The sequence below is a fragment of the Amblyomma maculatum genome, chromosome 5 (assembly GCF_055883805.1).
Source record: "Amblyomma maculatum isolate TAMU_Amacu chromosome 5, ASM5588380v1, whole genome shotgun sequence".
NCBI classification, from domain to species: domain Eukaryota; kingdom Metazoa; phylum Arthropoda; class Arachnida; order Ixodida; family Ixodidae; genus Amblyomma; species Amblyomma maculatum.
Window position 1 is genome coordinate 61,557,955 of NC_139348.1, and position 72,089 is coordinate 61,630,043.

A 72,089-nucleotide genomic window follows, 5' to 3' on the forward strand; every position below is an offset into this window, starting at 1 on the left:
GGCCGTCCTCTCCACTATGGAGCCGGCATCAACCCCGCGTACTTTCAATATCTGGCATCAGGAAGAAAGTCGAGCTATTGCTGTTAAACTAAAACGAGTGACTCGAGTACTTCCATGACCACCATGCAAACCGTTTGCACGTCTACATCGACGGCTCAGTGAATTACGCGAGTTCTGCAGGATCCACGGTCGTCCCCGCAAGGACTATAGAAATAAAAGTTAGGGCAATTCACCGAACTTCTTCGACAGCCGAAGAGCTGACCACTCTGAGCATCGCAGTTAGGTATATCAGTCAGCAGAGCCCACAGCAATAGTTTATTTTCACAAATTTCAAAGCAGCCCCGCATGTCTTACAAACGGCTCTTCGTCGTGGAGTAAATGCGCAAATGGTCGCGGAAATGCGAGCACTTCATCACTATGGCGTAATTGTAGGACATGACATCATCTACCAATGACTTCCAGGACACGGCGGCATAGCGGGCAATCTCCGTGCGGACGAGGTCACGCGAACCGACCCCCCCACCACCCCCCACCCCCCGACGGAGATTGTATGTAATCCAGTTTTATGGGGCCGTGCAGCGGTCAGTCTTCGCGCATTTGCGCGGATGCACACACTCGTCATGTGGAATTCAAGCCAGTTTCCGTGCTCCCGCTTAAGATCCCTGGACCCTCATCTGAACCCCCATCTTCCACCCGGCCTACCTCAACGTGAAGAAACTTTTCTGTGCCGCCTGTGCGTTGGTGTAGCGTTCGGAAATTCTTATCTTTTTGTGTGTGATAGGTATAACAAATACACCTGCATGGGCAACCTACGGGTGCGACCAGACCATAGGCCACATTCTTTGCGAGTGCCCCATATACAGTGCGGAAAGACCGTGTCTCTGCCGTGCGCTGGACCGTCTAGATGGACGTCCACTGGCTGAAGTCGAGGTTCTAGGTCACTGGCCGCAGCAATCGTCGGCGATGAACCCTCCTAGGCACTGCTTCGCTTCATGAAAACCACGGGCCTGATCGATAGGCTCTGATTGCGCTGTTATGTGACGTGATATCATTGTGCCAGGATGTGATGTGACATGTAATGGCAATAATGTGACTATACTGACTCATTCCTCTCTTACCAATTATTTTATATCCACTAAGCCCATTCTCGCAGTGAAGGGCAGCATACCGGTTTCTTTTACCTGTTACCCTCCCTGCCTTTCCACCCCCTCTACTTCCTCCTCCTCCTTCAAAACTTACATGCTGTCGCTTTCAACGCCATAAGTAGATTCCGTCTTACAGGACAAACTGTATACCCGTGAGAAAACTTGTGTGCAAGAATGCTTAATTGGGCGAGTTGGTGCATTCGCATTTTAGGAAATGTAGCGCAAAGAAGACAAGGACAAAAAAGAAGGAAACACACACGAGCGCTTACTCACAACTGATTTTTTATTAAAAATGCTAACAGAATATATAGGGTACAAAAAATTATCACATACATGCAATAAAGGGGGTGAATTGACAAAAATTGACAAAAATGTGGAAAAAAGGCGTCTGCAAAGATACACAAAAAAACACGTGAAAAAACTACTTGACCACTGATTCAAGGTATGTAATCTCCACTTTTGTTAGGTTAACTGAAGCTTCGCTAACATACTTATCCCCTCAATTCATGATATGATATGCCTCTATAATTTCTCTTGTATGTTAATGGCGCGATGTGCCCAGAACGATAGTTTTATCGAACAGGGGGCGGCATTTAGATTTCGTGCAATGTTTAGGCAAGTTGTCTTGTGATGTTGGGGTTAAAGAATTTCTATGTTCGAAGAGCCGGACATTCAAACAACGGCCAGTCTGCACTATGTAGTATTTTTCACAAGAAAGAGGAATGTTGTAAATTGCCTGCGTTCTGCACTGTAAATACCTAGATTTATGGTTAACATAGCAGCGATGCTCACTTTTTAACGCGTCTGCATTTCTTCTTACCATAGCACACACACCTGAAAATTTCGTGGGGGCTGACATTACTGTACTACATCATACCGATTGGCGACATTCCGCAAGCCATGTAAAGAACGGTGCACGTACGGCCGAACCACTGGTTTCCTTTTATTGCTGCAACACTTAGACTTTTTCGTGTCCTTTCCCTTCACCCAAAGCAGGAGTTTATCACATCTGCTACTGATTAAAGAAACGGATAACCAGAATTACTCAATCTATTGACTTGATCGAGAAAACTTTAACAAATTCTATGCTCGCAAGATTTAATTAAAGCAGAGCGCAAGCAAGACGAGACAATTGCATTTTTCACCAATAACAGTTATAAACATTTTATTATGTTAAACGTTCCATCTACCCTGCCTTTATAATTCAAAAATAGAATTTTCACTTTTGGAATAAAAGTTTGAAGTTTTTCTCGAAGGTGGTGACACACCTTAAGCACAGCGAAACAATATACACATGTGCAAATACAAACATTACCACGAAATGTACCCATATGAAGGCCGATATTTGATATGAATGAGAAAGTCGGAATGTGAATGTTGCTGGTTGTTATAACAGTGGTCAGCGTCGGCAGTTTGTTGATTGTATGCTAGCCTAAGGTCGGCAGAATTTTGAGACAGGTATATAAATATGTACGTATTTCCGCAAATGACTATATTAGACAAATGGTGGAACTAATTTAGGCCTAGAGGTATACCGGGATCATTCCACTCGGAGCGCTGCCAGGGCCTAAGAACTTAACACTAACCTGTCAGATTGGCCACTTCCAAGCGCTTCAGTTGAAATCTGTTAGCGAACAGGGCAGTCCATATGTACCTGAAGAAAGCCTGAATATTAAATAATGAAGAGAAACATCTTCAGTGTGGACATCCGCCCCCAAGCTCCATATATAGAAACTGAGAATATATCTCCTCTCACTGTGGTCCAAATTGCCATATTACTTTCATTAAATAAAAATAGGAAGCATACCTTGCCTTTTACCCTAATAAGACGAGGTCAGGAGAGTAATAAGATAAAAAAATGAAGACTGCTTTGATAAAATAAAATAAGTATATTTCTGGTGTTTAACTAGCGTTTATATTTTATCATATATATCGAGGATTCTAAACTGTGCAGATTGTAATCATTTTAGGTTATTGATCATTGACATGGCTGCTCCCATGTCAATGAATGTGCAAAACTAAGGGACATTGGATATTCCTTGATCTGACACCCCCGAAAATAAAATAAAAAGGTTTTTGCGAAACAGATGGTTTACACTAAACATTTACATTCCATGAAGCAATTTGTGCCACAATAATAGCTGCCAACCCGCATATGGGGCACCGAGATTGTAAAGCTAAACACTGTGCACGCAAGGTCGAATTTTTTGCTCATTTTTATAGATGCCGGTAAGAAACACTTTCAATATAAAGCATCGGTAACAGCAGACATGGACGGGAGTTCATAAAAATATAATGCTGTTAAGTAGTGTGCAAAGTCAAGTCGAGTAAATGAACAATTAGTTAAAGGAACGACTTTAACGGACCTAAATTTGACGGACACTCCTTTCATAACAGCATACACATTAGCACATAAAAGAAAAGCAGCGAGATGCCGGCGAATCCTTCACCTGGAATATCAGCGCCTTGGTAACAGCTGAACGGGCAGCGTGTTCGACGTGCGAAATGTGCACACTTTTCATCATCAGCCAATTCCTAGAGGCGCCCATAGTACTTGACCTGTCTGAAATTGCGCTTCAAATACGTTGAAGCAATACAGCGAGCCAGAAGTCAGTTGTGTCATCAATATAATAATCGACACCGGCTGCAGAGAAATGGGGATAAATATGATGCATGCTCTTAGGCAATGCCAAGAGGGCACCAACTTGAATATGAAAGGAGTTCCTACGGCACGCAATATTGAAGCTAAGCACAACCAGCAGGTCGTTTTTTGAAGTTTTTAAATTTTGCATTTTGATATGATTGTAAAACAAGAACCGCATTTCCAGAATATCACAACCGCGGGCAGCTGTCGTCACTGCCTCGTCACTCATCTCGTCACCTCCATCTAGCCAATAAAGACCCCGTTAAGGATGCGACTAACAGTTTTGTATCCTAAGCTCCTAAGGAAAATCATGCTGAATGACCACCTGCTAAATCTGTGTGCTGTATCAGAGTATCCTGGCTTGTGTGGCGTTCAATCTTCAAGCATACGGTAATGCAAAACACACTTGTCAAAACTAACAAAACTTTATTCGCTTTTTCTAAACCTCCATTTATACGGAAGGCATGCATTTGTGGTCTACCTTTTAATATTTTAATGCTGTTTTATAGATTCCTCTCATGTAATGATTCAGTGCAATAAATGGAGCAGTTCGCTATGTTCAATGGAAAAGCACATGTTTTCACCACTAAAAGATCAAGCGACTCCTCTACCCACCGCTCTAAATGAAGCTCGTGATAAACACGTTTTCACAATCTTTCATATTATTGAAGCAGAATTCCCTTGCCTGTGAGCACTGGATTAAATGTCAGAGATAAAAACCTGTATTGCACTGCAGGACATGTAGTGCGAAGAGAGGATAACCGATGGTCGCTTAGTGTAACAAACTCGATTCCAAGGGTAGGAAAGCGTAGCAGGGGGCGGCAGAAAGTTAGGTGGGCGGATGAGGTTAAGAAGTTCGCAGGGGTCAAGTGGATGCAGCTAGCACAGAACCGGTTCAAGTGCAGAAATATGGGAGAGGCCTTCGCCCTGCAGTGGGTATAGTCAGGCTGATGATGATGATTGCACTGCTCTGTATGGCTTAGTGCTAGTTTGAAGAGGTTCACAACGATGCATGCTTTTCAAGAATTCAAAGAAATTATATTATCAATAAGTAAGGCATTTCAAAGATAAAAACTGACAACATAACGGTCTATTAGGCGCACTTTTTGCTACACTAGCCCAAATATTAATGATTACCCTGAGTGTAAACGAACTTAGCTTAATTAGAACTTTCAAAAACACAGCAGGCTGGCTATAATTGGTGATGGAGCATTCAATGACGGCACTCAGCTTGGCAAATGGATAAATATATCGATTCCGCGGCATACAACTGGAGGTACATATGATGTAAGTTCGGATTCATATCGCAGAATCGCCTTGAATGTGCTTAGCATTAGGGTGCTAAAATTGGGAGGAGAATTGAATGATAGCGCCCTGGATAAGAATGAAATGAGATTGGCGACATCTTTTTGGTCCCGCTTTTGGTGCCATTCGAGAGTGGGGTAGCCAAGGGCTAGATGGAGAGTAGCCTCGCCAGTAGGTGTCTGTTTTGCACGCTGTCATCCTATGCGCCTCGTTAGAGACTCAGCACCAGCTGGCGTCACAGTTACTATGGCGATCACACATGTACAAGCAAGATTTTTAATGCAAGAATGCATTTAAGGCCTGCATTTTTCCCTCCTGGTTTAAGTAATGATGCCGTACACTGTGACACAATGATGTCAAGAAGTGCATTAGCGACTATAAAAGGAGCTTGTTGAATTTTCCAATACCTTTATGTAGCAAGTGACTTCTAAATAGTTTTTTTTTCTTTTTCTTTAATACATCTGAAAACGCCATTGTGAATATGAAACATTTTCATTAGGGGCTACATTTTAGCTTTTTGCGCTACTTATAGGGCAAGTAGCGTAATGTGGCACATGCCTGCACACGGCATTCTTGTTTGAAATACAATAATGAAGCGAAATAACACAACTTATCCCAAACGGTCTTGCGGGACTATTTTCTTCCTTGAATACCCCGCTCATGAAATGAAACCTGCTAAGACATCAAATTATAGCAGTGTTCTCGGGCAAGCCTTTCGTAAGTAGTGCTGCCGATCGCTAAAAACAATCGCCTTAGGACAGAAGAGGAGCAAAGGCAGCAACTATTCAAAAATGACAAATGAGAATTTTGAACCTCAAAGGGCAGCGCGAACAAGAAAGCCTTCAGAAGGAACCAGTAAGAGCGTGTACTCCGGATGTTGACGGTCAGCGAAAACGGGAACGCTTTCGCAAGAAACGGGAGAGAGCCCTCGGCAGCCAGCTATAAGAAAGTGTGCACGGAAGCCCTGCCCTCGCACCCGACCCTCCCCTCATGATTTGTGACGTCTTTGAAGTCGCCGCTAAATATTCTCAGTAGTTGCCTGTGTTCATGTCCGAGCTAGTTGGGTCACAATTGGTAATAACCCACTTCAAGCAACGACCAGAAGTTCATCTTGCATTTATTACATTGTTGCAGGACACAACGATGTAACCAGCATGGATTATGTCGGTGCTTCAAGTACCACATACCGATACTCGCTGTCCTGCAGCCAACAGCACACTGTACATGCATCGTTACGACTGTTTCCTCAACATCTGTACCTTTTCGTGTCAACAGAACAGTGGATCAACACTCCTGCATTCTGCAGTCGAATAGGTTCGAAGTAGCACGGATTACACCACCAATTTTTTCTCGGCGATAACGGTCATACGGGATTTTTCCAACAGAGAAAAGGGTTCACAAAGAGTGGTGTAAGCGATTCCTCTTGCGCAAATACGTGATATATACTGTAAGGCTTCAATGCAGCACAGTTAAAGACGAACGTAACAAGGATAATAAAAAGGCTACCATCAGGGGTATATAAAAAGTGCACCCACCGTTGCGTGTTCATGAAATGAATTTTCAGCTTTAAATAGATACAGCATTTTATATGATTAACAAGCAAGAGTCAAAATGTACTAAGAATTTTATTTTCGAAAGTTCTTTATACATTTTATTCGCATTAGCGATGCGAGTTTGCGTAATTGCGGTAAAAGTCGGTTCTTGCACAAAGCATACCTCCGATTTCTACACTATTTCCATTAGCAACCACAATTAAAATAAGTTTTTGAGCATGGTATGCCTTCAGAACGACATCCTGAAGGACCTTTCCAAAGTGTAGTGTCGTAGCTTTGCAAGCTGAAGATACATGAGTTCACCACAATGAATTCTTTGCTATGCATCCTGGCTTTTGTTCTGGTTTGGACTGATATTTGTGAGTGAGTGTAATATTTTATATTTCTACATCATTTGCAATGATTACTTTTAACGACTACATACCGGACATAATCTAAAAACAGTGAATTCTCGTTAATGTTATTAGAATAATGCCCCGGCGCTACTGCAGCGCAATGCACGTGTAAGGTTCCAGTGGCTTCCTTATATCCAAAGTTTGTCTCATCTGTCCCCATAACTTCGAAGCTAGTGTAACATGCCTGCACTAATGTGGCCAGGAGCATCAACTTGACGTACTCACTTTTAAAAAGATGTATCTTTTCGTGTCACAAGCGCCTTTAAGTGCTTTAGCAGCGACAAATTTGAGAGTTATCTTGCGGCGGCTACGCTTGAGCTAGGCATTCTTTATCATTCCCATAAATTATGCGATACCATTTGAAAATGATTTGGTATAGTTTCGCATACGTATCCTTGCACGTTCAAATATGGACAAACAAATTACTTTTAATTTTTGCTACTTTATTACTTACAAATATTTATAGACTTCTGTTGAATATAATGCTGATTTAGGAACAACGATTTTCACCCCGTAGGACTTGGTTGAAGATTTATTTGGAGTAAGAGGAGCTCCTAGCTAATGAAAAATGTCGGATAATAATACGCCAGCCACAAAAATACACGTGGAGGATGATATGTTATTCACAAAATAATTTATACCTTTACAATACGCAGTCGCTAGTGGATGATGATATTGTTAAAGCGCTCCATTATTGGTCTTTTGGCGTGTTTCCGTAATGCGAACTGTTGCTTCCATCCCATAGTGCTTCTTAAATATTTTTGAAAGCTGTTCGAATACCGTTGTAATTCTATAACCTCAATATCCAGAGTAGCTTCCATCTTAGTGTTAGAAAAATGCCGCACGACACAACCTGATAGAAAGGTGACAACTAGTGCCACCTATCACCATTGCTAGGTTGGTAATCCAGGCATAATTTATGCACCGCCTACGTCGACATTGAAGAATGACTCGTTATATAAAGCATGTCAGTAAGCACCGCTGGTGGGTACGGACCGTGGTGCATGTAAATTTATTTTCTACCTGATGGGTATGGCGCGCCGGTCCACGGAGGAATACAAAGACCTGATATCATGTTTTATGCGAATAAAAAGCTCTGGGATCATTTTTGCAAGCTATCAAACACAAGTTGGGCACTGACATATGAGCGCACTCAACGGCCTCGTTATAGCTGTATTTTGTAAAGTAGTTCTGCGTACTGTGCCATAAGGATGAGCGCGTCGTTCTCGACTCAGACAACGTGGGAAAATCAATCAAGATTTGCTCAAGATGCTTTCAATGGGCTCCTTTGCAAGTGTGTAAAACACTCTACTCTGTCCTCCACATAAGCCGGCAGTTGGAGCACGCTATACTTTCTCGTATTTCTCTCCACGTGGACAGCGTGCCAAAGGGCCAATACGTACTTATGCGAGGATCTCTTAGCACTGCAACAGATGCGCTATTCGGCGACAGAGACCAGACTAATATTTAGAAACCTGAAGGATATCACAGCTCTATCTTCAACTCTCAGCTGGCGGATGCATGGTTATTATAATCCAAGTTTTCACTCGCCAAAAATTCGCAAATGTGGGAGTCAAGTCTGCCTTAGTCTGCCATGGTCCAGATACACGGCTTCTGCTGATCCTCCCGCATCACAACAACTTTGTAAATATCTGCGTGAATGGTGTCCATGTAGTCGACCACATTTATAATGGCGGCCAAATTTACATTCTTCGCTCTTTATTTCACCGGCGCACCTAAATTAAAGTTGTCATATTCACCGTTTCGTTACCTATTCAACTACCTGATTCAAATAGCACTGCGGTTGTTCGACTAACCTACGGTGACGAGTATTTGCGGCTGCATTAAACCTGTAATCCTCAACATCAACAATTGCCGAGCACATGATGTCCTCCTCGGCATAGACGTTTTATTGGTCCGCGTTACCCTGGTGGACTACTTGACATTCATTGTTCGCTTTGAACTCTACTTCTCAAACAACACCAGTATAAATCCCGCTACCTTTTCATCTAGCTCACCTTCAGCCTGAAGATTCAACCTGTAATCCTTGGATCCACCATCTGCTGTTCCTAGAGGTACCTATGTCACCTGTCAGATCGCAAACTTTTTTTCTCCAGCAGAACCTAATACTTCACACCATCTTTACCAGCAGGAGTCCTCGCCCCTACATACAAATTCCTAACCTAACTCGCTTGATCCAAGCTTATTCCCTGGCACTGTAATCGCTGAAATAATCTCTTGGCTTACTGCAAAGTGTCTGCTCTCAAGCATCACCTCTGTCTGAGCCCCTGTATCGGCTTCATCTTCGACACTTTGATCTCATAGCAGCGGATTTTCTACCCGAAAAATGCAGCGCAGTTTTGGGCCTTTCGGTTTTATAGAGACGCATTTTATTCGGTAATGTTCAATCCAATCATCGGCCATGGCACACCGCATGAAACGGGCAATGCCAAGCCCATCCACGGACAGCCTTATCGTGTCACCCTTGCTCAGCAGGACGAGCAAACACTTTTTATTGCACATTTTCTTGTCTTTCTTAGCTCAGCCATCATCCAATGCTACATGCGCCACCGCGATTGTACTGATGTGCTAAAGCAGCTGTCCCTGTTTGATTTGGTTGGTTCGTTTCAGAGCGCTCACAGGAAGAAATTTAATGGCTCTGACCCCAATGTCTTCCCCGCCGCCGTTGTTCTATCTGCCCTTTCTCTGAGCCGGTTTTGGTTTGTTGGGTCTGTTCAGGAGAATATGTCTTCTCTTGAGGGGTATCGCAGTGTGTTATTAGTGGAATTTTATTTGTTGGCATCGCGCCATACCGAAGAACTGCCGAATGTCTCAGGAACCCCTTTGCTGTCTGAGTAGTTCTAGCCAAAACGCAATATCAAAATTTTTGGATTCTCTGTTGATTACGGCGACATTATTCTGGCACGTAAACGATCTTTGCCATGTTCTTGGGCAGTGGAAAGCCCTCAACGTCTGGCATATCGCCAGCTTTTTCTTCAATTAATGTACGTTTCTGTGGTCTTAAATTTTATATTACGTTGGACGTGTCTTTTATAAACTCAGTTACTTGAAGCGATTTTTGTTTCAAAAGTATAACATGGGGGGCTCACTCGAACAGAAGTAGATATCTTGCGACCTGATAAAGCAATGACATGAATGCCGCCTAAACGTCTGCTTCTGTTGGGGGCGGATGGTAAAAAAACATTTGATCGGTTGATTTGTCAAACTCACCATCATCGTTTGTGTGGCTTTTTTTTCTGCCATTTATCGCCGGACCATTGTCACGTGTAGTTGTTGTCTTCATTCGAGTCTTCTGGAAAAACCCTCAGCTATTGCATTGTCGTTACCGTCTTTGTCCGTCTCTTTACAACACCCCTGTGTGCCTAAGCACCGAAGCTTTTTCAAATTATGTTTTTCCAGCGAGCCGGTTCCCCATTACTTATTCACATAACTGCTAGGCCGATTGCGTAAGAAGAAAAAATGTGATCCCTACTCGAGCTAGCAAAGGCTCACATCATGGTTTCAGCGGCAAGGCATAGTCGCCTAAACGGCGCCAGTACACTTCAGGTCTATTCTTTACCACTTCAATGACGAACCCGCTGACGAATACTCGCGCAAAACAAAACAATTACGGCCCCCGCTTGACCTGGAGGCCAAGGCTGATGCCTCTAACAGAGAGTCAGAACTTGTGGGAAGTGAAGGGTAATAATGGAATTTATAGGGAAACGCAAAGTCCAGGCCTTCTGACGACACTGTATCCACCCGCGCAACTGCCGCCCTAGCTTTTACTGGTGCTCCTACCCAAAACCAACTATATCCGCTCAATCCAGTTTAACCTCCGGTACGTCCTATTAATGGTCCACCAGGATTGTATGAAGTCGCTAACAGACCAGACAGAGAGCACAATAAACGAGGTATCGTTATAACTCTCATAACTTCACTGATCTCTCGTCAGGTGCGTGGGCCTCTCTTTATACACATACCGTCACATCTCGAACACTGCGTTGGTGTCGTCCTTATAAAAAGTGTATGTCTTATTCACATTGAGAGTAATCAACTTTACCAGTGGAAGAATCCTCGAGGTATAAGGCTACTTGCTATTGTGGCGGACATTTTTCAATAAATCGTAAACGGAGGCTACAACGACGGATCGCCTGAAACACCTACTTGGTACTTACATGTGTTACACTCGTCACATACTGCTAATCCGCTTCCTACTTCGTGGTAGCTCATGCCCAATTTCAGTCAGCCATTCGCGTTGCTTTCTTGAAGCGTTATTCATTATGAGTTCGCTCTTGAACCTCACCCTGACTACCGCACAACGCTATACAGGAAATAGTGTATGGCAAGGCTATATGGGTACATTGTACTCCTAGTCTGTGCTGGTACAGACTGGCAAGCTTCACGCCAGTGATGGTATTCCTGTGGGCTATGCTTGTCCACGAAATATGGAATACCTGACGGCGCTTGCGGAAGGTTCAAAAACGTTCACCACCTTGAATCGAACTAATTGGTACTGCAACCGATTCGAACCTCTAATAGAGAATGAAGATTACGACAAAGTGCGGATCTGACAGCGCTTCATCAAGCCACAAATTTCAGCGCTAGATTCGGGGCGCAGGGGCAGCAGGGCACCCTGTCATGTGTTTTTGAATACTTGTGTTCCGTTTTTCGCAATTTGGGCTATCATAAAGCTACATTGCTGTATCATCTGGAGACGGATCATGTTCACAGCAGTCGAATAATTTCTGGTAAATCAGAAGCTAACTTGCGCAGAGTCCTTCCATGTCAAATGTCCTAGGTTCGAAAAGCGACCACCGTCATTTTCTTGAATTAAAATTCGGCGTGTCTGCAATTGTGCAAAAGGCATTGTGTGAAATTTCTTTTTTTTTGTATTTTCAGTTACTGCAATCCACGAGGGATTTTAGCAGGGTGGGAGTGTAACATTGCGGGAAAAACAATAATCATAGGCAACAGAACGAGGTGAAATAAAAATGCACTGCCATGTAGATACTTCAATATTAAGAAAACAAAATACACTCTCAGGTAAATACAACAAGCCTCATTTTTAAACAATGCATTTGTCACGAAATCGGCGCCCATTTTCATCAAGCCGGCACGGCGCGAGGCCCGCGCGGCGTCGCGTGGAAAGCATGTAGAGAAAAGCCCCCTTCCCCGCGCGGGAGAGCGCGTAGCTTTGTAGGCGTTGCCGTCACCCTCTTTCCCATTGCCCGAGGAGGACGGTGATTCAACGGACTGGAATCAGCCAGAAAATTCTAGCATCTTCTATGGGACCTAGCCAATGACGACGCGCGGCTCGACGGGAGGAGAAGAGGGAGCTATAACCAGCGAAGCTATGTGTGTGTGCGCGCTAGCTTTGGCGCATGTTAACAAACAGACGCGGCGCGCCCTATTTAAAGCGACCGCGCCGCTTGTTGAGTCAGTCAGCCAGTCAGTCAGTCAGTTCGTCAGTGTTTTGCGACGTGTTCGCCTGTGCTTCGGCTGGACTCCCGGGGATCACCCACTGCTGGCAAGCCCACGGACTTTCAAGGGAGCGGCGCTTGTCTCGTATGGCGGCCACATCGTGACTCTTGAGGCGTCGGACTGCAACAGTGCCCGGTGAACAATTTGGTGTTTGTTTGTCTAACTCTCTCGTGTTTGATCTGTTGTAAAGCCTGTGTTATTGAATCATTCTGTAGTTGCATGCTTAGCGTTGGTATTCTGTGAACCTCTCGTCTGTTGTATTTCAAGTGATCTTGTGTATTCCTTTGTATCGTATCTTGCTGTGCATAAATTGTGTTTTATTTGTTACTTCTGACTCCGATCCTTACTCTGGTTTGAACCGGCGACCGCTGGGCACCAAACGACCACCCCCTTCTGTCACTACAAAGTAGTTGAATTCCGGCTGAGCTTGCCACGCAAGTCGAGGGCATCTCCTTTGCGACCGGAACAGCTACCCCCACTCACTCTAAGGGTGTCTGGGAGTGTGCGCACCGTTAAGGGCGCATCGTTAATAATACCCCCTAATTATTAACGGGTGACAATTATTCTGGCGTCCGCGACAGGACGTTTGGTGCATTCAAGCTCAGAGGACGGAGAACGAGTTAGAAGAGTTTGCGTAGAGCTCGTAAACTGTGTAGCAGCAGAGCGATAGCGAGAGGTAGTGCCGCACGGAAGCGTTTAGGCGAAGTTCGCTAAGCAGTGTTTAGGCTACACCCAGACGGTTCGCGCTACAGATATGAATCTGAAAGAGTTGATTGAGGCTGGCACCCAGCTGGGGTTGTCCGGTGCCGAACTGCGCAAATGGGTTAGCCAGAGAGAAAAAGAAGAAAGAGAGAGAGAAAAAGAAGAAAGAGAGAGAGAAGAAAAGGAACGAGAGAGGGCTCGAAAGGAAGCCGAGGAAGAAAGAGAGAGAGCAGAAAAAGAACGAGAGAGGGCTCGAAAGGAAGCCGAGGAAGAAAGAGAGAGAGCAGAAAGAGAACGAGAGAAGGCTCGGAAGGAGCGTGAAGAGGAATTTCAGCGAGAAAAGGAACTACTTACTATGAAACTTCAGCTCCAAAACTCAGGGAACAACAACGGTTTAACTGAAGTGCATAGCTCCAGTGAAGGACATAGCAGCTTGCGGATAGACGCAAGCAAATTGATCCCGAAGTACGACGAGAGAAGAGACGATCTCGACGCGTTCCTCTTGCGTTTCGAAAGGATCGCCATAAATGCAAATTGGACAGAAAATGAATGTGCTACCATCTTGAGCACTTGCCTTAGCGGCGAAGCATTAAGTGTGTTTGGAAGACTTCCTCCTGAGGACGCAGGCAGCTATAACAAAGTGAAAGCTGCATTACTTAAAAGGTTTAGATTTACGACGGATGGGTTTCGTGAGAAGTTCAGGACTGGGAAACCTATGGACGGTGAAACGGCAACACAGTACGTTGCGCGATTGAGTCATTATTTCGACCGCTGGACTGAACTCTCAAAAATTAAACTTGAGTATGGCGCACTTCGCGAACTCTTAATTAAGGAACAATTTCTGGGTAGCTGTCACCCTGGTTTGTCGCTTTATTTAAAAGAAAGAAAGGCACATACATTGAATGAAATGATGGAGCTCGCAGACCAGTATTTGGAACCCCAGGGAGGCGAAAATCTGAGCAAAATTGTAAATTTGGAAACCCCTCGAAAGCCCGGATTCCGACAGACGCAACCTATTGTAAAGTCACCGCCGAGGTGCTATCTCTGTGGACAACTAGGCCACATCGCACCTAACTGCCGCAAACTCGCAACCAACAATCCATCCTCGTGTTGGAAATGCGGACAGAAGGGCCACAAAGCAATGTCGTGTCCCGACGCTGACAAGGCAGCACCGCAGGCGGCATGCGCGAGGACTCCGTCAGAGTCGGAATATCGCCTGGAGGAAGAAGATGCCGATGGCTTTGTTGAGCTTAAGAACGGCAGCAAAGTCCGCGTGGTGCACGGCCAAGAGGAGGAGGAAGCAGAGAGAGGGGTTAATCGGAAGGACAAGAAAATCCGTGTGGTGAACGCCGTAGTACATGCACAACCTGGATCTGCGGTGAATCGGATGCCGGTTTCGAGGGGAAAGATAAAAGGAAAATCAGTTTCTGTGCTACGAGATACAGGTAACAGTGCCGTAATCGTTAGACGCAGTTTGATTCATGAGAATGATCTAACTGGCGAGAAATGCCCTGTAAGGCTAATTGACGGCTCAATCCAATTACTCCCTGAGGCAAAATTGGAAGTGCAGACGCCATATTATTCTGGAAAACTGACAGCCCTATGCATGGAACGCCCTATTTATGATTTGGTGTTGGGAAATATCAAGGGCGCAACATTTCCCGATGATCCTGATCAAAGTCCCGCGCCTGTGCGCTGCAAGGAATCTAAAAAGAAAAAGGCAAGGCGAGGAAAGCAAGGCCATGAAAAGCCGGAAGAAAATCTTCGAGACAAGAATAAGCAAATGGAAGCACCTCAGGAGAAAACCGAAAAGAAAGAGACAACACGGGAAATAAAGTCAGCAATGCCTAGGCCTTCGTTGATGCAGGCAGCCCAAGTGTTCGTCCTACTTATAGGGGCGTTACTTGGGATATTTCACCTTCAGCGGAAGGAATACCGGTGCCTAGGAAAGAACACTATTACAGTGATTCTTTTTGTTGGTCTGTGCGCGTTGGCACATGTTCCCGTGTATCCGTCGGCGCTACTGGTTGTAGGGGCAATTATCGGCACACATTGGTTGTGTGATTTGCAAGAGGATAAGTCCTGCCTCAGGGAATTTTCAGTAGCCCGATCGGAGAACATAGAAGCGTCTCAAATGCGAGAGCCTAGAGCGAAGGCAGAATTCCTGGCGGACAGAAGCGTGTCACGCACTGATCGCAGGTTAGAATTACGCTCGGAAATTTAGGTTTGTGCGCTTCACATTTGAAGAGCTGTGTGTTGTTGATTCCTATGTGTATCTGACGACCGTGTGGTGCTATGTTTGTGAACATCATGGCATTGATGTAGGAATTTTGTAATGTGTTATTGCAGTTTGTGAATTTTATGCAATGTGTGTGATGTGGACATTTGCCCCATATATTTGTGAGCGCATGCATGTGCGCGCGATGTTCGTGGTTGTTGTGAATATTGTGTGACAATATTCTTTAAGGGAGGGGCAGTGTCACGAAATCGGCGCCCATTTTCATCAAGCCGGCACGGCGCGAGGCCCGCGCGGCGTCGCGTGGAAAGCATGTAGAGAAAAGCACCCTTCCCCGTGCGGGAGAGCGCGTAGCTTTGTACGCGTTGCCGTCACCCTCTTTCCCATTGCCCGGGGAGGACGGTGATTCATCGGACTGGAAACAGCCAGAAAATTCTAGCATCTTCTATGGGACCTAGCCAATGACGACGCGCGGCTCGACGGGAGGAGAAGAGGGAGCTATAACCAGCGAAGCTACGTGTGTGTGCGCGCTAGCTTTGGCGCATGTTAACAAACAGACGCGGCGCGCCCTATTTAAAGCGACCGCGCCGCTTGTTGAGTCAGTCAGTCAGACAGTTCGTCGGTGTTTTGCGACGTATTCGCCTGTGCATCGGCTGGACTCCCGGGGATCATCCACTGCTGGCAAGCCCACGGACTTTCAAGGGAGCGGCGCTCGTCTGGTATGGCGGCCACATCGTGACTCTTGAGGCGTCGGACTGCAACAGTGCCCGGTGAACAATTTGGTGTTTGTTTATGTAACTCTCTCGTGTTTGATCTGTTGTAAAGCCTGTGTTATTGAATCATTCTGTAGTTGCATGCTTAGCGTTGGTATTCTGTGAACCTCTCGTCTGTTGTATTTCAAGTGATCTTGTGTATTCCTTTGTATCGTATCTTGCTGTGCATAAATTGTTACTTCTGACTCCGATCCTTACTCTGGTTTGAACCGGCGACCGCTGGGCACCAAACGACCACCCCCTTCTGTCACTACAAAGTAGTTGAATTCCGGCTGAGCTTGCCACGCAAGTCGAGGGCATCTCCTTTGCGACCGGAACAGCTACCCCCACTCACTCTAAGGGTGTCTGGGAGTGTGCGCACCGTTAAGGGCGCATCGTTAATAATACCCCCTAATTATTAACGGGTGACAGCATTGCATGAAAACAATTAAAGCAAAAAAATGAAAAAGCATATGTGAGCTTTTACGTCATCAGATGAGATGGGCGATTAACAAAGAAAAAGAAGGTTGAGTCACAGTAATGTTAAATAAGCTATTCCAGTCATTTACAGTTGAAGGAAAAAATGAATATTTAAAGCATTTATTTGTTATAAGGAATGGTGAAATTGTTAGTTGATGTCTCTGCCTGGTGCCATAGGCAGAAGAAAGTGTAATTATATCAGAGATGTTAACTTTGTAGTGTCCAAATACAATCTGATACATGAATTTTGGCCTGGAAAATAGAATACGCTGTGTTGATTGCGGCAAGTTCGCTGGTTTTAAATGTTCTGTGTCGGATCTCCTACGAGGAAAATTTGTATATAAAGCGAACCGCTTTTTCAGCACACGTTCGAGTTTTTTCATGTTGGTTTGTGTGAAACGATCCCAGATAACTACTGCGTATTCAAGCACCGGAAGTATAATTGTATTATACGCTAGTAAATTAACGGACATTGCTTGTGGACAGTTTTAAAGCTATTCGAAGAAAAAACAAGTTATGACAGGCGGTAGCGGTTACTTTATCAATGTGGAGATTACATTTAGAGTAGTTGGGTATCCACAGCCCAAGGTATTTGTATTCTGGTACTTCAGAAAGGGAAATATGGTTAGCTGAGCAATTAAAATTAAACATATATTTTTGTTAGTTACACACATGAAAAAGGTTTTTTTTTAATTTACCGCCATCTGCCAATCCTCTCACCAGGCAACAACCTTCTGAAATGCATTACTTACCAATACCTTATACAAGGGGCTTTATATTCCTGAGTACTTACTGGAACATCTTTTGCAACATCGTTGATGTAAACCAAAAAAAGAGGATGTTCAAAAACCGAGCCGTCGTGAACGCCAGAGTCAACGGAAAATTTTTCGGTCTTGAGTTTTAAAACTAACGATTTGTGTGCGTGCAATAAGGCAAACCGATAGCAAGTAATAAGCTGGGGATTTTTAAGATTTTTGTTTATTTATGCAGTAGTTTATAACTACAGAGTTTGTCGAAAATTTTATAAACATTCTTAAAAATGGCGTCAGTTTGTTTACCATTTTTTATGTCATTTGAAAAATCGTGTATTGTTTGAACCAATTGAGTTATTGTCTAGTAGCCTTTCCAAAATCTATGCTGGTGAGTTGTTAGATAGATGTTCCTCAAGAAATGCCAAAAGATGTTTGTATATTGAGGGCTCCAAGATTTTACAACCTGCTGAGGTAATCAAATGGGGCGGTAGTTCTGAATATGCTGCTTAATTCATACTTTTCGAGACGCTTGACTCTGGCGGTCCTCCAGTCGTCCGCAATCTAACCAAGGCGCAAGTATTGTACGCAGAAAACATGTAACTATTTTGATAACCAGTCTGCATATCCTTTACGAAATCCATTCGGGATATCATCTGGGCTCAATATTTTCGGACGTCGAGGTTGAGGAGCATATTGAAATGTCCTCTGCAGTTATCCTAACATCATGTATAGGAGGCAGGTATGTATCATCATACTAAGGTAAGTTGCCGTTATCTTGAGTAAATACCGACAGAGCGTTCATTAAAAAGGATTGCTATTTCTTTGCTGTCATGAGCCATCGTACCGTTCACATCAAACACGTCACGCTATTCTGATGTGGGGCTAATGCTTCTCCGAAATTTCACTGGTGCCGATGCGATGCAACATGGCAATAGGTCACCATAATAGCGCTACCAGTCTCCGCATACTTGGTCTTTGAGCTTCGAACTTTATTCATAGATTTCTTTTTTAAGGTGATCTGAGTTTAGGATTTTGATTTTTTTCTTCAATCGTTTAAGCAGTCTTTTTAACCTGAGTGTTGCGCGAGAAATCAAGGGGTTGTAATATTTGTAGTTGTAGTAGTTGTAACAGCGTAATAGTGATGGTGGCAATATTTTGAAATAAATATTTCTCCAGCTCCTCTAGCACAGAAACAGGAAAGTTTGGTAGTCTGTATATTACTCCTATAATGTATCGAATCCTATTACAGTGTGCTTTACAAAAGATGCCTTCAGCATTGTCCATATCTGGTATTTTCAGGTCATTAAGTGATGATTTGACAAGAATAAAGACACCTCTGCCTCCACCGTCTCGATCTTTTCTATATGCCCTGCAACCCGTTAGAACACACTCACTGTCATCTGTGGGGTCATTTAGCCAGGTTTCTGTCAGTACGGCGAGAGCAGCATATTGACAGGGCGTTAACGTTCTTGTGTCAGTCGGACCCTAACTTGCTTAGTTGAAACCGTGAATTATTCTTTTCTTGCCAACTGAAGAAGTCAGCATTGATGCTCAGCTTATTATAAACCAGATTTAGTTTTGCGTTGTTTTTTGTATCCTCTGCGCAGCTTTTCCGCACGTTGTGCCTTATGTTGTGAATCCGCTTGGAAAAGTATTCGGATAAGGATATGTTGGAGCGCTTTAGTATATTAGCTGATCTGAAGAAAGACATTTTTTCCCAACAGTCGAGAGTTTTTAAAATACCAGGACTTGGTTTGCTTCCTTTTTTTCTAATGAAAGCTTTCAATGCTATCTATCGCTTGCCGAAATATTTCACAAAAATGACTTCTCGTACATTTTTACTTATACATCGTTCAATTCATCAAGTGGCTCATCTAGACCATATTTGACTAAATTGTTTCTGCGCCCTCTATTCTCCAACACGTCAATCTGATTCCGAAGCGCGGACAACTGCGATTCAATTTTCAACAAGGATGATTCTACATTTTGAATTAAGATTTCCATGAAAAAAATATTTTTCAGATGGGGATTTAAGAACATAATTGAAGAATGATACCTTCTTGAGTCTGTGCTATTGGGAATAGAACCAAAATTTTTGGCAAGCCAATATTTGTTTCCTATTTAAAACGCGAAGTGAGTTTAAAGTCTCCAGCGCATTGAACAGCGCGCTAACCATATCAAAGGTTGTAGCTGTAATATCTTCGGGGAGTAAATCACAGGAGGATTTATTTGCCGGAGCCTGAAATAAGACAAAGGGAATTGTGATGAATGAACGTAAATGTCTTAAACTTTAGACAGAATGGCAATAATTACTTATTCGGGGGTTTGAATTTATTGCCAATTTATTGATGCTCGGCTGGACGGTTGGGCTAAGTCGTGCCTAAATATATTTGTGCTACTTTATGGTTGTAATTGGCATCCAGTACGAGAATATGTTTTAGGCTTGTGTGCTGGCCGGCTGCTGGCCCAAATGGTACGCGGCCGTACATGAACCGTAAAATTCCCAGGAAACCTTTGCCAAACAGGTCGGTGTTCAGTTGAGGTTAGAAGCTCAGGCCATCGGCGCTGGCCAGCTTCTACCCAAACCTAGTCCGTGGACGGCCATGGGATGCTCAATGGCCGAGCAACCATGGCTACTTTGGTTGGCAATCTGTCGGGTGCCCGAGCTTGGGCCTTGGTCGATGGCTGACGCGCCCAACCAGGTACGTGGTGAACTTTTCGTTGTCCTTCGGCCAAACACCCTTGGCCGATCAGCAGCCGGTGATCAGCAAATTGCGCCTGGAGATAAGGACGTCAGCGCTGTTTGCAGTGGCGCGCATTGCTAAATGTAATACCCCGTACACCATATTCTCGACGATAGTCTAAGCAACTGAACATGGTGGAAAATCTAAATGCATTTTAGTGTGCCTAGCATCTGAAAAAGCAACCCATGTCTTTGCATTTGACATGTCACAGCTGTTATTTATTAGCTAGGATACTCAACAACTTGCTTCCCGCAACATTCAGGTTTCTGGCGAATGAAGGGCACTGCCGTCAACTCATGTCAGTTAACAATGCAGTCCCCATTCCCGCTGCCGGACTTCCTAGCAACAACACATCAAGCGAAACTGAAGACTGCGCCCGGTCCTAATGGCCTGATCTATGAAATGTTAAAAATAGAGGAAGCTTCATTGGAAGATAATATCGGCTCTTTAAATGCTTGTGAAGGGTCATATTAACGAGGGCTACAAGTAGCTATAACCGCCATTCTAAAACTCGGAAATCTTCAAGGCAAGATGTATTTGCTTTCAACATTTGTGGCATCTATTCTGTCGAAAGTGTTAGAACGTATGCTTGCATTCTATCTCTAGCGATGGCTAAACATAATTCACTATTATATTCTATGAGTAATTGATTTTGGCCCTACCTTTGAGTCATTGATTTTTTCCCAACCTTTAAGCATAGTTTGTTTAGGGCACTTGTGCATCATGATCCGGATTTATCATCTATTAAACCGACTCAAATCTATTGTGAGCAAGCATGTCCATAAGGGCACGACCAGATCAGCCACAATACGCTCGTTGAAACGCTACAATGGGTACATGTGCTCGCCCCATCTGGTGACTTTTTTCAAAACTTTGTTACGTGCTATTAATTAGACAGCCGCATAAAAAAACCTTTGCAGGGTCGTTGGCCTCATCGTAGCGTACTGAATGGATCTCTGCTAGTCCAAAAACTTATCAACATTGGTCTACTGCTAGTGTCTTGTGGATTTGGAAGACAGCTGACCTGAGCGGTCATTTTTATGAAACTTTCTCTTCACACTAAATGCACACTTTGCATATTTATGATGCCTTTTTTTCTGTGCTCATGCTATCACCTTAAAAGACAGTCCTTGCAGTAGTAAACGCCATTCTCTCGTATTCTCAAACTTTTTGGGCCTTTTTGGTCACCCTGAGTCAGCCACTCACAATATGGCTAGCGAAATCACGACTCCATACCAGTTCTCTGTGCAGATTCGTTCTTTCAAAATTTGCGCATTCCATGTGTCTTCAGCCCTACTATTCAGGCCTACCGGCTAAGTGCTCCATAGGACTGGGCTTCAGCGAGGAGAGCGCGGGGATTTTGGTCGTAAGCTGTCTTGAGACGACGAGGACGTTGGTGTGCTGCGGTATTCGGAGCAAGAATAGCTCTGAAATTAAACTGTTGAGCATCCAAAGCTAAATTAGAAACGAACTTGCTATTTCGTTGTGGCAGTGTTACGACGAGGCGCAGAGTCATGGTCTAGTAACCGCTGCAGCTGTAGGGCGCCGGGATATCGCGCCGCCATCTGTCAGTTAAGACACACCCAGAAAGTGCGTTGTCTATAATGCAGCAACAACAAAGCTAGACAGCCAGATTAACATGGACACCCAATCAAGATTAAGGTTGCATAGCCAAGCTAGGCCAATTCTAATGTTATGCTGGGCCGGTCTCTTGCCTACGATATGTCGCCGCTCAACATTACCAACATGAAATCTGAACAGCAGAAGGACCAATGGATATCCTCCCTCTTAACATTCCTGTCTACCCCCGCAGAGCTGTCTCCGTCACGTGCACTTCGTCGTCAGGCCCACCACTTCGCCACTCGTGATGGACTTTTATACCGACGCAATTGCCATCCTACAGGGCGAAAGTGGCTTCTCGTGATTCCGCGACATCTCCGTGCTAATATCTGCGCCTCTTTCTAAGCCGATACCCAATGCGGCCATGCAGGTGTCATTAAAACCTATTCTCGACTGCGTATGAGATATTACTGGCGCGGCATGTACTGCTTCATTCGTCAATACTCCGATCCTGTACCGCCTGCCAACGTCGCAAGAATCCACCCCCTCAGCCAGCCGCTCTGTTGCAGCCATTGCCTTCCCCAGCCGCCCTTTTGACCGTGTCGGTATCGATCTGTATGGCCCGCTTCCGACCACTTCAGCTAACAACCGCTGGGTCATCGTAGCCGTTGACCACCTAACCCGTTACGTGGAAACATCGGCCTTGCAGTCTGCCACCGCAGGGGTAGTTGCTTCGTTCATTCTGAATCGCCTCGTTCTTCATCACGGCGCACCGAAAGAATTGATCAGTGACCGCGGACGTGCGTTTCTTTCCAACACTGTCGAAGCCCTCCTCAAACAGTGCCAGATCATTCACCGGAGCACGACAGCGTATCACCCCCAAACAAACGGCATGACTGAGCGATTTAATCGCACTCTCAGTGGCATGCTAGCCATGTACGTTGATAGCGCTCAATCTAATTGGGACCAAGTGCTGCCTTTCGTAACGTACGCCTACAGTACGGCTACGCAGACTACGACTGGGTTCTCCCCCTTCTTTCTTTTAGATGGTCGTGAGCCCACGTCCACCATGGATACTATCCTGTCCTACCACCCCGACGCTTCAGAGACCACTCTACTGTCTGAAGCGCACACATTTGCCGAAGAATGCCGACAATTGGTGCGCTCCTTCACAACGGAGAACCAGGCTCAACAAAAGCATAACCAGGACCCTACAAATCCAGCACCTACATATCCCTCAGGTGCCCTAGTTTGGCTCTGGGTGCTTTCCTCTGTACCCGGCCTCTCATCCAAACTCCTATCGCGCTATCATGGACCTTACCGCATTCTCGAACAATCTTCTCACGTCAATTACGTAGTAGAGCCCTTGAACCCAGCTCCAGATCATCGCCGCCGGGGCCGAGAAATTGTACATGTCGACCGCCTCAAGCCGTATTATGATCCCCCTACCCTTTCCTTACCATGAGTCGCCAGGATGGCTCCTTTTCCGCTAGGGGGTATTGTAGTAATCCCGATCGCCATCAGCTCGCGCGCCAACACGAAGAGGTAGACGAAGTAGAGCCGGAGCCTTGTTGGCACTGCACTGTTGTGTCGAACGCTACCCCCGTTGCTTTGGTTTGCGGACGTTGCCTATGGTCTTGGTGCTCCAATAAACACCTTACATGGTTTAGATGGTATTAGACTATACTAGATTAAAATGGATTACACTGGATTGGATGGTATTAGATTCGATTGAAGAGGAGTAGGCAGCCAAGCGCCAGCATGCTTTCACTGCGTGTATCCTGGCCTAGCTGGGTTAGTTCAGTTCAGTTCAGTCGTTCAGTCGTGTCCGACTCTTCGTGACCCTATGGACCATATATCACGCCACGCTTTCCGGTCTCTCACAATCTTCGTAACATCACATAGCTGAGTTAAGCCCCGACCAATTTTTTGTGGTCTGTACCTGACTACAAACTGTCACTCCTGCCTATCAGTATATGCCTGCAAAAGTAATAAAACAAGAATATATAATAAGGTGAAGTTAGCGCGAACACTTCGACGAAGATAGAGGAAAGAAAAAGCACATGACCAATAATAAGCGCTACACCGACTATTTATGAAGGTTTAATACGAGGAATATAAACGAAATTATGAGGATGCGCAGACACTGCAGGCACACGCGTCACGTCACAGCAATTGATTAGGCCAAACAAGAATCATGAAATGCACCTTCAGCAACATAAATGTGCAAAGTATCTTTGCAAAGAAGTGTGGTAGAGATTTTCCATGTTAAAAGTAATCTGATCACTGTGCAAGTGACAGTTCTTGGCAGATTTATAACGCTGAATGTGCTTTTCTTAATTATTTTTGCTATAATCGATCGGTCTTGCGTGATGTGTGTGCCTATACTGCCTCCACATGCTCACGTTTTTCTTTATAATCCTGGTGTTACAGCCCAAAAAATAGTTGGTAGCAGCGGTTGTCAATCTTGTGTGTTTTCATTGCTCTGTCTTCGCCCAAGTATTATAGCCTTAACTTCATTTTTATTTTGCGGAATCAACTAGCTCCGCAGCTCGCACATCTAAAGAATGTACAGATGGGGTTACCCTGCTGAACACCAGAGGCAATAGAGAAAAATCAGAGGACAAACTCTAATATAAACTACTGGTGCTGTGAAAAGAACTCCCGACTCCATGATATGTTGCAATAGTGTATTAGGGACAACGAAAATATGGTAATCATAAGGCATCTTACAAAGCGGAAATTTCTCGAAGATACTAAATTTGGTGAGCTGCCAAGTTGTCATTCATACTGAACAGGAAACCTAAATTTAAACGACTATGTTTTACTACAGTAAGGATTTCTAAATCCTTCTTGATTAATGTTAAAAAAATTCAAAGTAGCCCAAAGTTGGCCATGAAGTTGGGGCTCATGCTGGGCCCATGGTGCAGGCCACTTGGAGCCCATAGGTGTCCAATGATGCCTCGCGTAGACTGCCCAATTTAGCCACTTTCGGTCCCAATTTGATGCGATGTTTGCAGCCCTTATAGGGCTGCCCAAGATCGGCCTATATACTCAAATATGACGATAAAATATGTGATTTTAATAATCATGTGGGTTAAGCCTTCTAGTACCCTAATAATACCCGCTCGGTATTTACGGAGGCCAGCCCACGGTTTGGATTGGCCCAGATGTTGCCTGATGGGTTGAAGCTGGAATTTTCGAGGCTGCCCAAGTCTCATTAATCAGATGTGGCCCATTGCCCAGTATTCCATAGTCAGCAACATAAGAGAAACTTATTTTATACACTTTAAAAATATGGGCTCGCCCAAACAGCTTCGAAATGTTCATCTGAAAATTTTATTTCGGCACTTAGTGGTAGCTAGTAATCACGAAGGGGAGATTCAGAGGTAGATCAGTACAATCCTCTAAGGCGGATTAGCTAGTGGAGCATATTTTATACAAAAACTGGGTAAATTATATATTTGCTCGACTAAAAAAGATGTAGTTTTTATTATTGTAATAAATACGGTTACAATAATAATGCGAAACCTCAAGAAAAGACAATTGTCAGCGCGTATAATATTGTCACGCACTTCCCGCGGTCCTTATTGAAGGAAGATGAGTTTTGGCGGGATAGGCAGAAGAAGAGGAAGCTGGTTCTGCCCCGCTCTTGTGTGCTATTCTCTAGCGCAGCCTAAGATCTGTCTAAATAAACGTCGTAACAAGTGTGGTGGAGGTGCGGGGTAAAGATTCACCACGGAACCTCTCCTACTTCGCCGGAGCAGAAGAATTGCTGGGCTACCCCCCTATGGACGGAGATGGCGCAAGCAGATGTTTCAACGCCGCCCATGACAGCAGCACAACCGACCATCCCACAGCCTTATCGGGAACCCCGACACTTTCATGGCAAGCCTGGGGAAGGCGTGTGGATGACTGGCTCACCCACTACAATCGGGTGAGCAAATACAACCGCTGGGATGCGAATACCAAGCTGGCGAATGCGGTGTTCTTTCTTGAAGAAACTGCACTAACATGGTTTGACAATCATGAAGCATCCCTTACCACCTGGAATCGCTTCATGGAAGAAATGAGAGCGGGATTCGGCGATGCCGATGCTCGAAAAAAGAGCGCAAGTACCGGGGGAGACCTGCACGACTTATATAGAAGAAGTTCTCAAGCTATGCAGAATAGTTGATGATCGAATGACAGAAGAAGACAAAGTGGGCCAACTCCTCGAAGGAATAGCGCAAGATGTGTACAACTTTCTCATCTGCAAGGAGGATTTGAATACCACCGCTGATGTAACACGAGACTGCCGCACGTTTGAATCTTTGAAGCGACGCCGTATCATTCCGAAGTTTGGTCGGCTGCCTAATATAACAACTGTCGCTAGTGTGGATGTGTCTGAAACGACAAGCCTGGCCGATACAATTCGCCAGATCGTCCGCGAAGAGCTTCGGAGGGATCAAGATATTGGGGACCACGTCAGATCCGTCTACAGGAGCACCTCTTCGTCAGACAGCCCATCTTCTACCTGTTATGCTCCCTCTGTTACGTCTCCTTCGGACACCCGATGCTCTGCTGCTCATCGGCCGAACATCCAGCCTCTCAACATCAACGCCTACAACAGCGAGCACTCTCGTCCTCCTCGTCGACCACATCCAGAGCATGAAACGTTTAATACAAGCGACGATGAGCCTTATTCATCGAATGAACGTGAGCCGCCAGTGTGTTATGCCTGTGGAATGATCGGCCACATTTCCCGCTTTTGCCGCAACCGTCGTCCGTACCAGCAGTATCGCCGGCAGTGGGTGAACTCCCGTACAAGGCTTCCTGCTGACAATGATGATTCATATAGAAAAACACCTGGCCGGAATGAGTACAGATCAACAGCTAGCCGACAAGAACGCAGAATGGTGGTGAACCGAAACGAATCACCGGCCTCTGACCGTAGCCTGACACCACCATCTCGGCGCCTACGACAATCCCCTTCTCCCCGACGACGGTCGCCGCCTCCGTGAAACTAGTGAGTGCGGCCGATGGAGGTGAGGTCGCAAAAGATTCTAGCTTACCCATGCCTCTGCCCATTTCGATGTTAAAAAACCGAATTGAAGTGTTTGTAGACGGTGTACGTGCTATGGCGTTGTTGGACACAGGTGCAACTATTTCTATTATAGGTCTCGCTTTTAAAAACTGCCTTGGTCGTAAAATTATGTTTGCTTGGGATAGCGCGACAACATTATGTGGTGTTGGTGGCGAACCGCTTAACCCACTTGGAGTCTGTTCCGTGAATCTTGTTATCGCCAGCCACACATTCCGAACTGAATTCGCAGTACTTACTCGATCAACGCATGACGTAATTCTTGGACTCGATTTTCTGGAGCAATGTGGGGCCACTCTCGACTTTCGCAATGGAGACATTTCTGTGAGCACTCGAATTGAATCTGCTTTGCGTGAAAATTCGCGAACCCATCCTAGCACGTTTTCGGTAGCACGTCGTAACAATATGAATCACATAAATAAAATGCATAACTGAATATAGGATAGAATTTCGGAGTGTTAATATCGGATTCACTAAATTGGGGCCCACTGCAGTCTTCAATGGGCAGTTCCAATTTGGCTGATCTTATTACTGCCGTAGTCCGAATATGTCTTGAATTCATCCACAAGTGCCCCAAAAAGCCCGTGTTGACAGCGTGGGTACATGCCTGTTTTCAGCCCGGCCGCGACTCATGCAAGACCTATTCGGCTTTTGAATGGACAGTACATTTCGCTTACCCCATCTTCTATCTGTTTTAGGCCCTCATTTGAGTCGCAGCTCCCCTACAGTGCCCGGCAAGAGATTTATATGGGCAGAAGCGGGCATGAACACTTTCCAGCTCCGGCCTGACTCGTGCGGAAACTACCGAAGTTTTTGGTGGGCAGTCCCGTATGGGTTAGTTCAAGAGTTTTCTGCATGAAGCCAACAAATCCATCGGATATTTTCTTGAGTACCTCTAAGCAAACTGACGTCAGCAACATGTGGGCATGCCCCTTTTTGCGCCACCACGGCCCATGCTGGACATATTGGGCTTTTGAGAGGCAGCCCCTTTAGATAGCCCAGGTTTTTTCTGCATAAATACAAAATTTCCTTTGCATCTTTCCCAAACTTCACGACGAACCCTTGAGGGCCAAATGTCGGAATATGTGCTCATTTAGCCCTTGCATTGCCTATATGATGCCCAAATGGGAAAAATAGAGAAAAGCCCAATTTGGGCATTGCCCGCGTCATTACTATGGGCCTGCGTGGGTAATATTTGAGGTTGCCCCAGGCCAACTTGGGCATATATTGGGATCACGAACGAGAAGGCTATATACTTAAGATATGGCTATTTATTCTAGCATTTTATATCAAACACTTGCTAGCGGCATAGGAGGGAATTATGAATTATGTTCTGCTTCCATGCTTCAAATATTGGCATCTAGCTTCAAAATATCGTCATAAGCGTTCTTCACAAATTCTTTACTCTCGCAGATAGGTAAGCAAATGTGCGTGTGAGACGCCTAAACGGCACTTCAACAACCAGCGGAATTAAAAAGTAACTGGCCGGTACGAGATAGCCCCATATTCGCCTCATGGCTAAACTTTCGAGTCTACATCTTGGCCCCTTGGTTTTATCGTGGATCCACTGTTTCCTTTATAACCGCTCGCGATGCACTTTAATAGATAACTACCATTCCTCAGCCATAAACGTCATTTTGGGTATTCCTCAAGGCTCTGTGCTCGGTCCTATTCTTTTTTTGTTATTCATTAACGACCTTCCTTGCAACATCTCCTCACCAATTCGCCTTTTCGCAGACGACTGCGTTCTGTATCGACGCGTATGATCGAACGATGACCAATACCCCCTCGAAAATGGCCTCAACAAAATAACTAACTGACGCACCCGGTGGTTGATGACACTAAACGTTTCAAAATGCGGGTTCATGACAGTATCACGTAAAAGCAATAGCTTAAATTATCAGTATTCTCTAAGGTCAATGCCCCTAACACAAGTCCAGTCCTACCGCTACTTAGCAGTAACAATCACTAACAAACTTTCATGGTCCGAGCACATCTTAAACATAGTAGCTGAAAGCTTGAAATCGCTCAACCGACTGAGAAGGTTGCTCGCCGTGTCCCCTCCATTTATCCGCAAACTTACCTACGAAACTCTTATTCGCACTAAACTTGAATATGCCTCACCCACTTGGAATCCACACCAGACATACTTAATTGACGCATTAGAATCAGTACAGAGCCGTGCGGCCCGATTTATTACTTCATGTTACGACCGTAGGAGCAGTGTTTCTGGCATAAACTCATCGCTTTATATACCGCCACTGTGTTCTCACCCTATAATTGCCAAACGCTGCCTTTTCAACCAGTTATATTACAGTTTTCCTCATTTGCACTGCAACCCTCCCACTCCCTCCCAATAGAACATCGTGTCGCCTTTTTAACAGTCTAAGCCTACAACGACTGCATGGTTCTACCAATACATCTCATAAATCTTTCTTGCCATCCGCCATTGAACATTGAAATAGTCTACCTGAGGCGATTGTAAATGAGAGTGACCAAATTAAATTCAAAACCCTGCTTTTATCTTGTCTTCTTCCTTAGTCGCACTTTTGAGTACCGCCTCTGTACGTGTTGTATTTTTTTAAATATTGTTGGGGAACCTTTGTATGCAAAGCATCGTTCCCATTTTCCTCTTCATATAGTGCGATGGCCTCAATGCATCTATGATTGCTCACTCTTTCGTTTTAAAATGCTCTTTAAACAATTATGTTTGCCTTCTTCAATGCTATGTTCCAAATGTTCATTGTGTTTGTGATTTCGTTTATTTGGCTCCCCCTTATCTAATGCCCCGCCTAGGGGTTTTTAAGAAAAAATAAACGATGATGATGATGATGATTCATATCAGTGCTTTTCAATTATTGAGAAACCTATTCGGACAAACCACAAGGAATCAGCTGAGGAACAAAACAACAGGGATGCAAGCTATCATGTTAACATGTTTTGCAAAGCAGAGCTCTGGACCGATATCATCCCAAGCACGGAAACATGCAGGCTTTAAAAAATAATTCCAAAGGTAATCTCAAACATGCAGGAAGAATACTCACCACGAAAAGTAGCTACTGCGGAAAAGTTAACCATAATGCTCAGAACTGTGAATTCGAAAGAAAATAATTTGGCAAAGCATACATTGCGTTGGTGTGCGGCACCTTTTGAATTCTGGAGAACTGGTTTTCTGCGCTACCACTAAGGCTTCCACTCATCACATAGGCCAAGATCTCAGTAAATTTGCACGTTCAGTTTTTTTCTACCTGGAATCGAATTCAATTCCCACAAGGAGACTTTGGGTGGCCCCGTGAACGACTGAAATCAGTTGACGCTCCCATACTCGATATCGTTTATCTCGGTGCAATGAATACCAAAATGCCTTCTCAAAGGAGCCAATAATATATATAGATGCTTGGAAACATTGCGCCCTATGAAAGGGTTTATGAAAATCTAGAACTGCTTGCTTGAGTGCAGAGTGTCCGAGAAAAAGTCAAAAAGCAACTTGAAGGTTTAAAATAATAAATATCCCGAATATTTGATGCGTATTGCCTCCGGTACGAAAGAGTAGTGTACTGAAACAATATCACGAGTGTTGTCATATTATTCCTTAAGTCATGTGTGGTATCGCGAAGTGTTATCAAAGCTGCGGAACTACCTCGCCTCAGCCACGCTCTCTCCGCTCACCCTTGCCACTGTGATAAGGTGGCTTATTAAAGCGCGCTGCGCCAGCCACCGCGGCGCATTTCTTTCGCTTCCGTTATGACGGAATAAAGCCGTTCCTGTCTGAGCTATGCTGCCTCAGTTGTCTTGCCTAAAACACGACATAATGGCGACGAGATGGCGAATCTGGGCCGGTGTTACGCCCACTGAAGACTTTCGGCACAAGACCAAGAACTGTAGCATCTAGAGCAACGGGAACGCCTTCGCCATGTCTACTTTCGGGCAAGTTGAGCATTTTGATGATTCTACGGCTGATTGGCTTTCGTATGAAGAGCGTTTAGAAGCATATTTGCGTGCTAACAAGGTTCCGGAAGACTTAAAAGTAGACGTGCTCCTGAATTTGATCGGACCGCAAACTTACGCACTTCTCAAGTCACTGACTATTCCGGATAAGCCCTCGTCTAAGCCCTATGCAACGCTCATAACGCTACTTCGCAATCACTTGTCTCCGAAGCCGTCGGTCATCGGCGAAAGAGCAAAATTTCACCGCCGGTCACACAAAGAAACTGAAACCATATCGGAGTTTGTGGCCGAGATAAGACACCTTGCTCAGACATGCGATTTCGGCGAGTTCTTGGATCAGTCACTGCGACCGATTTGTCTCCGGGTTGCAGCGCGTCGACATCCAACGGCATTTATTTGCCGAAGATAATGCCCTAACTTTCCAAAAAGCTGTCGAGCGTGCCTTGTCTTTTGAAGCAGCAGTGCGAAATGCGACAGAAGCGCACGTAGTGCACGAAAGGAATGCCGATATACACAAAATGCCTAGCTCAAGGCCAACTCCCGAGGAAAAGACGGTAGCATGCTATCGATGTGGTTCGCCCAAGCACGGAGCAGCATCTTGTCCGCATTCGCAAGCAACTTGTTATAAGTGCCAAAAGAAGGGACACATTCAACGAGTTTGCACAAGTCGTCCGCGACGTGTGAAAACGCTCACAGTAAGCTCATTCAACAGGCAAACAAAACTTGCTCTGAATGACGTTACTTTAGACACACGTGCAGTGCCTTTAATGGTGACAGTAAAAGTTAACAGTGTACCGTTACAGATGGAGCTGGACACCGGAGCTGCTGTCTCGATAATTTCACACAACCACTGCAGGAGGCTTTTTCCAGATTTGCACCCGCAACGAACCAGTCTTCGACTATGCACGTACACGGGTGAAGTAATCAAGCCCATTGGAGTGCTTGAAGTCAACGTGGAAACGAACGGCCAAAAGCAGCGCCTACCGCTCTACGTGGTGCCACAAGACGGACACTCACTTCTGGGACGGGAGTGGCTACAAAAGATTCGGTTTGACTGGAGCCGTATCTGGGAGCTGAACGCCGTTAGGAGTTTGCCTTGTGCGACCGAAGAGTCGTCGGAGAAACTTCAGGCCTTGCTACGAAAGTACACGAAACTGTTCAGCGAACACTTGGGCAAGATAAATGGTGAGAAAGCTACTCTTTATTTCAAAGACAATCAAGAGCCTAGATTTTTGAAAGCAAGGACTGTGCCATTCGCATTACGTCCGGCAGTAGAACAGGAACTTGTGAAGCTAGAAAAGCGTGGCGTTATCTCACCAGTGGCTAGCAGCAAGTTTGCTACGCCGGTTGTGCCGGTCATTAAAGCTGATGGCTCGATAAGACTGTGCGGTGACTACAATGTCACCCTGAATCCAATTCTAGACACTGAGCATTATCCGCTTCCAAAAGCAGACGAGCTTTTTGCAATCCTTGCGGGAGGAAAGAAGTTCTCGAAACTTGACCTCAACAGAGCATACCAGCAGGTAGAAATGGACGAACGGTCGAAAGAATACTTGACGCTAAATACACACAAAAAGTTGTACGTCGTCAACCGCCTACCTTTTGGCATAGCATCAGCTCCTGCAATCTTTCAAAGGATAATGGATAACATGCTCAAAGGACTCGAAGGGGTTGCATGTTACATTGATGATATCCTCGTAGCGGGAAAGACTGATGAAGAGCACCTGCGTAACCTCGAAGCTGTTCTGAAACGCTTGTCAGAAAGAGGCGTCAAGGTGAAGACTCCTAAATGTCAGTTATTTAAGGACCAGCTGCAGTACCTCGGTCACATTGTAAGCGCTGATGGCGTGCGTCCAGCCGATGACAAAGTGGCAGCTATTTCAAAGGCACCGAGGCCAAATGACAAACATCAGCTGCGGTCCCTGCTTGGCCTAGTTAACTACTATGGAAAGTTCATTCCGAACCTATCCAGTGTAATTGCACCGCTCAACAGGCTTTTACGCAGTGATGTGCCCTGGGTGTGGAGCAGGAAATGCGAGGACGCCTTCGTTGAAGTTAAAGTTGCTGTCCATGCCTCCCGTGCTTACCCACTACGAGCCCGGATTGCCACTACAGCTGTCTTGCGACGCATCAGCATACGGCATCGGAGCCGTGCTCTCTCACGTCCTACCAAATGGTATGTGCAAGCCAATAGCATACGCATCAAGAACATTGACTAAGGCAGAGGCTAGCTACAGCCAAATTGAGAAAGAGGCACTCGCCCTAATTTTCGGTGTGAAAAAGTTTCACTACTACCTCTATGGCCGTTCATTCATCCTCGTAAGCGATCATAAGCCATTGCACGCCATTCTCGGGCCCAAAACAGGCATTCCTACGATAGCTGCAGCGAGATTGCAGCGTTGGGCCGTTTTGTTATCTGCCTGCAACTACACGCTCAAGTACAAGTCGTCAGCAGAAAACGCAGACTCGGATTTCCTTTCGCGGCTGCCGTTGCCTGGCAATGATGATGAAGCACCGGAAGATAAATTCTACGTTCTGCGTTTTGACTCGCTTCCAGTAAACTGCCGTGACATAGCACGCGAGACCAGTCGTGACCCTGTACTCAAAGCAGTCATGCAGTACGTTTTGAGCGGCTGGCCGAATCGCGCTCCGAATGACTTACTGAAGCTGTTTTTCTACAGACGTTTGGAGTTGTCTTTGCAGCAAGGATGCCTGGTGCTGGGAACTCGTGTCGTCATTCCTGAGCGCTTCCAGTCGTTCATGCTTGAGGAGCTGCACCAGGGGCACCCTGGAATCGTCAGGACGAAGGAGTTGGCGAGAAGTTACGTGTGGTGGCCAACAATTGACAGAGACATCGAACAGAAAGTGAGTGCATGTCATTCGTGCCAGTCGCAGAGCAACATGCCGTGCCCTGCTCCGCTTCATCCATGGGCGTGGCCTAGCCGGCCCTGGGAACGGGTTCACGTCGACTTCGCAGGCCCATTCAGAGGTGCGATGCTCTTGATAGTCATAGACGCTCATTCTAAGTGGCCAGAAGTGTTTGAAATGAAAGATACATCCGCAGAGAAAGCCATTGACCGTCTTCATGAACTTTTCTGTCGTTTCGGTTTTCCAGAGACGCTTGTATCGGATAACGGTCCGCAATTCACATCGGACGCGTTCTCAAAATACATGCGCAGCATTGGCACCCGTCATGTTTGCACAGCGCCGTCTCATCCAAGCAGCAATGGACAGGCTGAGCGCTTCGTGCAGTCACTCAAGTCTGCGTTGCGTAAGAATCCGTCCGTACCCCTACGCTCAGCTATTGCTGATTTTCTTTTGGCGTATCGCAACACTCCTCATACAACCACTGGGGAAGTTCCTGCACTCCTTCTGCTTGGCAGACGTCTTCGCACAAGGTTGGATCTTGTAAAGCCTTCAATCCAATCAAAAGTATCGGCTAAGCAGTTTGACCAAACCTTAAGGCGTAAGTCAAGCTATCACAAAGAGCGACTTTTAAGGTTGGTGATAGTTTAAAGGTCAGGAACTTCAGGCGCGGAGAAAAATGGTTTTCAGCAACCATTTTGGCACAAACTGGTCCAGTCTCGTACCGCCTAAGTGTCGTAACTCCTAGAGGTGTGTTTCAATGGGTTCGCCACAAGAACCACATCGTCAGAGTGGCTCCAGAAGAAGACACGTCTGCTCCTCTGGCGCCATACCCGGAATCTGATGAGCAAGCGGAGTCCTACCGGTCTTCCCGTCAACAGGCTGGAGTGAAAGACCGCCATTCGGATACAGAACCTGCAGAACGGCGGTACCCACATCGGGAGAGCAGACCACCCGACCGCTATGTGCCGTGAACAGGAATTTGTTTTGAACTGTAAATAAGTGCTGAGGGATGTGGTATCGCGAAGTGTTATCAAAGCTGCGGAACTACCTCGCCTCAGCCACGCTCTCTCCGCTCACCCTTGCCACTGTGATAAGGTGGCTTATTAAAGCGCGCTGCGCCAGCCACCGCGACGCATTTCTTTCGCTTCCGTTATGACGGAATAAAGCCGTTCCTGTCTGAGCTATGCTGCCTCAGTTGTCTTGCCTAAAACACGACATCATGTTGCATCGTTCGGCACTTGAAGCTATCTTTCAATAGCATACCTTGGCACAATAAAAGGCTGCAGTTAGTAGTTCGTCATTTCGGCCGTTATTAATTTTCTGCCAGTATTTATTGACTTATTGAATGTTCGCGAAATTATGTTTCAGAAAACCTGCGTTATTGTTGTTCGATTGCGCACTGAATAATCGGTGCACACCTACAGAGTATTTACCTTCTGCAGTGTGTCTTCAGACATACGATATTTTCATTTCGTACCGCATATGACGCATCATTTAGTTCTCTGTTAGGTGCAAAAAGCGCATATGTCATCTGAATATTTAGCGGAGTAAGGAGACTAACCATTTTTTACTTTTATTTCAGAGGAAGTACCGCTGGCAACTCCAGAAGACCTACAACCGCTCATAAGCAGGACAACTACGAAAGGATTAGGAACGCTCATAAGCGGTGCCTGGAATACGTAATACGGCTGTTTTAACTTCTTGACAACTTCTTTACACAATGTGACAATTGCGACTACTGACATAATGTTTTCTTTAAACAGCGTGATTGTACGCACATGCACAGAGATTGGTTTATACTCAAAAGTGTAAACAATATTCAATTTATTTTTAAGCAAAAAACAAAACATTCACGCTGTGTGGTGGACTATAAGCAAAGAATAAATCAGCATGCATCTTCCTATTTTACATTTTGGAGATTTATGGAAATGTTGTGGAGGATAGAAACTCCGACTGCAAGATAGGCGGGGAAGGGGACAGGAAGAGTGGTAACTAGCAACTGAGGTTTTTTGGCAAAACACCCGCAGCATCAAAACTGAGTCTGCGTGTCACGGAAAGAAAAAAAAGGATATGTTAAAAGGATCTCTCGTCAAACCTGGGCGAGATAACCACAAAGAAAGGTCCGAAAATGGCGCTAATACATGCGTTATAAGTGGATGAGAAACCCGGCGGCATATTCCAGACAATTCAGCGTGTTGTTCAAATTCTCATGTAAGCACGATGTTCGCAGTAGGACGGTGCCAGATAACACACATTCCGGTTACGTGTTCTGAAAAAAAAAAGAAATATTGGCAATTGTTTCGCTCATTTATGCCAGGATATACGTAACGAAAGCTACAGGGTCGTCTCCTTTTAGCTATAGCATGGTCGCTGCATTAAAGGCGTCATTCCTTCCCACCCGCCCATGTGATAGAACTAAGTTGGCACTGGCTTCGCTCAGTTATGCCAGGATATACGTAACGAGAACTACAGAGTCGTATCCTCTAACCTAACGTTGGAATTCACACAATAATAACATATGTCCAAAAGCCGAAAATAAGTTGTGGTTTATTAGAAGGAAACTGAAGCTTGCTTCACAAAGGCAAAATTGACTGCCTATCTCGCGCTGGTACGTCCGACACTGGAATACGCGAGCGTAATATGGGATTCCTATCAGTCAAAACAAATTGCTCAGATTGAAAAGGTTCAAAGAATGGCGGTCAGATTCATTGTATCAAAATTTAGATACACATATTCTGGGACTGACATGCTACATGAATTACCACTTCCTCTACTATCTAAACGAAGAGGGATCGCCAGGCTAAAATTTATTTATATGTTGTGTAATAATCACTAAAGCATAAACCGAAGCCCCTATTTGCAACAGCATTCCGGTCGACCTGTACGAAGCTCTCACAGCTATCAGGTTACACCTATGAATGCCCGTGTTAGCTGCTTTAAATATTTTTTTTCACCAGAACAGAAACAGAGTAGAATTCCCTGCCTCAGGCCTTTCTACAAACAGACAATATGCTTCAATTTGAAAAATGCTTATACAGTCACATACCCGACTAGATATCCCTGTCACTTTTAGTTTTTCATATTTTTCCCTTGTTGGGATTTTGGTGCTTGCAGGCCGAATTATTTAGTGAATGATTTGTTCGCCAGTGTTGTTCTAAAGTCCTGTATCTGCAGAGCGGGAAGGTTTTGTTCTTTTTGAATTGATTTTTCTAGAAGTGGCAAGAGGCTGTACTTGTGGCTGTGTGTTCCTTAAGTACATGTATTTGTATTCACCCTGTAACGGTCTTACGGCTGACAGTATAAATAAATAAAATTAAAAATAAGTGCCAGGCTATGCGAAGCACCACTTTGAAGCGATTCTGTGCTTAGAGCGATTTGTTTCGATATGTACCTGCATCGGCTCAATGTTAATTTCAAAGCAGCAACTTTGTTATAGCTGGAAAGACTTGTACGTTTTCCTGGCTGAGCTAATTGTGGTCACGCATGTTTAGCAATAAGAAAAGTTGAGTATACACATATTTGTGTCATTTTCCTTGAGAGAAACTAAGACCACCCGATTATCTGTGAAGTAGCAAGCAGCTGTCTCAATTTTGTATATAGAGTATTTCGATTTGACAGTCTCCAAACGGGTTCAAGTCCATTTGGTACCAAAGTCTCTGGGACACACTACTAATATGTCCAAACGGAGTGATCACAAAGTCTGGTTCAAATGTGCAGGTCGCAGATGCAGTTTCGGAAATTCGAATGGAATTATTAGTAACATGACGTGCCTTCAGGTCTTCTATTTGGTTCCCTCTTACTGAACTCTTCCGTAGGCCCCATCTCGGCGGCTATGCTTCGTCTATTACGGCCGGCACTCTGGCATCACTGTTTGGTAAGGCGTTCCTCGCCCTATTCGGGCGTGTCCGCAGCTCTCTTCGCTTTTGTACCCTCATTATTTCCTTGTTGCTGCGATGCGGCGCTTTTTATGCTCTGGTGGTGCTGCGTTTCAGTAAAGGCGAAATGAAGAGACGCGTGTACTATGCGATGCGAGTGTAAGTTAATGATCCCCAGGTGGTCGGAAGTACTTCGTAGCATTCCACTCCGGCTCCTCTTTCTCTTTACACTTTCTCCCCCACCTTCCTCTCTTCCATTACAGCGCGGGTGAGACGTCCACACGCACGCTTGACAGATTCTGCGCTTTTCCTTCCCTATGAGCTCCAGATAGCGCGGCGCATGGTTTCTCTCCATGACTTTATGCCAGGTGGCGAGACGAGACGCGCTGCTCTCCTCTGACGTCATGCCAGATGTCGAGGTAGCGATCGCTAGGCAAGGGCGCAAGGAGCGGTTCCACCACAGCACGGCCACTGCCGCAGCGAAAATACGACTTTGGGGCCAAGGAGCTCTCGCGACAAAAATGACCGGAAAAGCGTTGTCGTTTGGTACTGTATATTGGCATCATGTATGGCAGACGGCGACGCTCTAGAAATGAGCCGATGTGGTGCATTCCGTGATTCGGACGCCTTGGGTTGCAATGAGGGCATGTGAAATATTTAGCCACGTTGCGGTTTCAGTGTAACATGATATAAATGCGGTCGGACATTTGGCACAGCTACGCACGTAGCTGGTTTCCGATTGAGAAAGGAGTGAGGCAAGGCTGCATACTGTCGTCCTGCCTATTTAATCTATATGCAGAGTGCATCATGAGGAAGGCCGGTCTGGACGAGTCTTCACCTGGTGTGAAGATTGCTGGAAAACGTATCAACAACCTTAGATATGCGGATGATACCACTTTAATGGCAGAAAGTGAAGCGGAACTCAAGAGACTTCTGATGCGCGTACAAGAAGAGAGTGAGAAGTTTTTGCTTAAACTGAACATTAAAAAGACAAAGATTATGGCATCTTGCCCTATCAAGTCCTGGAGCATCAAAGTACAAGAAGTGGAAGCTGTGACAGATTTTCTCTTCTTGGGCTCCAAGATTACCTCGGAAGGAGACTGCAGACATGAAATTAGGAGACGCCTGCTTCTGGGAAAGAGAGCAATGGTTAGCCTTGACCGCCTAGTAAAGAGCAGAGACATTAGTCTGCCAACCAAGATCCGTATAACTCGTGCTATGGTCTTTCCAGTTGTGATGTATGGATGCGAGAGTTGGACTGTGAAAAAGGCTGACCGCCGAAGAATTGACGCGTTTGAATTGTGGTGCTGGCGAAGACTCTTGAGAGTTCCTTGGACTGCCAGAAGATAAAATCAGTCAATATTGTCGACCATAAACCCTCACTGCTCATTGGAGGGTCAAATTCTAAAGTTGAAGCTCAGCTACTTTGGTTATCTGATGAGAAGAGAGGAGTCGCTGGAGAAAGATTTGAAGTTGGGAAAGGTTGAGGGTCGCCGGAGAAGGGGTAGGCAGCGAACGCGATGGTTGGATGGCATCCTCGAGGCACTGCAGAAGAAGTTACGTGATGTTAGGAAGATAGTGAGAGACCGGAAAGCGTGGCGTGACATGGTCAATAGGGTCACGACGAGTCGGACACGACTGAACGACTGAACTGAACTAAACTGAACGCACGTAGAGCCTGAGCGACTTTTCAAAACTCGAGTAGCGTTACATTTGATAATCAAGAATAGTATCAAAGTATATGCAGTGGTTTTGTGCACAATGGGAGCGGAAAGTGGCATTCTTCACATAAGCGCCGATGACTTCTCACGCTCACTTGTCAGCGGCATTTGAATACAGGAACTAAAACGTGTAAGGATCGCGTCGTAAACTGAAAGAATCGACAAATTTGCGAAGTAGCTCCAAACTGGCGAAGAGGCATCCGCGCGTCCGGCATGGTCCATGTCTGTGGAAAACTCTCACAGTCTAAAAATAACAAATAATGTTAATTACTGCCTGTGCTGCCCACATTTTTTGAAGAGCCGAGGTATGACCAGTTACCGACAAATCAGCAAGTCTCCATAAGGTTCTAATATCTTGTGTCGGCTTTAGTTGTGTACAGCTCGGAAAGCAGAGTAGAGAGATAGAAAGAATATATGTACGTGTCTTCCACACACACACAGACACCTTACTAGGTGGAGAGCACACGTTGGGCATTACAAAATTTCATGCGCTGTGCTCGTTAGCTTCTGTGAAACGCGGAAAATGTATCAGAAAGAGAGACGAGCAACAGAAAAACAGAATAGCTGGGAGATTAACAAGGAAATGTCCAGTAGGCTACCGAATAATTACAGAAGTAAAGAAGCAAAGTAGAAAATAACGCGAAATTTTCTGAGGAAATCGTTGTATGAAGCTAGGGCAACTCCGCGTTAGCTATCCGTTACTGTCAAAACGCAAAATGCATAGCAACAAAGGGAGATTATTTTCCGGCTATACTAATAATGCAATCAACGCAAAAAGACAATAACAAGATCATACGACTAGAGCGTATCGTCGTAGCGTCTTTGGAGTATTATTTTTGTTTTATAAAAATTAAGCACATGGTGAGCGTGCATGCATGCATGAGCAACACTGCAAGAAACACGTCATATATGGGCCAAGTAAACATGCGCCATGAGCATGGCACATACATTCCTTCATTAAAAAGAAAGCTATCAGTAAGTGTGCTTGTCTTTTCCATGATGGGAAAGCTCATTTCGTTATCATTGAAGTGAATGCGTCGTGCTAGATAAAAAGGAAATGCTAGATTTAGGGCAGTCCTTGGTGAACCTTGCTTTCCTTTCGCCACCAAGTTCCTTACACATTCATGACACCAATGCTTTCTAAGACTTTTGCACTTATGTGCCGTCTAGATAGATACCTCCCAAGCATCTCGGTTCTTTCTGAAATGCCTCATCTCACGCGTGCCAACCGATTGTGTTAGCAGACTGCCAATCCTGCGTTTGGCAACAACTGCAAAAATCTATTGTTTCTCTATCAGGGAAAAGCGCTTGCAACGGGAGGACAGCTATAGTCCTAGCGCAGCTGTAAATTTACGCGTTTATTAATAATCCTCTAAAAGGTTGCGCAGCAGAAAAATACCGTTAAGAAGTCATCGCAGTGCTATTTTGCAATTACGTCAATAAATCTAAGCTCATTATCCCACCCAGAATAACTGTCTACGAAACTGCGGTGAGCGAACAACCGCCTACACTCGACGTCGAATTCGCCATGTTTCACATGCCGCCCAAATTCTGCCGTTTACTCCAATGCCAAAACACACTTTACGTCATGAAACGTCGTTTTACATCAGTTTACAGTGCGTATGCATGAAGTATTTCCGCTACACAGCGTAAGCCAATCAGATATCGGGAAGTTCCGCTTGACAACAAGCAGTACATTTCACCTCATTCTTAATACAAGCACAAGTACTTTGCCCCTTACCGTGTATACTTTCTTTTCCCCTCCACAATTACTTATATTTGCCCTACAGGCAACATACCTAACTGTGATAATAATACACTTGCAAGGCCAGGTCATTTCGACATCACATAAAAAAGCATTTTCGACATCTCAAAATTTCACCCTAGAAATTTGAAACAAGCGACTATTTTGGGAACCAGCCAGAAAAATAATATGGCACTGAACAGATGCTATGAGTGTCGAAAACGGGACTTTCTGTCTTTTTATTCAAAATAGGCACATATGGCTTACTTACACACGTGTCAATAGCAGTTTGCGCATATGTGCCTTTTCTGAACTCTCGCTTTCGAGTCTTGCTTTTCATTTCCTATAATGGCGGCCTTATTCTTCTAGCATTCGCATCCATAGCATTCTCGGTAGTGTTCTGGAAGATTGGCGCCATTTTCATATTTCAGAAACCGCTGGTGCGATCTCAGGAATTATTTATAATTTGATGGTCGCCCAGCGTAAACTCTGCCTCAAATTTGAGAGGACTGTTACACCACATTTGTAGCGTACAGTCGTGAGAAAAAGGGGTGTACAACACTCAGCCGGTCGAGGAGCTCGCCAAAACTGCATGCGAACTTCATCTAGCAACAGCTATCTGTGATCGGAACAATGGTGGCAGTGCCCCATTTTATCCGCATGGATGTGTCGCTGTCGCTGTCTCTTGCGCTGTCGCTAGGCGGCATTTTTACGCAGTTTTCCTGAGCTCTGTCACTGGCTGAATGTTGTATAGCACTTTTTCTCACGACTGTACATAAATTGTTCATGATTGGGCCTACAGGCGGTCGTGCGCTCACCACGCGCAACGCGTTTACACAGATGGGATAGCTTGCAGGGGGCTGAAAGGACCGTTAGAAATCCCCGATTTTTGCGCCATCATCTTTGTGTTGTGTCCATTTTGTGCACATAGGGCACAAATTTAAGCGTGGCTTTGTTTCGAGAGACTATCGGCTCTTGAATATAGACATTTAGCCCAAGCCTCCACATCGACGATTCCGCCACGGCCTGCAGAATGGGTTGTGGGAATCCCGACTGTTACGATTAATAAACTTGAAGCTGAAAACTCTTTGCCGCCCTAAAATGGTTGCTACTCTTCCATGAATGAGGCAGCCTTTGCTGGAAAGAGCAAAAGAAAACTTGAAAGGGGATTTTGGATGCGGCGCATTTGCTCAAACATGAAATAAGCAAATGTAGAAGTGAGTCATATGTGGATCTATTGGATGAAGAGATTCGGTTTTCGATCAGTTCGTGACGCATGCATGCAATATTACAATTTTGAGATTTTTTACCTGTTATCTCACCCAGCTTTAATTCTGAATTATGCTTGAAGACCTCGCCTTCAGAAAAGAAGTCCGCGAGCCATGGTCTCGCCCGACGAGTGACAATTAGTTCCATTCTCTTTTAAAAACTCCGATTTATTTCCGGATAAACGCAAAAGCATTCAATAAAAGGAACAAACAAAAGGAATGCCACCGCGCTGGAGAGACGTCGACAAGCACGAAAATACGCTTCCAAGGATAAAAAACCGAGCGACGGTATGGTCTTCACCTTGGCAAACAAAACACGCTGCGGCACGAACTGAGCGAGCGATGGTGCCAAAGCACTAGCTGTGGCACAAGCAACATTGCTCTTCACGTGGCAACAATTCACGCGAATACGCCAGGCCATTTCTGCAGGCACTCCTTCCATTGTCGTGTCGCCTGTCTTTTTTCCGTCGTCCGTCCGTGCGCACTCTGCTGGCTCGTGACGCTCGCTGGCCGCCCAGCGCTGGCCTTCCCGCTGGGGCAAAAGGACCCGCGCATTGCTTCCAACACGCTTATCTACCCTCGTCTCTTCGCCGTAACATCCCGCCCTAAATATTAGGAGCTCGCTCATGCGCACTCGCGCTGCAACACGCAAACACAATACAAATAGGACAAGCGCGCGCGGTTTGAAACCCTTAAAGGGGCTGCGGAGCTCCACATGCTTTTTTCCTGCTTTTCGTAAGACACATGAGTGTTAATCAAAGACCTCAGTTGCTAGTTGCAGATCGCCCTGTCCACTTTTCGTCACAGTCCACTTTGAAGCCGCGATCTCTATCCCCGCAAAATTTCCGGGCGATTGGACCAAATCTTCCATTTTGCAGTTATGGAGTTTGAATTATGACAACTGGCCTTTTAAACGTAGCAGCTTCGCTAAAAAAACGCATTTATGTTTCTTGCTTTCAGTGTGACCCCAAAAGAGCAGCCCCCAGATGTCCGTCTGGATGTCTCTGCCATCCCCAAACCGGTAACTATCAAGTCGGGATGTGCTTAAACCCGCGCTTACCGCTTTTTCCGGGCTGGGATCCACCACTCATGTCCACCCCAATAGCGCCAGTAATGCCATCTCGTCGTAAAGTCCGTCGCCGTCAGTGAAATGCTTCTGCAGTCGCACAAATAAAAATTGCGGTAGACAGGATGACTTGGTGTATTGTGTGACTGGTGTGTTCGCGTAACGTGTTGCTTTTTGTTGTCAGCCGAAATGGGAACTAAAAACGTGTGCTAAGGGCGCGATGCTTAACAAAAAATTTCTTAAACCCTGTTGTTGAACGGGTGAAGTGAAACACAGAATGGGGAAGGTAAACGCTCCTCGTGGATGTTAGAGCGCTGTTCTTAAACACGATGTACTACAAGCTACTTGTTTGTAGTTCAGTTGTGTGCGCTGAGTAGCAAACACACATGTAACAATGCGTGTGTCTGCCTTGCAATAAAGTACTGAAAACAAATAAGAAAGTAAAGCATAATCAGGTGTAAATTCCATAATTATGTTGTTCCATACAACATTTTGCTAAGTATTCTTTAACAACACACCCCACTTGTGCAGATCATTGTGCGGGTTTCGTTTGAGGCTTACATTTCAAAGCTGCTCTATTTAGTTGTGAAGCAAGACTGCGTTGTCTTAGTTTCTCTTCCCGTGTGCCATTGTAACGAGGCCGGCGTAAACTAGGGCTTTGTCGTACTACAGCGGCTCCAACTCTTCACATCCATGCTACAGTTAAACCTGGCAATATTGAAACTGTAAAATGTCCGTGATTTTTTGTTACATGCACTTTTTGCGTTAACACTCAAAGGGACAATACAGAACAATAATCAGAATAATAACTGATGTCAGGAAAACCCCCTGGAAGTGTTTACAGTGAATCACAGTTATTCAAAAGATAGCAACGGTGAAATGACTCGCGATCGCGCTGATAGCGCGCGCGACCGCGGCGGCAGCCTTGAGCTCCTCTGCGGTTCGTGCGAAGCATCTACTAGGGAGGGGAGAAGGGGGGTGCAGGATGAACCAGTCGGAAAGAAAGCGCGCGTGTTGTCGATGCCGCCGCTGCGGGTGCGCTCGCCCACCACCGTTACCCGAGGACACCGACTCTGCCTCGCGTCGCCAGCGCGCTCCGCTGTTCCGTTACTGACGCACGCAGCTCGCCTCGTGTCTTTTATTATTGCGTAAGCAATAGTACTTTCACTTTGAGCTCCTCACGTGGCGAGGCCGCGGTAGTTACCATTGACCTTTAGCATCACCTCTGCTATGACGTCATACCATCTGCCGCAAAAACCAGGGGCCCAACTTGTGCCGTCGCGAGGCAAGGCCGCGCGTGGTGGCTGCTGCCTAACTCCCGCGCCCGCCGCACGCGGCGCGCCTAGTGGTGTGACGTCACGCAATCCGCTGTAAAACCTGGCGCGCGGCGCGTCGCCGGGGCTGGGACAGGTAGGTCACCGCCGCTTGCGGCGTGGGCTAACCTGCCGCCGAATTTCTGTCTGTTGTAGGCCGTCATTGCACCTTCCACCGTTTCGGTGGTGGACGACAGCTGCTGTTGGCGCGCGCGTCTTTATTTCCCTCTTTTATTTCTTTTTTCTCTATTTCCTCTTCTGTCTGCACGAGGCAGCGGAGGTGGCTCAGCTACAGAGCCAGTAGCAGGCCCGTGCATTTTCTTTTCCTTCTTCCTACAGCCACAACAACAACAACCGCCGGCCAGACGTTGCGATGCCGCCTTTCACGAAAGCCGCTCGGCAGAATGCGAAGAGAAAAGAACGGCGAGCTACGCAGACCGAAGAAGAGCGTGAACAGGGACTTTCTAAGCGGCGTGCCCACTATGCAACTCGGCGACAACGTTCAGCCTCTACGGGAGTTACGTTTATGAGTATGTATGCTTAACGCCATGGATGACGTTACAGAAGCGAGCAGCGTATCTCTAACTCAACAGCAACCCTCTACGGAAGTTATACTTATGAGTATGCTCAACACCATGGATGACGATACAGAAGGGAACAGCCTATCTCTAGCTCAACGTGCAGCCTCGACAGCAGAATGCTTGCCTGTACGGGAAACTTCAAGAAAGACCACAGGAGAGACCATCAGTTTATAGAGGCCCTTGACACTACGTATTGCCTTCAACTATGCCAACGACAACCAACGTCAACAATTCAATGGGGGAACAGTTTGAACTTGCTCATGTATAGAAACACGGACCAATATGTGATAAGTGATGCGCAAACGAGGAGCAATTTCTTTACCGATCACCAGAGTGTCTTTATCGGATTGAATAAAGTTGAGTCAAAATAAATACAATGTGTCTTTCATTTGCAAAACAAAATGGCCGAATCTTCAAATTGCCCCTTAAACCTACATTCAAAGCACCGGTTCAAGCACAGTCTTACACACCTAAAGTAAGGCTGACCTCGCTTAGTGTTCAGCCGAGCGCACTTGGAACTGGAGGTTTGACACATCCTCATGCACGTAGTAGAGGTGGGTTCAACAAGTTTGTCGGCACTTCGGTTGCTACTTCGGTGTAGCCTTGCAGTCTATAGGAGGTGAACCCACCAGGGGCAGTACAGCTAGTAAGAGTATTTCTAACTTGCTCTCTACTGGTGTAAAGAATGCCGTTGCAGCCGGTGTCGGAGCAGCAGTTATGCATTCTGCATTAACCTCGCCTACAACCAAATATATCATTGCAGCCATAGCAATTCTCGCATCGGTACTAGTTTACACAGAATAACCAGGTAATATCACTGCATAACTACAAGTTCAATCACAAGCACCACCACTAGCAACACTACCAGCTGAACTAAGCGTAGCTACGGTATTGCTTTCGCAATCACCAGGCTTAACCAAGCTAAGTCTTCAGCCAATGTTTTTTAATTTTTTGCTGCTTTTAACGATGAACTAAGGCCCATCGCATGGTCGCGCAACTTGGAACAAAACGGGGACAGAAATCCATTGCCAGCAACACCAATCACTTGGAAGGACATCTTCAAATGGGGCTGTAAACATTGGAACTACTGCGTAAAAAACAAAAACAAAATAACATTTTCACGTTCTTATTTTTGGTGAACTTTAGCTTCTAGATTTCTTTAAATGAAAGCGGCATAGTTATTGCGCACTAGTTATACTACATCTTATTTTTTAGCGCGCTTTCTTGCTCTTGTAAACCCGGCGGAACCTTCCAGGACACGATAGGCTTGCGTGCGGGAAGATGGCAGATCAGCAGTGTCTATGTTGTATCGTCACTCAGATGGAGGAAACGTATCGTCACGTCTTCTTCTTGACATTTGGAAGCGGCAAGCAACATGAACATAGTTTGTAATGTGTCAGACGTAGGCGCGCGTCGTTGTGTGGGCTGCGGTAAAGCTTATATCTTGAAAAGCTTATCGAACGGTGTTGTGTCAGCGCTTCTCTGGAGAGACGTTCCGTCGCGGAAAGTGGCGGCATGCACTGCTTGAACGGCCTGGCTGCGTCGCTTTCGAATTTTAACTCGGGAGGTGAGCAAGAGAGCATTTAAATTCCTTTTTTTTTTTTGGCGCGCGTGGCATACTGCACAATTTTCGTTCCGGCTCATTTCGGTTGCTGCGCCGCATTTACCAGCATTACTGCACAGCTGATTGCATCAATTAACTCTAGGAGTTGTTACTGACGTGTAGGCGCGTGAACCATAGTTTTACGTGATTTACGTGACTGCATTAAAATAACGGAAAGCCGTGCAGAAGCAGCAAATCCGGCAGCGCATAACTAAATCTTGGCTGAGAGCATTGTAACTGCGGCGGATTGGGTTGCGCGGAGCATAATTTTGTGGCTTATTTTGTCAGTTGCGGGTCTACATATCCCGTGAATAAGCAATGGGCAGAACTGTCAATATCAGACAATTCAGTTACTCCTGACACCATTCCTATTAAGAGCTAACAGTTGGAAGCATATTTAACACAACACGGAGAGTGGAATAGGTAAACGGAAGAAGAAAAAAACGATTTTGACTTACTTGGCCTAAAATTTAACATCCTCTTGGCTTTACTTCGAAAGAATGCCCCCTTTTTTAATCTTTACCCGTCTTATCTGGTACACCAAGTGTAAGTTGTGTAAAAACCTTTGTCATTTCGTTTATACATACAATATGTTGTATGCTTTAGAGTAGTAGTCAAGACTGGCTTTAGAGTAGTAGTCAAGTGGCATCCGTGTGCTGTGCGATGTCAGCGCACTTTAAAGAACCCCATGTGGTCGAAATTACTCCGTCGCCCTCCACTACGGCTCCCCTTTCTCTCTTTCCACTTTCACTCCCATCTTCCTCCCTTCCCTTACGGCGCGGTTCAGGTGTCCACAGAGCAAGTGTGACAGATACTGCGCCTTTCCGTTCCTGTGAACCAACCAACTACTCCCAGCAAAACTTCTCTGACATCAAATGAAAAGACTGAACGTGAACCTTGCCTCCCAAAATGCACACTACACCGCCCCAGCGTTCAACAATTCCGAATCATGATGATTACCAAGACTAAAGCCAATGCTAGAATAAATCATATCTCATAGAGTTTCATTTCACTCTGTCGACTGCCGGGTTGTGGTACCTAAACTCAACTGACTAGTTATTCAGAGCTACCAGATCTGCTTTACATGTAACGTTTGTGTGCTAATGAAATATATTCAGACACGGCGACTTCATGCATCTGTCCTTCCTATTACGGGTCCAGCCGACCCTATTTCTTATTGATTTCAAAAATATTATTAGTAGTTCAACTTTTCTCAAATCCACTTTGCACGCAATTAATGCTGACAAAAAAAACGTACGTGTACGTTTTTCGATAGAACGGTCACTGCTTAAGATCCCAACCCAAAGCACTTTTCTCAAACGACGACTTTAAGCTCGCATTGTTGTCACTGAATAAACGTGCAGTAAATTGTTACGTTCGAGCGTCCAGTTACATCAGACCTGAATGGCTCCCATTCAGTCTGACCGAAAGGAAAGCTTGTAAACTGTAGATTTCAAAACGAATTTTTGCCGCAGAAAAAATTCTAAGGGGCAATATGGACCACTAAACTGTAATAATGCTAAATCGTGCATTACGCGTGGTTCGAAGCTATCTACTAGGACACCTCTCAGTCTCTTTTTTCACTCCTACATTGCTCGTTTTCTTAAAGGCTCGATTAAGGTGTCCAGGCAGAATTGTGACAGAAACTGCGCCTTTTATTTTCGGTAAACAAATTTGAAACGTCTCTGATGCCTTCTGTACTGCGGTGGATTCTGTATGCTGTGGACGTTCGAGGAAGCGCTAAATGAAAGGGGCCGCACGGACGCTTAGGCCGGACGCCCGGCGGGTCACACTCGTATATTCGTCAATTGCCTGGTGACGTCATCATCAGTCGTGACGTGCAATCCGGTCATAACATGATGATTTGTCACGAGGTCATCAGGTAATGACGTCATAGCCCCTCGTGTAGGTCATTATAACCATCACTGCCCTTAACAATAATTACCATGGCCACTATACTTACCACCAACCAACGGTAGAGGTCTTCATAACAGTCGCGCTGGCATGAAGCTAGACAAGGAGAACTAAGATACGTTTCTGGCGTGCCAGGTGTGGCGATCAAGAAGGTTGACTGCTATGAGAGACGCGGTGCCCATGGGACGCGACGAAAACAATGCTAAAAACCGCCTACCAGGCGTATGCTCCGTAGTGCAAATCCCCGGCGTCTGCATCTGGATGCATGCAGTCGGTATGGATCCACTGCGTTAATGTTTGATATTGTCGAATTACAAAGAATGTAAGGCGCTGAAAATGCTTTCGTGGTTGCCACGATGTGAAAAAGGCAATAAATAAAGCAATGTCAGATATCATACGACCGTACTGAGACCTGAGATAAAGTCATGGCGCGCTGCCAGTCGATATAACCCGGCGGGTATCTGGAATTCGTGGAGCTGCACGAAAGTTTTTCATGCAACTTAGCTTAAGCACGTGAATAAAAGCAACCGCCACAGGAATAGGCTGCGGGGGCCATGCACGGGCCGCTTGGGATTGTTGTTGTGACTTTAGGAAGAAGGAAAACAAAAAACTCGGTTCTGTAACTGAGTCTGAAGGTGAGCCTCAACCGCTGCCTCGTGCGGACATAAAGAAAATAGCGCAGACAAAACAAAGAAAGGAAGAAAAAATTGCCTGTGGCTTAACTGAGGTTAAGCCTGGATATACGGAGCGAAAAGCAAGATGAAATCAAATGTTCCACCACATCGTTCAATCCTGGTAAACCGGGAGGGATGGCTTTACAGCGATACACATTGGTAACACTATAGAGACCAATTTTCTGTTTCACTAAAGATTTTTCGGAACCTTAGCTTTAAGGCCTCAGCTCGCTTCTCCTTTCATTTTTTTATTAAGTTCCGGATGCATATTTTTAGGGAGTGGGGTGGCTACCAAGGCGTTACTTATCTCCCTCTTTATGTCACCTTCTTCCTCAATCGTTTTTCCGCGTTTATTCCTACTTTTGCAAGAATTGCCTTACCCGTGTTCTTCGCGCTAAGTCTCTCTACCTGAGATTACTTAACCGCCTCTGCTAACTCCCTCCACGTATTATGTACTCCCAAAACGAGCAGTCGCTCCGTTGTGGTACATATAGGTAGCACCAGTTCTCTCTTTATGCATTTGCTTATGAGGGCGCCTATCCTGTTTCTATCCCCCGCTTTAATATCCAAGTATGGCGTCGCGTGGCTAATTCTGCTAATCACGCACGCTTGTACTAGTTTCAAAGTGTTTCTCTGATTACGTCCTCTGCCCTTGGAGGCTATTAACCTAAGGTTCGGAAACATGGATGGAACATGGATGCGGCCGGAGGCCAAATAGGGGTGGCGGTGGCCAGTGTCCGCTGCGGCTATCCGTGGACGCAATATAGAGGCTGCGCAGGAAGTGGTGATTGTTTTAGCTTGCGCAGGAACAAAAGCAAAATTCATCATAAGCGACAGTAAAACTGCCATTCAAAATTAAAAAAAAAAGGCAGGATCTCGCCGGAGGCGGCAAAGATCCGCGTACGCTGACACCTGCGCACGCTGACGTCCCTGGCAACGAGGCGGCCCATGAGCTAGCTCGGGAACTTTACTTCCGGGCAGCCATGGCACCCACCACGAATGGGGTAACAAAGAAGCTAAATAATGGGGAAATAATCAACCATTATTCATTGGCACGTAGGCTGGTACCATAACCACACACAAAACTGTATAAAAAAGAAGCTGCTGCATGGAGGCGCTTGCAAAGCATACCGTTCATGAACCCAGTCTTGGTGAACCATGTGTACCCGAGACGAGCGACCATGACAGATGTAGTGACTGTGGGGAGGGAGGGACTCTCGACCACGTGACATAGAAATGTCTGCCCTCTCCAGAGGTGGGACCAAATATAAAACTTGTAGACCCGGCTGCAAAGCTCGGACCCTGAGCTTCAGCGGAACATCGTCCACCTGGCGGAGAAGGCTGCCATAGGCCAAGGCTTGGCAGCCAGCCTTTAACGGCGTGGCCCCCGTCTGCCAGGCCTACGTGCCGGGGCGGGGGTGATCGGCAACTAAGGGTGGAAAATCAAGTTTTTCAATCAATCCAATTCATTATAGATCCATAACACATCGCGACACCTTACTCACGGTTGCACTAAACTCGACAGATGCCAAACTAAACATCTCGCGCATACTGTCACAGGAGTCGTCTCTCACACATCACAAATATGGCCAAACGGGTTGCTCGCAAAGTCCGACGTAAACACTCTAGACGCACTCGCGTTCTCACTCATTCATAACACGTGTTCTGTGTAGCAGTAAGTATTGCAATCTTCTTCCATGTTTTCCGCCTACTGCTGCTCCTCTTCCTCACTTTGTTGTCTCCCATTAGCCACAGCAGTGGCCATAGGGCGTCAGTCGATGTCTTTGCGACGTCTTTTCGCGAGGCGTTCCTCGCGTTGTTCTGGCGTTTCAGACACACGTTTAGCCTTGGCTAGATCTTTTCTCCGTTGTTCGATGACCAGCTCCCAGATGACTACCTCTGGATAAAAAGAACTCAGTTTCTCCGCTCTTCTGCGTCGTTTAGCGTTAGCCGCATTCTCATCGGCTTCCATGTAGAACGTACCCGCCAGTGCTCCGTCAAGCGCATTATAAAGGCGCGGCGCAACCTCCTCATCTATGAGCAGTAGCGCGGCACATCTGCCGTAAACACATCATCATCAGCCTGCCTATACCCAATTCAGGGCGATGGCCTCTCCCATATTTCTCTAATTAACCCGGTTTTGTACTAGCTGCATCCACTTGACCCCTGCGATCTTCTTAACCTCATACGCCCACCTAACATTCTCCGCCCCCATCCCTTGTAATCGAGTGTGTTACCCTAAGCGACCATCGGTTATCCTCTCTTCGCACTACATGTCCTGCACATGCCCATTTCTTTTTCTTGAGTTCCGCTAAAAGGTCAGTAACCTCAGTTATTTCTCTGACCCACTCTGCACACTTCATATTGCTTATTGTTACTTCTACCATTTTTCGTTCCATAGCCCTCTACATTGTGCTCAACTTAAGTAGAACCCTCTTGGTTAGCCTCCACATTGCAGCCCCATAGGTGAGTACAGGTAAGATGCAACTGTTTTATACTTTCCTCTTGTCGATACCTGTAAGCTGCTAGTCATAATCTGCGAGTGCTTGCCAAATGCACTCCATTACAATCTTATTCATCTTGTTATTTCCCTTTCATAGTCCTGACCTGCGATTACTACCTGTCCTAACTAAACATATTCACCACTTCCAGTGCTTCGCTACGTAATGTAAACTGCTGTTACTTCCCGAGGCTGTTGCATATTGATTTTCAAGCCTACCTTTTTACTTTGCCTGTCTAAGTCACTAATCAGTATTTGCAGTTCGTCTTCTGAATTACTTAGCAAAGCAATGTCATCAGCAAATCGCAGATTACTGAGGTATTCTCGGTCTACCCTTATCCCTAACAGCTCCCATTACAAGTCTCTGAATACCTCCTGTAAGCAAGCTGTGAATACTACTGGGGAGATCGTGTCTCCTTGCCTAACACCTTTTTAAAGGAATTTTGTTACTTTCTTTATGCAGAATTACGGCTGCTGTGCAGCCACAATATATATTTTTCAGCACTTTCACATAATTCTCGTCTACCCCAGATTTTGCAATGCCTGCATCACCACCTGGTTTTCTACCGAGTCAAATGTTTTTTTTTTTTTTTGTAATCAATGAATGCTATGTATAACGGCTGGTTATGTTCCGCGCATTTTTCTATCACCTGGTTGATGGTATGGATATGATCGGTAGGAGAGTACCGTTTCTGAAATCTTGCTTGATCCTTTGCTTGATTGTAGTCTAATGTTGTCCCGATTCTATTCGTGGTTACCTTAGTAAATACCTTATGCGTAATAGACAGTAAGCTGATTGATCTGTAATTTTTAAGGTGCTTAGCGTCCCCTTTCTTATGAATGATGATAATGTTTGCGTTCTTCCATGGCTCCGGTACCTTCGATTACACCAGGCACAGCATATACAGGGTGGCCAGTTTTTATAGCACAACATCTCCCCCGTCCTTCAACAAATCATTAGTTATCTGATCCTCTCGAGCTAATTTCCCCCTACAGCATAGTTTTATTACTTTTTTATTGTCGTCCTTAGTCACTGGTAGGACGTCTGACTGTGTTTCCCTACCACCAATCTCATTATGGCCCTGACAACGTTCGCTAAACACTCTGCCCGGCTAAACGTGATGCGGTGTACGTGGCGAGGAGGTGACGCTCATGCGCAGTAGCGCGCTGTGCATCTGTGGGTAAGGCGGTGTAGACAGCTGCGCCGAGGAGGCGACGCACCTGCGCCTCTTGTGACGTGACTTGGTTTTCGCGCATGCGCTGAACTGGCGGCTCCCGCACATGCGAAACTCGGCTGTGATCCGCGTAGTGTAGCTTTTCGCTACAAAAGAGAAGGGCGATGAAGACGCGCATCGCAACAGCCGTCATCCACCACGAAGCGTTGCGGGTGCGATGACGGCGTACAAAAGATAAAAATCTGGTTGCAGACTAGCCCCACGCCGCAATTAAGCGTTGGTGACCTACCATTTTCAGCACCGTAGAATCAGGAGCAGCCATCCCTTATTCTTGAAAATGCGTTGAATGAATGTTTTTCCCTGAACTTGTAAAATGCTCCTGTGCTGGGTTTTGCTTTTTACAAACAGCTTTGTGATAGACATCCTGCGGGGGCCATACACGGGCCACTAGAAATTGAGTTCAATGCATGCTTGTCCTTGAACTTGCAAGTTTATCCTGCGATGGTGTTTGCTTTTTACAAGCTGGTTTCCGATATACACCCTGCGGGAGCCGTGCATGGGCCACTGGGGATTTCGTTCATTGCATGCTTATCACAGAACTTGCAAATTGATCCGGCGGTAGGTTTTGGTTCTCAAGCCCCGTTTAACTAAAAAGTCGCGCTCGTAATGTTTAAAAAAACTGAGTCCGCGTACTAGAATGTCATGCAGAAAGCTGACAATATTCTTCAGACACAATCGAATTTTGCCGCAGCCGTCGTTAGGCATAGATATCAGTGAAGGCACGCTGCCCTCGTTCCACTGCTCAACACCCAATATTCTTTAACTTATTTGCTTGCAGATCTCGAGCCAAAGCTTTTGCCTGTTCGCAATATGGAGACATCGCACATTGAAGCGCACAATCAGCTCAAAAAGGTGCGTTGTATAATAACCGAAATTCCATTGTCGGATGCTTAGTAATTATAAATATGCGTCAGATGCCCTCTATTACTGTTTTCTCTTCAAAGTGAATGGCTGTTTTCATTGAGATACCAAACGTTTTAAGTGAGGACTATTTTGCCGTCCTCACCTTTCGTTACTTGACCTACGTGTAGTTTTGTAGCGTAAACCTACAATACGCGGGTCAGAGCCGAGATTCGCGTGTGAGGGAGCCGCCAGTTATGCGCATGCGCGAAAAGGGAGTGACGGTCACGAGAGGCGCAGATGCGTCGCCTCCTCACCGCAGCGGTCGCCGACTCCGCCGCCTGACTTACCGAAGTGCCACGTGCTACTGCGCATGTGCGTCGCCTCTCCGCCTGACCTTTAGCCGGGCCGCGTGTTTAGGACTGATGCGCCGCGCAGCTACTAGCATGCGCGAGGAGGGCGCGCCGCGTGTATATATTGCGCTTGACGGAGAACTGGCGGGCACGTTTGGCATGGAAACCAAGGATGTTCGGCTGGTGTCAAACGACGCAGAAGAGCGGCGAAATTAAGTTCTTCCGATCCAGAGGTAGTCGCCGAGGAGCTGGCCGCCGAACAACGGAAGAAAGATCGAGCCAAGGCGACACGTTCATCTGAAACGCCGGAACAACCCGAGGAACGCCGCTGGAAAAGATGTCGCCAAGAAGACTAACGACGTGCTATGGCCACTGCTGTGGCCAGTGGTAGTCAAGAAAGTGAGCAGGAGGAGCAGTAGAAGGAGGAAAATATGGAAGATTCCAAGACTCACCTAATACGTTTCAAGAATGAGGGTAGGCGCGAGTGCGTCCAGAATGTTTACGTCGGACTTTGTGACCAACCCATTTGGCCGTGTTTGTGATGTGTGTGAGAGACTATGGCACTTGAGAGACTTGACTCCTATAAGTGAGAGTATGCACGAGACGCTGAGTTTGGCATCTGTCGAGTTGAGTAGAACCGTGGTTACGGTGTGCGCGACATGTAAGGGATCTCTAGCGAAACAGATAATTCTGTATAGTATTACCAATAGCTAGGTATTGCTATCCACCCATGCCTCCTTGTTTATCAGTGTTAAATATTGTGGCAGAGCGTTTGATTTCACCTCGCTTTTCGCTACGTATATACAGGCTTAACCTTAGCTCAGCCACAGCCAATTTTTTATACTTGTGCAGCGGTCGAATACAGTAGCATAACAGACGGCTTTTCTCGCAATCACTAATGAACCCGAGCGAATAGTTTGTACTCTGTTTCACTTTCGAGCCGGCGGAGCGGCCAGCGTAGGGCGAAAGACGTCTCTCTTGAACAAGAGCATGCATGCACCTGATCGCCCGTGCTAATCCCACCGCAGGCCCTTTTCCTGCGGTTATGAAAGATAGCACTAGAGTCGAACAAGAAAGTTGTTAACGTGTCCACTCGACTTTACAACGCAAGCGGCAATGTAACGGCGGTGACGATGTTTTGAGAAGGATGGTTACGCTGCAAGATCGATGCCGCATGCTTTGAACATTTCGCCGGCCGTCAGGCGCAGCTCTTTTTTTTTAATGTTATGCTACTGCCGGTTCAAAATGGCGTCCATGATACATGACGAGTAGTTTCACGCCCAGAAGCGCGAGCCAGGAATTAGAAAGCCTGTGTGATAAGCGCGGCAGCATAGGCAGAGATGCCCTAATCAAAATTTCAGCGCAAAGCTCCGGCACGCCGGACGGGGTATGAGGGGTTGAAGGCTTTCGCCCTAAAACACGCTTCACTGTAAAACTTCGCACAAAAAATTGCAAAGTCTCTTAGATGTCTCTTAAAGGGCAGTTCCGGTGGATTTTTTCATCATTTTGTATTTTTGGTTGAATTATCTTTCTCGGCGTGTCCTGAATAGAACAAAAAATATACAATTTTTAGAAATTTTAAATTTAACTATTTTAAACAGTTAAAGCAGAAAATGGAAACCGCAGTTGCTTTCACGGCCAGAAATAAAGTCCCAGTTGATGAAACGCGGGGGTCACACCCAGTATTAGAAAAACACTCGTACGTGCGTTGGATGGTAGAAATATTGTATGGAAATAGAATAAATGTATTCGGTAGCTTAATATAAGCTTCACAATTTCTTAATCATGCGAGAAGTGGAAAGTAATACCGGTGTAATGTTTGTGACGTTAGAAACGGGGCGTAAGAAACGGGGCGTAAGAAACGGGGCGTAGCGCACAAAGATTTTCTCAACTGAAGCCATGAAAACTGCATAACCGAGCTGCGCGCGGATGGATTATCGCACGGCGCCCACATTTTGTATAATGCGTCAGGACAGAGAAGATAACCTGCAGAAAATGCTTTCAAAAATCTATATTAGAGCTAAATAAAGTTTTAACTTGTCTACTTCTTGGTATTTTCAATGCCAAAAAAACTTTGGAGTTGCCCTGTAAGATTAAAACGCCTAAAGCCTGACCTTCCTCTCCAATCACTTGCCTCTTATTATTTTTCTCTTTCGGTGTTCGTTGCAGTGCTGCATGAAGTTATGATTGTTTTATAGGAAAGCAAAGGCGCGCTATTTACCAATTTACCCGGTAAGTGGGTTTCGGATGATAGGCCATTGCTCCTGTCGCGTGGTGGTGGCGGTGGAGGAACGCTAACAAAGAAAACATTGCGTTTTATGAGGCTAGAAAGGCTTTGCCTTAATACGCCGTATATACGGAGCCACGCATTTATTGTGAAATAATAAAATTAGTTGTGGTTTAGGTCTGGTTAGCCGTTGCTTCCGCAGCCAAACTGCGGAAGCAACGGTGAAGATTATTTTGCTTGCTACATCATTCCCACACCTGGATGCGTGTCTTAGGGGTAACGAGAATGCAAACGGTTCTGGCAGGCTGATTCCGATGTCATCCTCCCATATGAACGGAGCGACCCGAGTTGGGGGTGGTGGTGAAAACATTTTTTGTACATTTTAAAGGAGATTTGATTGGCGCGGAGCCTTAAGGGCCTGGGCCATACAATACTGTGTGGAGTCCCTAGTCAGGCGCTAGCTCCTCACAACTGCACCCCGACGGCCTTATCGAACTGCACACTCGAAACAAAAATGAATTGAAAAAATGTCCATGATATGCTCCGCAATAACATTATTCGTCCCTCAACACGCAATTGGTGCTTCCCAGCAGTTTTGAAATAAAAAACAGATCGGTACGATTTTGCATTATTACCTATGTTTAACATAATTACTTGGACCTGAGGCCACGCATTAATAACACCCTTCACTTTCTTCAAGACGCCCAAAATTTCTCAATATTTACTTATGCTCAGGTAATTGAGAAATACTTATGCTTGAGGAATTAAAAAAAAACTGCTTCCGCAACTCCCGATTGACTTGTGAATTTAATGTTTTCCCTGTGCCTTTGTTACACACCAGCGACATTTGAAAAAAGGATCGATACTGTACTTCAATTCTTGGAGGGGAGAACCTGTCGGTGGTAGTTGGACAAGATTGTTATGGTTTCTTCAACTTTTGATGACCATCTCACCCGCCTGAATGAAGTTCTGAAGTAGCTCACTTCAGCGGGCCTCAAGGAATCAAAACATCAAGGAATTCCACTTTGCACTGAAGGAAATCAAAGTTTTGGGACATCTAGTTAGCCAATACAGCTTTCATCCAGATTTTGAATAAATAATTGCAGTCCTCAACTTTGCTGTTCCTCAATTGACTGCAATTTGCGTAGTTTTCTTGGCCTAGCGTTCTATTTCCGGTTTTTTATTATGAATTTCTCAGCTATTACTGTTACTCTTCATGAACTACTATAGGCGGAGCACTTTCGTGTGGGCTGACCCGTGAAGCATTGCTTTTAGCAACCCGACGCTAGCCCTCACATCGAACGCTCTCATTTACCACCTTGGGAACACCGCTCCAACTGTCCTGCATTTTCATGCAAGTGGCCGTGCTCTTGGCCCTGTGCTTCTGCAGCGAGACACAAATTTCACTGAGAAGGAGACTGCTTTCGGGAGCACCAATATCGAGTAGGAATGTCTAGCCGCCGCCTGGCGAGACGAAAAGTTTCGCCTTTACATATACGCTCACTAATTGACAGTTTGGACTAATTACTATGCTCTTCGCTGGTTGTCTTCGCTGAAACATTTCACAGGACGACTTGGACGTACTATTCTACGCCTACAGATTACCATTCTGATAAAATTTAAAACTAAGACGCCAACCATTATCGCTGCCCACTATCACCATCAGCGTGCTGTTTTTTGTTTGCGTCTTTTCTCCTCTGAACAGAGTCAACTCTCTCTCCCGACCCAGAACACTGAAGCTTCTTTTGACAACACACACAACAAATATGCTCTCCGATCGCAACGGATTACCGACGCCTGCGGTCATCCCATCATCGACAGCCTTATCAGCTCTTCAATCCTACCCGATTGAGGCTTCACCGAGAGCTACGCAACTGCAAGCACGAAGGTGGCATTGTACGCCGCTATGTGTATTGTCCTGAAGGGATCCTGTGGGTACCGGTCATACGTGGTGTGCTGCGCCCTTATCTAGTAGTAGTAGATCTCCAAGGTGGAGCTAACACTCGCCATCTAATTTTTCACAAAACCTTAGACAGCGTTAAGATATTGTCATGGGCTTCGGGGCGTCAAGAGAAGGAAAAACAGGCTGGCGTTCCTTGCGGACTAGCAGCGTTTAGACTACCAATAAACACCCCCGTTACGTACTGAGCACGTAACAGCTGTGGTGGAGATTGCGGTGTAAATCAACACGGATCCCCGTTGTCTTCGACGAAGCCGCCGACTCGCTGTTTTGCCACCCCTATCATTTAATATGGCTCAAGACAGTGACGCTGGTCGAGCAACACCTGCGGTGAGTAATTGGCAGTACTACCGCGAGCCGCGCACATTCGGCGTAGCGGTAGAACATCCGCCTCGCATGCAAGAGGACCGGGGTTCAAATCCCGGTGCCGCGCAATTCTCCACCGTAATAAAAAACAAAAAAAAAAAATCAGCGTGTCGATGGAATTGCATAAACAGGTTTGGGGTGCTACCTGATGCCGGTGAACACCACCGGCAACGCACTCCCTCACCAGAACAGGCGTTGGCCACCCTGGTGCAGTAATTGGCCGCAACCTCTCATGATAAGCTCCACAAAACCCCGGCCCTCACTCACAGCGGCTGCGGAACAACTGACCACGGCGGCGGTCTGACCTGTGACGCAGCTGGGGGTGCTAAGAATGCCTGGCTCCGCTGGACAGGCCGCCATTGGAAACTGACCCTGGCAACGCTTAATGCTAGAACCCTAGCTAGTGAAGCTAGTTTAGCAGTGCCTCTTACAGGAACTAGAAGGTATGAAAAGGGATGTCTGAGGGCTTAGTGAGGTTAGGAGGCCGAATGAGGCATATACTGTACTGAAGGATGGGCTCGAGGTTTACCGGAGAGGCGAGGACTAGGAGTAGGTTTCCTTGTCCATAAGTATATAGCGGGTTATATCTATGAATTCTATAGTATTAATGACAGGGTGGCAGGCATCGTAGTTATGCTTAATAAGCGGTATAAACTGAAGGTTGTACAGGCCTATGCACCTACATGTAGTTATGATGACCAGGCCGTTTAGACCTTCTACGAAAATGTAGAATCGGCAATGCGAAAAGTAAAGACGCAGTATACTGTACTAATGGGCAACTTCAATGCCAAGGTATGGAAAAAGCAGGCAGGAGACAAGGCAGTAGGTGACTATGGCATTGGTTCTAGGAATAGCAGGTGGGAGTTACTAGTTGAGTTTGCAGAGCGCAATAACTTACAAATCATGAATACCTTCTTCAGCAAACGGAAGAACCGGAAATGGACATGAAAAAGTCCGAACGGGGAGACTAAACATGAAATCGACTTCATAAGGTGTTCAACCCCCGCCATTATGCAAGATGTAGAGGTAATCGGGAAAGTGCGATGCAGTGACCACAGATGGTGAGGTCCCGAATTAGCCTAAATCTGAAGAAGGAACGCAACAGAAAGAAAACCCATCAACAAATTAACGGTGAGGGGGAGGGCAGAATAGTTCAGGATCTCGCTACATACTAGGTATTCAGCTCTAACCGAGAATGGCGACATTACCTTAGAAGCAAGGAACAATAATTTCAGAGATATCATTACTGAGTGCGCGGTAGAAGTAGGCGGTAGGATAGTTAGAGATGATACCAGTAAGCTGTCTAAGGAGATGAAAGATTTGATTAAGAAACGCTAGAGTATGAAAGCTTCAAATCCAACAGACCGTATCGAATTAGCCGAGATATCAAAGCTAATCAATAAGCGCAAGGTGGCCGATATAAGGAAGTATAACGCGGAGAAAATTGAGCATGCTGTAAAGAACGGGGGAAGCCTTAAAGCGGTAAAGAAGAAATTGGGCATAGGCAAAAAACAGAGTATGCGATAAGGGACAGGCGGGCAACAGTAACCAAAGTAGTCGGGAACCTAATGATATTGGCGGTAGGGAAAAACAGTCAGACGTTCCACCACTGACGAAGGACGAGGTCAAGAAAGCATTAGAAACTATGCAAAGGTGGAAATCAGCTGGAGAGGATCAGATAACTACAGATTTGCTGATGGACGGGGGGGATATCGTGCTAGAAAAACTGGCCACCTTGTTTACGCAGTGCCTGGTCTCATCGACGGTACCGGAACCATGGAAGAATGCAAACATTATCCTCATTCATAAGAAAGGGGACTCTAAGGACCTTAACAAAATTTCAGACCAGTCAGCTTACTGTCTGTTACGTATAAGGTATTTACTAAGCTAATCGCTAATAGAATCAGGACAACCTTAGACTTCAATCAAGCAAAGGATTAAGCAGGGTTTCGGAAACGGTACTCTACTATCGATCATATTCATACCATCAATCAGGGGATAGAAAAATGCCCGGAATATAGCCAGCCCTTATACATAGCATTCATTGATTACGAAAAAGCATTTGACTCAGTTGAAACCTCGGCGATGATGCAGGCATTGCGAAATCAGGGGGTAGACGAGCCGTACGTGAAAGTGCTGCAAGATATATATATATATATATAGTGGCGGCACAGCAACGATAGTTCTCCATAAAGGAAGAAACAAAATTCCCATAAAGAAAGGTGTTAGGCAAGGAGACATAATATCCCCAGTACAATTCACAGCTTGCTTAGAGGAAGTATTCAGAGACTTGGAATGGGAGCCGTTAGGGATAAGGGTAGGTGGAGAATATCTCAGTAATCTGCGATTTGCTGATGACATTGCCTTGCTAAGCAACTCGGGAGATGAACTGCAAATAATGATTGATGACCTAGACAGGAAAAATAGAAAGGTAGGCTTGAAAATCAATGTGCAGAAGTCTAAGGTAATGTTCAATAGCCTCGGGAAAGAACAGCAGTTTACATTAGGTAGCGAAGTACTGGAAGTAGTAGGCGAATATGACTACTTAGGACAGGTAGTAACCACAGATCCGGACCATGAAAAACAAATAACAAGAAGAACAAGATTAGGATGAGCGCATTTGGCAAGCACTCGCAGATTATGACTAGCAGCTTACCGGTATCGCTAAAGAGGAAAGTATATAACAGTTGCACCTTACTTGTACTTACCTATGGCGCTGAAACGTGGAGGCTAACCAAGAGAGTTCTACTTAAGTTGAGGACAACCCAGAGGGCTATGGAACGAAAAATGATGGGGATAACATTAAGAGATAGGAAGCGTTGCAGAGTGGGTAAGAGAAATAACTCAAGTTACCGACATTATAGTGGAAATTAAGAAGAAATGGATGTGGGCTGGACATGTAGTGCGAAGAGAGGATAAACGATGGTCGCTTAGGGTAACAAACTGGATTCCAAGGGTAGGAAAGCGTAGCAGGGGGCGGCTACGAGATTAAGAAGTTCGCAGGGGTCAAGTGGTTGCAGCTAGCACAGAACCGAGTGAAGTGGAGAAATATGGGAGAGGCCTTCGCCTTGCAGTGGTTATAGTCAGGCTGATGATGATGACGACGATGATGATGATGATGATGATTGACGACGACGTCGACGAGTGGCTAACCAACTACAAACGGGTGATCCGGTACAATCGTTGGGATGCGACTGTGAAGTTAGCAAACGTAGTATGCTTTTTGGAAGGGACTGGCCTAGTTTGGTTTGATAATCATGAAGACTCACTTACCAGCTGGGATTGTTTCACAGAAGAGATAAAGGAGTGCTTTGGCGACGGATCGCGAAGAAACTCGCAGAGCAAACGTTGATGCAGCGAGCCCAAGTCCCTGGCGAGACTTGCACCATGTATTTTAAGGACATTATGAAATTGTGCAATATTGTAAACCCTCGAATGTCCGAGTAGGTTAAAGTGGGGGCACTTGCTCAAAGGTATCGCTGTACATTTCTTATCAGTAAAGACAATTTGAACTCTACAGCTGACTTCATCAGGCACTGCCGCACTTTCGAAACCTTGAAGCTGCGCCGCATCACACCTAAATTTGGTCGACTGGCCAACGTCATATCTGCTGCAAGCATTGATGTCATTTCTCCGCAGTCCATGGCTGATCTGATACGCCGGATCGTGCGTGAAGAATTGCTGCGGGACAAAGATTCTGTGGGCCGGGATGAACACCAGTATTACGGTTGCACGCTGCAAGCAGAACCCACGACCCCATCAACTTCCTGGACTCCGACTTTAAATGCGTCATGCTTTGGCGCGAGCGGACAGTATACCGATTTAAGCACTTCTCAGCCACAAATGGGCCGAAGAACCACCTACGCACTCAAGGTGGTTCGTCAGTGACGCCGGCCCAATTACTACCGCCAACAAGAGCGAGTTTCTATCCACTTTTATTCAGACCGGTGGCGCCACAACCTGTGTGTTATAGCTGGGATTTGACACGAATCACGCAAGACATCATCTACAAATATTAAGCGGGGATCCAGGCACTGGTAGCCGGCACTGGTAGCAAGTAGGACCGGAGCAGGGGTGGCCTAACTTGCGGTCAGCTGGTCCGGAAAATCATTTTTCTTCCTCCTTCTCGGTGATCTGCCCACTTAATCGGAACCTCTTCTTTATCATCTGGCCCCCGCAGAAAAGAGGAGCCATCCTGGCGACTCAAGGAGACGAAAGGAATGCGGGATTGTAGTAAGGCTTCAAACGGTCGACGTGAACAATCTCACGCCCACGGCGGCGGAGGTCGGTGAATGCGGCTAGAGGTTCAACTAGGTAATTCATGGGAGACATCTGTTGGAGCACTAGCTATGTAGGGTCCGTGGTACTTGGAAATAAACTTGCTGCTCAGACCGGGTGGTGTCGACGGGACCCAGAGCCACACGTAAGAACCGGGAGAAAATTGGTGGACATGGTGGCTGCTCTCGCTGTGCGCTTGTTTCTGGGCTTGCTCGTCCGAAGTGAGTAAGCGAGCCAGTTTGCGACATTCTTCAGCGTGCCTGGCAGCTGCTGAAAGCGATGTATACTCTGAGATATCAGGTTGGTAGGGAAGGATGGTGTCGAGCGGAAACGAAGGTTCACGCCCGTACAGCAGAAAAAATGGCGAGAATCCGGTAGTTGCTTGAACGGCGGGGTTGAAGGCGTAGGTTATAAATGGGAGAATCTTGTCCCAATCGGAGTGATCGGAGGCGATGTACTTGGACATCATGTCACCTAGTGTGCGATTGAAGCGCTCTGTTAGTCCGTTGGTTTGAGGGTGGTACGCACTGGCTGTCCGGTGGATGGTTTGACATTCGCGTAGGAGCGCTTCGACAACCTCGGATAGGAAAGATTTGCCTCGGTCACTTAGAAGTTCACGGGGGGCACCGTGCCGCAGAATGAAATGATGAAGAAGAAAGGACGCGATAGTGGGTCCGATGGCATCCTCAAGTGCTGCTGTCTCCGCATAGCGAGAAGGTGATCGACGGCTACGATTATTTAACGAATTCCTGCAGGTGTGTACGGCACAGATCCATACAAATCGATGCCAACACGATCGAATGATCGATATGGGCACGGAAGGTGCTGTAGTGGAGCCGGATGATGGAGAGGAGGCGGCTTGCGACGTTGGCAATCGATGCACGAACGCACATACTTACTGACGAAGATATACATACCGCGCCATTAAAAGCGCTGTCGCAACCTTTCATAAGTCTTAAATAAACCCACATGGCCACACTGCGGATTGTTATGGTAAGATGCGCAGATATCACTTCAGATGTGGCGAGGTACGACGAGCAGCCACTTACGGCCATCTGGCATACAGTTGCGTCGATAGAGAAGACGGTCACGAAGGGCGAAATGCTGCGCTTGACGACGAAGGGCGCGAGGAGCCGGTGAAAGTGACGAGTTCGTAAGAAGATCGATTAGTGATGTAAGCCACTGATCCTTACGCTCTTCTGATGGCATGTCGTCGATGGACGAGGAAGACAAGGCGGCGCTGGAGGCAGGGGACAACGGAGCGTCAGGAGACATTGGCGAGCGAGATAAAGCGTCTGCGTCGGAGTGCTTACGCCCTGTACGATAGATTACTCGGATATCATACTCTTGTAGTCTAAGCGGCCAGCGGGCGAGACGGCCGGTGGGGTCTTTTAGTTAAGAAAACCAACATAAAGCGTGGTGGTCCGTAACAACATCAAATTTTCGCCCATAGAAGATTGGCCGAAATTTTTGAAGCGCCCAAACAACTGCCAAGCAATCCTTTTCTGTCACCGAGTAGTTGGTCTCGGCCTTGGTCAGCGTTCGACATGCGTACGCCACGACGTATTCATCAACACCGGGTTTTCGTTGGGCAAGAACAGCGCCGAGGCCGGCGTCGCTGGCATCGGTATGCACTTCGGTAAGAGCAGCCGGATCGAATGGCGCATTACGGGGGGTGAGCTAAGTATCGTGCGAATTTCGTAAAAGCAGTATCGCAAGCCGTCGTCAAAATAGCATAGAGCAACGGCTCATACCAGAAGCTCTTATTTGGATCAGCAGCTTCAAGACAACGAATGGTGGCCTGAGAGCAGCGATAGCTCCACAGCTTTGCTCGCTCCTGTTAGTGAGGCTCGCTGGCACCTCTGCGGTAAATCGTACACGAGAAGATGAGCCCCACCTATCACGCAGTGTATACAAGTCACTCTACAGAGCAAACAGTAGGAACTTAAACATATTGTGTACAGAAAACGCATGAAGAGGGACGAATGGATCATACCGATAGCAAGGACACTAATAAACGTAAGGTAGTCATCACGATTAACCCGTGGTAGTCTGTGGAAAAACGTATTGCAAATTATATTGCCCCAAGTAAACCCGCCGCGAATACGCTATTTTATTGCTGACGCTCCGAATTACAGAAAATGCGACAGTCGCGCACACCACATAAATTTCGGCGGCTGTACTATATATGCTGCCGTGAACGGCCTCCCGCAATAAACACGAGCCCTCACCTGCAGCCATATTGAGAAGTCGCGTCAGAAGAGCAATGATGGTCGCAAAGTTCCGAATGAAACGCCTAAAATAGGGGCATAAGCCTATGAAGTTGCGTAGTTGCTTGATAGATGTAGGCTTCGGGAACTCAGCGACAGCGTGGAGTTTAGATGGATCAGGAAGGATGCCATCCTTGGACACTGAATGCCCTGAAGTAGTAGGTTGGTGAGCGGCGAAATGGCACTTTTTCAGATTGAGCTGCAGACCAGCGTCGCTAAGACATTGCAAGACAGTTTCAAGGCAGTAAGGTGGGTCGCGAAGTCGGATGAAAACACAACGATGTCATCCAAGTAGCAGAGACATGTGTGCCACTTCAAACCGCGGAGAATATTGTCCATCATGCGTTCAAAGGGGGCGGGCGCGTTACACAGGCCAAATGGCATGACGTTGAACTCATAGAGCCCGTCGGGGGTGATGAAAGCTGTCTTGGGGCGATCGTCTTTAGCCATTGGAACCTGCCAGTAGCCAGATCGTAAATCGATTGAAGAGAAAAATTCTGCTGCATGCAAAGTATCCAGCGCGTCTTCTATGCGTGGTAGTGGATAGACGTCCTTTCGTATGATCGCATTAGGGCGGCGGTAGTCCACACAGAATCGAATAGACCCGTCTTTCTTCTTTACTAAAACGACCGGGGACGCCCAAGGGCTACTGGAGGGCTGAATAACACCTCTACTGAGCATCTCATCGACTTGCTCATCAATAATGCGGCGCTCTGAGGCTGATACACGATAAGGACGTTGGCGTAACGGGGCATGCGTACTAGTATAGATGTGGTGGGCAATAGTTGATGTCCGACCCAAGGATGGCTGCTGTATGTCAAAGGAAGTTCGGAATCGGCTCAGCAAGTCGAAGAGCTTGGGGCGTTGATCTGGAGCGAGAGCACTGTCGATGGCTTTGTCAAAGGCAGCAAGAGGCGATGAAGGAGACGAGGAACGAGGTGGGCTAAGGGCATTTATGCTGTCGGAGATTGTGTCGGCACAGGCGGAGAGAAGCGGCGGGACGGTAACAAAATGTTCTGATCAAACAGGGTCGTCATGCCCAACGCACTCGCCACATTTCAACATGAGTGGATAGAACGAATCGTTAGTAATGACTACTTCGGTGCGGCCGCTTCGTACACCAAGGATGGCGCAGGGTAGGGGAAGACAGCGTCGCGAGACGAAAAGGGAAGATGAGGTGAAGAGCACTGTATAGTCATGAAGAGACGCACAGTTTATAGGCACAATAGCGGCAGATAAAGGCGGGATATCAGTAGCATCCGCAACGTGGCATTTGGCTTCCCCAAGAACTTTAACGGCGGTCGGTGCGGTGCTTAGCGGAGAAAGCTCTACCTCGGCACGAGCGCAATTAATTACGGTGCGATTGCGACACAAGAAGTCCCACCCTAAAATAATGTCTTGGGAGCAGTCACGGAGAACGATAAAACTGATGATATAGAGAACGTCCTGAATGGTGACTCGAGTCATGCAGGTACCGAGCGGTGCGATGTGCTGAGCAGTGGCGGTGCGAAAGGAAATCCAAAATACGGCAAAACAACTTTTCGTAAAAACCGGCACAGTCTAACGTTAATAACCGACACCGCAGCACCAGTATCTACAAGCAAAAGAGTACAAACATTTTCAATGGTAAGTTGGAATAAATTATTAGGTGGCGAAGCAGGACTTTCACTTGTCGACGAAAGCGCAGTTCTTGCCTGCGGAACTGCGTCTAGTGGTTTTCCGGCATTGGCGAGGCAGAGCGAGGACACATCGGTGACGGCGAGCGACGACGCGGAGAGGTTGAGCGGTGGTCGTGCGAGAAGTGGTCAAAGTGAGACGAGGTCTGAGGTGGCGAACGGGGTGGGGACAGCGGCAGTGCGTAGGCAGCCAGGCTCTGATCGAAAGCGTACGGTGTCAGGCGACGGCGGCACAGGCGTGCAACATGGCCAGGGAGACCCCATGCAAAGCAAATTGGTCGGTTGCCAGATGGCGCCAAGGGCGTAGAATAGGTGGCACACGACGCTGAGTGAAAAATACGCGCTGAGGCGGACCATACGATGGCAAAGGCGTAGGAGGGGGTGGTCTTGCGGCAACCTCAGCATAAGACAATGGAGTGGGTCCAGACGTCGGAACAGCGTCGGTATGAATAAGCGGAGCTGTCAGTGGTGCGGAATGAAGAGAAGGTTGTCGAGGGGGCGGAAGTAGGTCAACAACTTGTTCCTTAATAGCCTAGAGTATGGTCGGAGCCAGGTGTGAGCTGGAATGCGGAAAGTTTGAAATTACCGATAATTGCCGTGCAACTTCGTCCCGTACGAAGTCTTTAATTTCTTGAATTCGTGTGGAGCTGACAGGGACGTCAGACATAGCCGCGATTGTGGCTTCAGGCTGTCGAGGGACGATGCGTTGCCGACGAAAGTCGATGTAGCTTTGACACATCGTGACACCCTCACTTACAGTACGGGGCTCTTTTGCCATCAGAATGTTGAATACGCCTTCCTGGATGCCGATCATGATGTGGCGAAGCTTCTCGGCTTCAGTCATTGATGCGTTTACACGGTGACACAAATCTAAAACGTCTTCGATGTAGCTGATAAAGGTTTCTCCTGTCTGCTGCATCCGCTCGCGCAAACGGTGTTCGGCGCGAAGCCTGCAGACCGCAGGTCAACCGAAGACATCCACAAATCGGGATTTGAACGAGGCCCAAGTTGGAATGTCAGCCTCGTGATTTGTGAGCCACAACTTTGCTACTTGGGTCAATTAGAAGATCACGTTGTTAAGTTTTAGGATGTCATTCCACTTATTGTGGGTGCTTACTCGTTCATACGAAGACAGCCTAGTCCTCGACGTCCTGATCGTCGGTACCGCTGATGACCGACGGGTCCCGCTGGCGAAGCCCCCGGAGCATGGAATAGAGGGGCGAGGTAGCGGGGCCGGTGGTGTTAGTGCTGGAGTCTGTCATTGAGGTAGGATTTCGGCGGCTGCGGAGCTCCAGGGTGAGGAAATGGAACAGAAATCCCCGACCTCCACCAAGTGTTAAGCGGGGATCCAGGCACTGGTAGTGGGCACTGGTGGCGAGCAGGACCGGAGCAGGGGTGTCCTAACTTGCAGTCAGCTGGTCCGCAGAATCACTTTCTCTTCCTCCTTCTCGGTGATCCGCCCACTTAATCGGAACCTCTTCTTTACACAAACAACAAATTTCAAAATCTTATTACCAGCCGAAAAACAAAATATGCCGAAAGGAGTCGTTGACAACAAAAATCATTAGAGAGTCTAGGATTACTACGCGAGACGACCGGCCATTGTGCTACCACTGCTGGGAACCCGGCCACGTTCGGCGCCCACAGCCCCTACCACCAGATGGTTCTCAGGGGTTTTTCTTTTGGACGCACCTCGACCGCCCTGCGGGGAGCGACCACAGGAGATCGATCACTGCTTGGCCGCTAACGTGCAGCCCCCGACTGCACACCGACGCCAGTCCTGATCCCCGTCTCCAAGGAGGTTCTCTTCTCCCAACCGCCCGTTGACCTCTGCGCAGTTCAGAGGCACGCCCCCACGGCGGGAAAACTAAAGACTGCGTCTTACGGGGGTAGGGCAGCCGCAGCTGTACAGAGTCAAGAGCCTCCACCCGACAATTTACCGCGACGTGCCGACTGACGGCGACTCGACCCGACGAGCCTACCGACGAGCTGCGAAAAGTTGGTTTCCATCGAAATTACAGTAACCGCCGACAACCGTAACGTAAATGCACTCGTGGATACTGGCGCTGATTTTTCGGTAATGAGCAGCTGGCTAGCCACGACCCTCGGAAAGGTTTTGACGCCTTGGACTGGGGGCACAGATCCGGACAGCTGGCGGCCATGTCGTGACACCGATTGGTGTCAGTACCTCGCGATTACGGATCTGACACGTAACTTTCCCCGGCTGCTTTGCTGTGCTCTCCGAGTGCTCCAAAGACCTCATACTCGGTTTAGATTTCCTCCGATAGTATGGCTCTGTGATCGTCTTAAACGACCTAATTGTGTCGTTTGCTGCCCACCGGCACTCTTCATGCCGAACCCCAGCAACACACACCAAAGCTACGAGTCTGTGACGATCACATTGTTATACCGGCAAGATCCAGCATGTTTGTGACTCTAGAGTGTGATCAGTGAGCAGCCCCGGAACTCGTGGCATCGCCGAAGCCAACATGTCGTTGCCTCTGAGTCGGCAAGTCTGTGTAGCTAGAGGAGTTATTGAGCTGAAGGACAGGGGAACCGAGGTTTTGGTGACGAACTTCGGTTGCGAACTGCAATGTTTGACGAGCAAAACATCGATTGTGTATTTTGAAGAACTCCCGGAATGCGCAGGGCAGTACGTGTTGTCGAAAATCACAAACTCATTAGAAACGTCTACTACTCCAGTTAAAACCGACATCAACCCGGACCTCCTGCCTAATCAAAAACGCTGCCTAGAGACCATTATCGACGCTTTCCGGGATTGTTTTGCAACGACTTCCAGGGTTAGACAGACGCCGCTCGCAAAGCATTGAATTATAGTCGACGACAAACAGAGACTATTACGTCAGTTGCCTTATCGGGTCTCTCCAAAGGAGCGAGATGCAATTCGCCGACAAATAAAGGAAATGCTCCAGGATGACGTGATAGACGAGCCCATGGGCGTCGCCTGTTGTCCCCGTGGCAAAGAAAGATGGAACCCTAAAGTTCTGTGTTGATTACCGCCGTTTAAACAAGGTTACCAAAAAGTCGTTTATCTTCTACCGAGCATTGACGACTTCCTAGACCGTCTGCGCTACGCCAAATACTTCTCATCACTCGATTTACGCAGTTGTTATTGGTAGATAGAGGTGGACGAACGCGACCGGGAGAAGGCCGCCTTTATTACCCCGGACGGTTTGTACGAATTCAGAGTGCTCCTGTTCGGCCTATGTGTGGCTCCTGCTACCTTCCAGCGGATGATGGAGACTGTGCTTTCTGACCTGAAATGGCAGTCTTGCCTGGTGTACCTGGATGTTGTTTCTTTTTCTGACACTTTCGAGGAACACATGAGGCGCCTGCGCCCCGTCTTCGAAGCCATTCGTTCAGCCGGCCTTAAGCCAGAAAAGTGCCATTTCGCTTTCCAAGAGCTGAAGTTTCTGGGCCACATTGTGAGTGCCAAGGGCGTTAGCACAGACCCCTACAAAACAGTCGCCGTATCTGCTTTCCCCATTCCAACTGACAAGCGAACCGTGTGTCGTATTCTGGGTCTTTGTGCCTACTATCGGTGTTTTGTGAAGAACTTCTCGCGGCTAGCTGAGCCCTTAACTCGCCTCGCAAAAGGTAACGAACCGTTCTGCTGAGGTAAAGAGCAGAAACGGTCTTTTGAGAAACTACGAATTCATATACTAAGGGCACCTATACTTAGTAACTTTGACGAGCAAGCCGACACAGAACTGCGCACAGACGCAAGTACCGCCGGCGTTGAAGTGGTCCTTGTACAAAGGCAGGATGGTGTGGAACGCGTAATCGCATACGCAAACTGCACCCTATCCCGGTCTGAGATGAACCACTACCCTACTGAAAAGAAGTGTCTTGCTATTGTGTGGGCAGTGACAAAATTTAGCCCCTACTTGTATGGCCGGCCTTGCCTAGTAGTGGGCGATCACCACTCACTCTGTTGGTTTTGGAGCCTCAAAGATCCTTCAGGGCGGCTATTGCGCTGGAGCGTTCGACTTCAGGAATTTGATGTTATGATCGTCTATAAATCGGGCAAGAAGCACAGTGATGCAGACTGTCCCGCGCACCTCTTCAGCATAATAGCACTTAGTTCCACGACGATTCTCTTTTCCTTGGCGCTATCTCCGCGGACACTTTGGCTCAACAACAAAGAGGCGACCTTGAACTACGGCATCTCATTGAGCATCTAGAAGGAAATACTTCTACTTCGCCGCGAATCTTCTCACGCGGATGGTCATCATTCTGTTTACGAGACGGGATCCTGTACAAGAAGTACGGGCCAACGAAAGCTAATTCCCTTTTCGTCATACCTAAGGCTATTCGCGACGAAGTCCTGCAGGCGTCCCATGACGACCCTTCTTGGGGTAACCTGGGTTTTTCGCGAACGTTAGCGCGCATACGCCAGAAGTAGTATTATTGGCCTAAGCTCACTGCGGTGGTCAAGCACTACGTCAAAACTTGCCGGGAGGGCTAACGTTGAAAGACGCCACCGAATAAGCCAGCCGGACTGCTACAAGCTATTCATCCTCCACGAGTCCCGCTGCAACAAGTGGGCATAGACGTACTCGGCCCGTTTCCTGAGTCCTCGCTCGGTAATCAGTACATTGTGGTCGCCACCGACTATCTCAGCCGATACTGTGAAACGAAAACTCTTCCCCGCGGAACCGCTGCTGAAATTGCGACCTTTTCATGCAGAGCATTGTACTTCGTCACGGTGCGCCCACAGTCATTATAACTGACAGGAGAATGGCTTTAATCTGGGCGTGTACGCCGTAAGTTATGCGACACAGTGGCACCAGCCACCGAAGAACAACCGCTTATGACCCGCAAACAAATAGACTCACAAAAATGGCTTAATAAGATAATTTCCAATATTATTTCAATGTATTTCGACGAGGATCATCGAAATTGGGACGCAATACTTCCCTATGTCACCTTCGCGTATAATACTGCGCCACA